The 72,089-nt window shown below is 38.1% G+C and overlaps 1 protein-coding gene and 1 pseudogene across 1 annotated transcript; one reads left to right on the top strand and one right to left on the bottom strand.

Annotated features, from left to right (window-relative positions):
- Positions 1-29,603: 29,603 nt before the first annotated feature.
- On the bottom strand, positions 29,604-30,566 carry LOC149156508 (uncharacterized). The gene has a single exon (XM_089444769.1). The coding sequence runs from the start codon at positions 30,564-30,566 to the stop codon at positions 29,604-29,606; it is 963 nt and encodes a 320-aa protein (XP_089300895.1).
- Positions 30,567-56,952: 26,386 nt separating this feature from the next.
- LOC149156507 (CASP-like protein 3A1 pseudogene) lies at positions 56,953-57,499 on the top strand (annotated as a pseudogene).
- The last annotated feature ends 14,590 nt before the right edge of the window (positions 57,500-72,089 follow it).

The raw sequence follows: 72,089 nt of genomic DNA, 5'->3' as shown, positions 1-72,089 counted from the left end.
TCGTTCCTCAATGAGACCATGATCACCAGTAACCATTCCTGGCCCACAATGATCATGAGCTGTGATAAGGTCTTTGGAGTTGGCCATGAGTGCTCTACCATGCAACCAATGAGAGACATCGTGACTCCTTCATGTTGTGCTTCCCCGACGAAGAAGTGTGGACACTCATTCAAAAGTTGCAGAAGATCTCAGTTCAAACAATATTATCCAGAACTTGATGAGGAAGGAAAAATCATATTGGAACCTAGAGCAATCACAGAAACAAGAACCCAACAACTACGAAATCGATCAATTTCAGAGTATCTCATCAAGTGGAAGAACTTACCTGTTGAAGATTCTACATGGGAGGACAAGAATTTTATACAGAAGCATCAAGAGTTACTCAAGCGTTGAGGTCAACACTTTTTCATTAGGTCCCTATAATACTAATGTAACCCCTTATTGTTATTAGTACAACCCCCTTATTATATTGTTGTGCCCATGTAGTCCCCATATTGTTATTATTGTGCCCTATAGAAGCCCACTATTGTTATTATTGTGCCCTTACATTATCATTGTTGGGTCGGATCTAATTATATTATGACTCCTTATACTCCTATATATAGAAAGGAGGACTTGTCATTTGTATCATTTAAGAATTGTTTATTTGTGTAATCTAAAGGAGGTTTCCCCCTCGGAGAGGCTTATTTCTAAGGCGTTCATCTATCTTTTCTATCTTTTTGTGAGCTTGTTTCATAATAGACCACTTGTTGCACCTTCCTTGGGATCTGTCTCCCTCATCAATGGCCCTCGTCAACTTGGTTGATCATATGGTTCTCAAGGGTTTTGACATTTACCTCCCGGTGGTTTTGTTCCTGTTTGGCATTACATTTCTCTGGAACCCCGATGGACTTCGACTCTGCTTTGGTCCGGTGACTTGGGACCTGGTTCATTTGGTTGCTTTTCCTGATGTAGGGGCTTGCTTGTCCACCAGTTTTGTTGCCCGACTTCTGGATTGTATCCGGGCTTGTTTGCCAACTGCTTTAGACGCTTGGGCGTGCTGGAGTTCAACTGTTGTGACAGGGTTTTTCATGTTGTTATTCAATGGTGAGTTTTTTTATCAGCTCTGTGCCTATCATTTCTTTGTTACAATTTTCTTATGAAGGTTTAACAACTAATCCCTCATTATTGGTTGTGTTTTGCAGAAGCTCTTTCCAGGTGCCGCAACCTCCAGATGGTGTTGAGGATGAAACCCTCTCTCCGGCTTCGTCTTCTAGGAGGAAGAACCCACCAGGCACTGGGTATTTAAATTACTAGAGTCATTTCTTAGCAGGGTTCTGTGGCCATAGGGTCGGCTTTACTTAGAGTTCTTGATGTTATGCTTAGGAAGTTTTTCCTTTCTCGGCTTATGGAAGCCTTAATCCCACTGTACTATTGGTTCCATATCTACATAAGTTTTAAATGGCTTCGACCATAGTTTGTAACTCTGGCTCTATTTCTCAGACTACTATTTTGCATGGTTATTGAAAACTATAGAATGTATGGTTCTATTTAAATTCAATCTCTTTTCCTCTCTCGAGATTTGATTCATAATAGCTTGTTGATATAATTCTACAGGTTTACAATAGGGTTTGAATATATCATATTAAGCTATGTATTCGAAAAATGTTGAGATCTTTCTTGGTTTCCTTTTGAAAAAGTCTCTGATTTTAATATTGCGAAGGATGGATTGATCTTTAGTCTAGGTCATAGTAAAATGCCTCATAACATTCCATGTTGAGTATGGCCATAGTTCAAAATTCCTCGATTTCGTATATACAATTTCTCGTTTCTGCATAGAGTTTGAATGCTAAAGCTTTAATCTTGTGTAAGATAACTAGTCCGCATGGAATCCCTCGGGGAGTGTTGGACAATTTCGTAATACCTGTGCTATCCTACTTAGATCCAGAATCTACTGAAAACTGTGTAAACATCTAGGGTTTGCGACCTAGATACCTATTTTATTGTAATTAGCTAATCAAAGAAATTCTGGTGTTTACCTGTTTTTCATTTTGTACCAACAAATTACTAAACCCTGTAAGGGTTCTTTCTGTTTTAAAGAAGAGACTCTACTTCCTTTGGGTAATTTGTTTTATTAGTCTTTCAAACCTAGAAATTCCTATGGAATGAAATCTTCTGTAAATTCTTTCAACTGATACCTTGATATTTACTGTGATTTTCATATATAATCATGTATTATAAACGGATTATACCTTGATATTTACTGTGATTTTCATTTTGAGTAGTGAAGGCTTTTTACTATTTCTTGTTCACGTAATTGCTATTCTGATAGCTTTGAAAATAATTCTTTACTTCTATTAAGAGATACCTTACTGATATGATTTCTAGGATCAACTGACCAGGAAATTAACTCATTTAATAACTCTAAATCAATTAACAACTCGGAATAAGCACTTAACTCATTTAATAATTCTAAATCAATTAACAACTTAGAATAAGACTTATTAATCTACGCAATTTTAATTTTTAATCAGAGAATATCACTTATTTGTTTTTGTAGCTCCCAACATATTTTAGCTCTGCCTGACCTCTCAGAACAATGTTTCCTATACCCTTATCCTCTTGATCTATTTGCTTTCAAATACTTTTCAAGATTTAGTTTTCTTTCTTGGAACATGTAACTGCTTCTTTTAACCAATTAATCAAAAGAAACATCATTTACTAATCACTGCAAAATTCCTTCTCATAACTTAATTTAAGAACAATTTATAATTTAAAGAAAAGTAATAGTTTGTTTGGTTGCAATAAAAAAAAAAAAAAATTATATTAAGGGGGGATGTTACAGGTAGTTTCTTGATTTTCCCTCCATCTAAGTTCAACTACTTTAACAGAATTCACTTTAGTAAAAAAAATTCCAATGCCTTTTGAACCAAGAGGGTATTCGTGACCAAAAGGTAGTTGTATTCGTGACCAAAAGGTAGTTTCTTGATTTTCCGTCCATCAAAGTTCAACCACTTTAACAAAATTGACTTTAGTAAAAAAAAATAGTTCCAATATCTTTTAAACAAAAAGTGTATTCCTCACCAAAAAGTAGCTTTTTTATTTTCCCTCCATCGAAGTTCAGCCACTTTAACATAATTCACTTTTGTAAAAAGTATTCAATAAAATTTTATTCACGATAACCTAAATATATACTAAATATATAGGTAACATTAAATACTTTCTTGGATAGTCTTAAATGTCGATTAATAATATGAATGCACAATAAAATTTAAATCCAAAAATACAGAATTGTTCTTACAAAATATTTAATAATAAGTAAAAGATAAAATAATAATAATCAAGGTATATTTATAAATATATTTTAAAATAAGTTTTCTATAATTTTAATTTACTTTTCATTAATTATTAAGTGGTGCAGATATAATTATGAAATAAGTGGTAGAGATTTTATTATGAAATATGTTATGAGTGGTAGAGATATAATTATGAAATAAGTGGTATTAAGTGGTAGAGATTTTATTATGAAATATATTGAAATATTCATAATAGTATATATAGAAAATAATTTAATTTAAAAAATAATCATATCAACATATGTTACATTACTTATATAATATTGATAAATCATAATAATTTTCTATAATATTATCACATAAACTATTTACCTATTAAAAATTTACTTTATTAAAAAATTATATATAATTTTGATAATAATTTATTTATTTTTTTATGATATTTTTTAAATTAGACAATAATAACATGTATAGTAAAATAAAAAATTTAATACTTATCATTCTAACAGTGAGCAAGTGCACTAGTAACAATAACATATTTATATTTAACCATCAAAATATCATCTAAAATATCAATAAAAATAATTCCGTAGATATAACCATTTTTTTTAAGTGTTCATTTTAGTGAAAAAAATTAGCTTGACCGTGTGCATTTTAGTAAATAAAAACTTATAAAAATCATAGTCATTCATATTATGCATCACATGGAATAAACATAAAGTTAACGTAGATACTATAGTTACAAACATAAAGTTAACATAAAGAATATAGTTATAGCCAGGGCAAATTAACATTAAAGTAGTGAATGATACCCTGCCATTATTCCATTCTCCAAGTATCAAAACAAAATTTTTGAAGTATCTTTTAAAAATAGTTGTTACAGTTTCAACTTTCAAGTACACACGGATCGAACCATAGGGATAAAATGACAATGTCAGGACTTGGAAGAGATGCAAGTTCTTGCAACTTTCTTCATTCTTGGACCGTATTATTCTGTCTCTTGTCGCTGTAAAATCCCATACCAATCTCAGCAGATGGTTTGAGTGAGAACAATGTATTTACTTAAAGGTCGAGATAGAAAACTCGATTTCTCTAACCGTAAACAGATACAACTCTTACACTCTATGGCTCTAACTCTTATTATACACATATCACTACATAATGAAATGCTCAAAATATAGCTACCATAATGAAACACTCAAAATATAGCTACAAGTATTAATTGGAATCCTGTGCGCAACCAGTATTAATTGGAATCCTGTGCGCAACCAGCTGCTCCCATGGAATAAATAACCAGTTACCCCCTCTTCCATCACAGTAGGAGAATATAAAGTTGCTACCGTAAGCTCAATTCATTGAGGCCGTTGTTGAGATTATAGTTCTAAAGATGCCACAATCTGCCCTGTATTAACGCGAACTCAAAAAGAGCGTGTGTTGCAAATTATTGTAGTCCCGCTGGTGTGGAGGAGTCCTCTAAAGTAACAATAGTATCACGCAACTGTGGCGCAGAGAAGTGTTAAATGTCTGGTTTTGTTCCTGTTTGGCATTTGCAACAAGCATAGTCTATCATGCGCCATGAGCTCATTTCAAGATTGTCCTAACTCACCATTCTGTTGTGAAATTCTTGGCACGAAAGAAGCATTTGAATTTTTGGGCACCCACCCTTATGTTGTGAAATTCTTGGCGCGGAAGACGCATTTGAATTTTTGGGCACGGTGATAGCATTGAAGGCGTATCTACGAAGAAATCTCCGGAGCTGTACAATTGCCGGAAAATAAATGGGCCCGTCCGTTCCTCGACATTGCTGAAATATCCAGCCATCGCGTCAGTATTTTCCGGTGGAGGCTGAGTCATTTCCCGACCGGAGGGCTGCCATCCCGTTACATGCCCATGCATGTATGGTGAAATTGTTAGGCGATTGCTGGCCGACTTGAGGTCCCATCATAGTACTCTTAAACCGCATTCATGACCCAATAGCTTAGGATTTATTTGTTGCCAAATAAAATATAAGCCAAAGTAGGAAATTAAAGCAGGGAAGGAGTACAAGTGGCGGTGAAAAAATAATTTGACTTTGGTACACCTCTTCCATTCGATTCCCTTACCCTCTTGAATACAATGAAGGGAAAATTATGGATGGTCTGTATCCAAAAGATTTTGCTATAGAGATTTGCAGGCGCAATAACAAGTTATAGGTGAATAATGAGAGTTTATTTTTTTCATTTATACAATTTAGGAACATCACTTCCTTGTGATTTGGATTTCATTTACCAATGGATCTATTCAGGGAAAGCCGATACGTTATGCACTTGTTCCCTGTAATATTACTGTGTTGGTTTGGATCACTATGTGGTCTTGCATTTGGACAATTGGATGACGCTTTTACAAGTTCTGTTAATTTTCCAGATATAGCAATCACATGTATGAGCAGTTTAACTACTTTTAGTACAATTATTTTACGAGTTCAAATTTCGATAATGGATCATCCTCTTTTTGCACCAACGTTAAGATATGAGAAATTGAAGAAAATAAAAGGGCTAGAATGATTGACAACTTGTTCCAAAGAACTCTATACATGTGATTTCATAATATTTCCAAAAGAGACTCCTCGTTATTTGATGCATAAATTATTAAAGTATCTCTCCGATGTTCATTAAGTTCACTCCATATTTCTGCAATGTCGCCCCTTACAATCTGTAGAAAAAGTCAGTGTGAAAAAAGTTTTGTCACTGGCCTCCGTTGTTTCGTTCAGCTTGGTTTGGATTTTCTGTTGAGTAGTTTGGTGTGAGGAGGAAGGATGAGCAATATCAATGGGATGCCGATGGAAAAACATGTACAAATTCAGATCGAAGATGGAAAAATGGGCATGGGCTTGGGATGGATTCGAGTATCAGAGCCTCTAGTTTCCCACTCTAGAATTCTTGATAGAGATTAGCTCTAGAATTTTTGATGAAAAAAATCCCAAAATATCCAATTTTTTTAAGTATAATAAACACTGAAAAAAATCCAAATTCCAACCCTATGGCATCTGTCACAATTGCTATTTAAGGTCATCTATGCCCTTCTAGATCTATCTGCGTGGTAGACGCCCAGCAAGCCAACTAAGAATTGGACAACATAACGTCTCGTCGCAATCAAATAAAACGAATAGTCTAATAAAAAAATGAGGAAGTAAAGAAGCCAACGGCTCCCCATGGTGAATAAAACAACAAATGATCCGTTCGTATCAAAAGAAATAATTTACAACAAGACCCAGTTGCAACCTGCCACTGATGGACGTTGACTGCTACTTGCTTTGCACAATCCCACTTGCCACGGATTGACGTCGACTACCACTGGTTTCTGGTGTTGGTGGATGCCATCTATTTTCCATGATGAATTGGATTCCCAACCAACAGTTAAATCATATCTAATGTCGGTGGACCACCTGTTCGGCGAAAAGTAATGGGTCTCGACTGCCAACCAATGGAATCATAACTGTGGTAAAAAGATCAACGCATCTCTACTAAACGGTTAACGTGTACGATGGGTAATATCTGGTCACCGGCACAATACTCGGGAATACAGTGACAGGCGGAAATTGGCAACTGTGGTAAAAAGATCAACGCATCTCTACTAAACGGTTAACGTGTACGACGGGTAATATCTGGTCACCGGCACAATACTCGGTAATACAGTGACAGGCGGAAATGGGCAACTGTGGTAAAAAGATCAACGCATCTCTACTAAACGGTTAACGTGTACGACGGGTAATATCTGGTCACCGGCACAATACTCGGGAATACAGTGACAGGCGGAAATTGGCAGAACTTCATGTTTCCACCGTTCAAACTAAGGCCCTCGTTCCTACCTTCCATTTAAAAATATATAATAATAAAAAAAGCAGTTGTCTATAACGCTACTTTTTGAAAGTTTTTTGGGCAGGTTTTTCCGGTCGAAATTCGGCAGGAATTTATTGGAATCGCAAGTTTGATAGCTAGTTTCTGTACAATGAAAGCGTCCAGGGGTTTTCGAGGGTGCTGAATCCAAATATACAGTTAAAAACCCATTTTAACTGCAACAAATCAAGATTTTCTTCCGCCGGATAACGTCACCAGAATCTCCAAAAAAAATTGACATTATTATAAACAACTCCATAAAAAATTCTTCCGCCGGATAACGTCACCAGAATCTCCAAAAAAAATTGACATTATTATAAACAACTCCATAAAAAAATAATATTTATTTCAGTAGCGACTTCGTTCAACCTGAGCTCGATTATTAAACCGGGTAGCAGTGCCGTTTTGTTTTCAATCGATTAGCTAACTACTGTGGTCATGATAGACAAAGTAGGAAATGGCAACCAACTGGTAGGCACTTCTTTTCCTTGTAGTTGAAAATGTGAAAACCAGTAAATCTAGTCCATCTGGAAACTGCATCAAATTCTATATATATGAGAGCAGCTTATTAAGAAAAAGCGACCATTACCAAAATAGCATTTGAGGAGGGTAGGTACTCTGCCCTCGTGAGATCATTCAGATATCAGCGCTGTTTTATTTCCAATAGATTGGTTATCTAGCGAGGATTTGATACAAATAAGAGTACATAAGATACAGAAATAAGAGTACTATAAGGCGTAGTGTAACTAGGCTGAGGAGTTGCCCTATAGAAAAGCAAAAACCCAGCTTGTAGGCTCTCCGCACCAGTGGGATCGATTATTCAGTGCTGTTTTATTTCCAATCGATTGGCTAACCAATAAGGTTTTGATACAGAGATAAGAGTAGCAAAGGCCCAACTTGTGTTGGAACTACTACACACCTACATGTAGACTCTTAGTTAGAGCATGTGACTGCATGCAAGATTCCTTTTGCATGTTGGAACTACTACACATCTACATGCGGACTTTTAGTTAGAGCATGAGATTGCATGCAAAATTCCTTTTGCATGATTTACTCCTTGATTTACTCCTTGATTTGCTCCTTCTTTAACTCCGCAACTGACTAGTTATCTCCGGAACTGGTTGTAGGTGTTGAGTCTTCTCATTGATCACCACTATAGTTATTACCTTGGGATCTTCACCCAGTAATGCTATATCATGAGCATTGTAACATAATTTTCAATTGAATCATTATTTTCTTCTTTCGATTTTCTTTTAGTGCTTTTGCTCTGCAAAGCTGTGTGTTCAACCTTTACTAGCTAGATTCATCTGTGCAGGTTTTCTAACACATTTACATGGTATCAGAGCCCACAGGTTGCTAGATAAAAGGCGCATCAGTACTTTATTTTGCAAGTATTACAGCTTGGAGATCGAAGATTGACAGAAAAATGGAGTTTCCCAAAGCATCGATCCTAACACCGTACAACTATCATGAATGGAGGGATCAAATGGCTCGATACCTTCGTCATAAAGGGTTGTACAGGATTACCATGGCTACAGAAGTGGAACCCACTTCAGCCATAGAGAAATCCAAGTACCTCAACCGTATGGATGACGCCCACGGATCCATATGCATGTGCATCTCTCCAGAGTTGCAGTTTCATCTATCTGCCTGCAATACTCCCAATGAGATTTGGAAAAAGGTTGAAGAGCTCTACGGGAAACAGGATGAGATGAAAGGACATCTGCTCGAAGTGGAGCTGCTATCATTGGATCCACGGAACTATGACAGAATTCAAGATTTCTTCACCAAATATAATGATTTATTGCTGCAACTCAAGGGTTGTGGAATTGACAAATCCAAGGAGGAGAGTCGCCAAGTTCTCTCTATTATGTCAAAGCTCGGACCGGAATACTCCGTCTTTGTGTCTACATTTCATTCAGTAAGGCTCGCAACAGGTAAATCCTACACTATGCCTTCTCTCAAAGAATTTATGGAGTCTCTTATTTTTGAGCAAGATAAACTCATTGGCATGGGGAAAATCAAACCTCCAAAAGCACATGCACTTGCTGTGCATGATGGCAGCCACAATAAAAATCACAGATCTGATTCAAATCAGAAAAATCAGCAGCAGAAAGACAAAGGAAAAGCACATTCCCATCCAAAGAAGGAAGGGTACACCAAGCCCTTCAATGACTCCTCCGGCTCGAGAAATGAGAAAGGGAAGAAAGGAAACAGATGCACCTACTGTCAAAGAGGATTCCATCCAGAATCCTCTTGCATGAAGAAACAAATTGACCAAATGGCAGAAATCCTTCAGAAGCATAACCTTGGGGACCACATCCCTCAGGGCGCCAAGAAGAAAACTGAGGATCCGCCACACGGAAAAGGTAACAATTTTCATGCTTTAGTTGCAATTAATTCTTCTCCTGATGCATGGATTATAGATTCTGGTGCATCACATCATATGGCTGCTGCAAAGGAAGTATATTCCTCTTTGGATGCATGCAAAGGACCTCCCATCCTCATGGGAGATGACTCACCTATTGAGGTCACCGGAAAAGGTAGAGTGGAACTTTTACACGGAAGCTTTGAAGATGTGCTTCATGTTCCAAAACTTTCGGTAAACCTGCTTTCAGTTTATCAAATCACTCATTCCGGCACCGGAAAGAGAGTGGAATTCACTCCAGATGCAGTGAACATATATGATCTACATAGCAATGCCAAAATTGCAACTGGTGAGGTAAACAATGGATCCAGACTGTATACATTTTCTGAATTTATTGAATCTGAATCCTCCTTATTGCTTACACATGCTGATGATAGTAGTAGGCTTTGGCACGAGAGGTTTGGTCACTTAAATTACAAGTATATGCAGCAGCTAAGCAAGAATGAGATGGTGGAAGGCTTGCCAAATATCAGTTTCTCCAAAGGAGTTTGTGAAGGGTGTGTTCTTGGCAAACATCCCAGAGAAAAGTTTGATACCGGCAAGACTCACAGAGAATCATCTCCTCTAGATCTGATCCATAGTGATCTCATGGGGCCTTTTCCTCATCCTTCCATCAACAAAGCAAGGTATGTGCTTACATTTATTGATGATTTCTCACGGTATACTTGGGTGTATCTTCTCAGGAACAAATCTGAAGTTTTTGAGCACTTTGAAGATTTCAAAGCACTAGTTGAGACACAGTCAGAGAGAAAGATCAAAGCCCTCCGTACAGACAATGGGGGGGAATATGTTAACACAGCACTTCAGAACCTTTGCCTTCAGTCCGGCATACAGTTGCAGTACACAGTTCCATACACTCCGCAGCAGAACGGAGTTGCTGAGAGAAAGAACCGATCTCTCAAAGAGATGGCTTCCTGCATGTTGCATGCCAAGTCACTGCCTCATAAGCTTTGGGCCGAAGCACTTAATTGTGCTAACTACATCCAGAACAGATCTCCTCATAGGTCTGTCAAGGACCAGACCCCCTTTGAGGCTTGGAGCGGCACTAAACCAGAGGTCACTCACCTCCGTGTTTTCGGCTCTCGAGCATGGGCCCGGATCCCCTCTGAAAAGAGGAAAGCTCTTGATCCACAGAGCATTGAGTGCATCTTTGTTGGATACCCTGATGGTGTGAAGGGATATCGACTATTGATACCCTCTACGGACAAGCTCATCATTGAGCGAAGTGTCAGATTTGAGGAAAGTCTCTCGCATGCACCTCAAGCGCCGCATGCAGACACTTTTTATCTACCTCATGTCCGAGATGATGACTCAGTGCATTCAGATGCAGATACAGATCATGCAGATGCCGAGGAAGAGCATGCAGATGCAAAGACAGAGTCTTCAGATACAAATCTAGTGCATGCAAATGATGATCCACATCCAAGCCCAGATCGGGCTTCCAGTAGTGAATCATATTCCCCTGTTATAAATCAGAGAACAAGGAGCTTACGTGAGATATATGCACAAGACCAACCAGCTGCTAGAAATGGTCTTGTGGGGGACAATTCTGATCTACAGAGGACTAGCTCAGAGTTTATTGATCCTCCTCTTGTCCTCACTGCCGCTGAACCATCGCCCTCCTGGCATTGTCATTTGGTTCAATCTTCTGATCCACAGTCTTATGCTGAGGCTGCTGGGCATCCATCTTGGGAGTCCGCCATGGAGGAGGAGTATAACTCCCTCCTCGAGAACCAGACTTGGGATCTGGTTCCCCTTCCTTCAGGAAGGAAACTTGTCCGATGCAAATGGGTCTACAGGACCAAGAGTGCTGCAGATGGGCAAATCACCAGACGGAAAGCAAGGCTAGTAGCCAAAGGCTTCCAACAAGTGCATGGCATTGATTATGACGAGACCTTTGCTCCAGTGGCAAAGATGGATTCCATACGCCTTACACTTGCCATTGCGGCTGCCCAGCGGTGGGAAGTACATCAGATGGATGTGAAGAATGCCTTTCTTCATGGAGACCTATCTGAGGAGATCTACATGGAACAGCCACATGGTTTCATTCAGGATTCATCTTTGGTCTGCAGACTAAAGAAATCTCTCTACGGCCTTAAGCAAGCCCCGAGAGCTTGGTACGCGAAGATGGATTCTTTTCTCTTATCACAAAACTTTGAAAGATGTAAGTCTGATCCGAATGTTTACATGCTTAGGACACATGATTCTCTTCTTATCTTAGTTTTGTATGTAGATGATCTCCTAATCACTGGCAGCTCAGCTTCAGCCATTGCTACAGTCAAGAGGGCCTTGCATGATAGGTTCTTGATGACGGACATGGGTCCATTACACTTCTTTCTTGGTCTTGAGATCAGCCAGAATGCCACAGGCATCAAACTCTCTCAGGCTAAGTATGCACGGGATCTCCTCGAGAGATTTCGCATGACTGACTGCAAGCCAGCACCGACTCCTTTTTTGTCTGGGGTCCGCCTTGAGGATGGAGGTGACACTCCATTAGTTGACAGCACTCTCTACCGACAGCTAGTGGGGAGCTTATTGTACCTCACCCACTCCAGACCAGATCTCTCATATGCAGTAGGGGCAGTTTCCAGATACATGCAGGAGCCGCATGAGCTACACTGGAATGCTGCCAAGCGCATCCTCCGATATGTGCAGGGCACCATCACCTTCGGGATTCACTATGCAGCAGGCACTTCATTGAATCTCCTTGGCTTCACAGATTCTGATTGGGCGGGAGACAGCATTGATCGCAAGTCCACCTCCGGATATTCACTCAGTCTAGGATCTGGCCCTATCTGTTGGTCGAGCAAGAAGCAGGCTGCTATTGCTCTCTCTTCAGCTGAGGCTGAGTACCGAGGAGTAGTCAACATCACCATTCAGGCTCTGTGGCTACAACACTTCCTCACTGAGTTGGGCGTCCAGTTCCACCAGCCCATTGTCATCTGGTGTGACAATCAGAGCACTCTCAAATTTTGCAGGGATCCAGTACAGCGGCAGCGGACGAAGCACATAGAGATCCATATGCACTACATCAGAGACTTAGTACATGATCGGGTCATTGATCTGCAGTTCTGTCCTTCAGCAGAACAGACTGCAGACATCTTCACCAAGACATTCACTGAGCAGAAGTTCCGCTCTTTGCGTGATCGTCTTGGAGTGAAGGACACGGTTGCTTAGCAACAATATTTTTCTTCCTCTTTTCTTTTGATTACATTGTATTTTGAGGGGGGGTTTTTCCCATGAGGTTTTCCCTCTTTCCTCAATTTTAGTACAAGTTGCATTGTATTTTGGGTGACCTTTTGCCTTAGTTGCTAGGGCCCATTTTCTATTTTTCCCCATAGTGGTGTTCAGGGGGGGTGTTGGAACTACTACACACCTACATGTAGACTCTTAGTTAGAGCATGTGACTGCATGCAAGATTCCTTTTGCATGTTGGAACTACTACACATCTACATGCGGACTTTTAGTTAGAGCATGAGATTGCATGCAAAATTCCTTTTGCATGATTTACTCCTTGATTTACTCCTTGATTTGCTCCTTCTTTAACTCCGCAACTGACTAGTTATCTCCGGAACTGGTTGTAGGTGTTGAGTCTTCTCATTGATCACCACTATAGTTATTACCTTGGGATCTTCACCCAGTAATGCTATATCATGAGCATTGTAACATAATTTTCAATTGAATCATTATTTTCTTCTTTCGATTTTCTTTTAGTGCTTTTGCTCTGCAAAGCTGTGTGTTCAACCTTTACTAGCTAGATTCATCTGTGCAGGTTTTCTAACACATTTACAACTTGTAGGATCTTTGCACTCGTGGGATCGATCATTCGGTGCTGTTTTATTTCCAATCGATTGGCTAACCGATAAGGTTTTCATACCGAGTTAGGAGCAGCTAACGCCCAGCTGGTAGGCTCTGTGCACTCGTGGGATCCGAATCGATCATTCACACCAAAATATTGACACCAGGCACGCAATCACAGTCTCTGCAAAACATATTGGATCCGCTTCCTTGCTATTCTGTATCCAATGGCACACTTTAACTTGACCCCAGCTGGTGACGCTGCATCTTTTGCATCCTCGTCCACATTCCCCTCACACAGCAATATCAACAGCTATGTGTGTGATGTCTTCAAGGAATCGAAGGGAAATAACATAAATCGAAGGGGCTATTGTAACAGCCCCCGCGCATGTGGCCATTTTCTCTCCAAAATACGCTGAATCATGTCGGTGTTTCATGGACTCCGTCCATGTGGCGATCTTCTGCACAAGATGTGAAGAATCAAATACTGATTATTTTGGTTTTCTATCATGTCAGTCCTGGCGAACTTCGATGGACGCTGGGCAGAGATGGAGCGTATGGAAGCCCTGAACATCCTCGGGTGTATTGGGAAGCTGAAGTACCTCAAAGAAATTGTCACAAGAGAAATCTTGAAACTTTGCCACATGGATTCTGTGATATGCATGCCTTGAAACACGTCAAGCTAAACTATTGTGAAAAAATGAAGTTGTTGCCAAAGTCACTTCGAAAATTAAAGAGCTTCCAAAGTACTGACTTATGCATGTGCTTCTAAATGCTCCCATATTCAGTTGGGAACTTGACGAGTTTTCAAAGTCTAGATGCTTAGGGATGCTCCACCCTCGAATCGCTCACAGACTCCGCTGGGAACTTGATGGGCCTCCAAAGGCTTGACCTGAGCGGCTGCTTCATTCTGTAGATGTTTACAGACTCGGTTGAGAACCTGAGCGGCCTCCAAAGTCTTAGATCTGAGTGCTCCACTCTGCAGAAGCTGCCAGACTCTCTCGGGACTTTCACGGGCCTTTAAACTCTTGACTTATATGGATGCTCCATTCTGCATATTTTCATAAACTCACTCGGTTGGTAACCTGACTGGCCTCCATTTTGTTGATGTCCCAACTTGACGGTCCAAAGTCTCGAATTGGATTCGTGTTCAACTCTGCAGATGCTCCCGGACTCGGTTGGAAACTTAACGGGCCTCCAAAGTGTTGACCGCTGGTGCTCCACTCTTCAGACACTCTAGACTCGTTTGGAAACCGAACGGGCCAAGTGTCTTTTTACCTGGGCCGGAGTTTCCAGACTCTTGAGAATCTGACGGGCCTCCAAAGTCTTTGCCTGCGTGGGTGTTCACACTCCAGCTGTTTACAGGAGGTGATCTTGTTGGGTATACGAACAAAGTCCCACATTGATTAGAAATGGTAGAAGTGGGAAGGATCATGGGTATATAAGGATGAACAAATATCTCCATTGGTATGAGGCCTTTTGGGGTAAAGTCCAAATTGGACAATATCATACCATTGTGGAGATATGTGGTGTCTTGAAACCCAACAAGTGGTATCAGAGCCAAGTTCGAGGTTACCCAAGTGGATGAATCCTCGTAATGTCGAAACAAAGATGGTGAGCTCGGTTAAACAGGGGGTGTGCTCCGGATTCTTCATGGACGTGTCTTGCCTACCAACACGGATTCTTCATGGACGTGTCTTGCCTACCAACACGGTGAAGAGGAGTTGACCTGGGATGGAGCAAGCTCTCGAGACAGGTGGTGCTACCATGTAAGCCATGTGCTTCCAACGCATTGGAGCGGAGAATCCTGGTTGGTAGAGAGGGGAGAATCCTTCGTATGGTTTAAGGGGAGGCTCGATGGTCCTTTGTTCGAGGGGAGGATTGTTGGGTATACGAACAAAGTCCCACATTGATTAGAAATGGTAGAAGTGGGAAGGATCATGGGTATATAAGGATGAACAAATATCTCCATTGGTATGAGGCCTTTTGGGGTAAAGCCCAAAAACAAACCCATAAGGGCTTAGGCCCAAATTGGACAATATCATACCATTGTGGAGATATGTGGTGTCCTGAGACCCAACAGATCTAGGGGTAGCAGGAACCCGCGATCACCAAGTAAACTTCACCTGTAGACACCATAAAGACACCATAAAGAGCAGAGGCGCCACGCTAAAGAACCCACAACTCAAATCGAATGAATGCAACCCAATCTGGTAAGAAAGTTTCACAATGGTTATTCTTCTGCCTATGTGCATCCATTTAATGGCTATAAAAAATGTATACCAAGTGTTTGAAAAAATGCCTGCCTGTGTGTGCTATTTATTGGCCGTAAAGTGTTTGAAAAATTGCCTCAACAAAATACCGTGCCATGGAATTCCATCATTACTGTTTTGTAGAATGACACCGAACCCCAATGTTTTGTAGTTGAAAGATTTCCCAAACGATCCATATTATATGTCAACACGGATTGTTTAATAATATTGAAAAAGCTGTCGCCATTCACAGTAAAGAGTTGGTGCCGTGCATCAGGTTGCATATAGTTCATGGTCCATTTGCCCTTGATTGATATACAATTATTCTCTTTCTAATCCATAAACTTAAGACTCTGTACAGGCACAACTTTTCTACAGCCAATCCATAAATTTAAGTCGCTGTACAGCCACGGCATTTTTAATTTTACTCCATCCTTTGTTTTTTGTTTTACATGTGGAAAGATTTGTGGTCCTTAAAGGAAATGAGTCCTAATTATGGAGCCCATCAGACAATCTCTCACCTGTAGCGTACTCTAGTGTTTCATAGTTGTGTTGTAAAATGTTCACAATATATTAGAACCTAAGGAATGGCATTTGATGGTTTGAGTTATAATTGAACAAAACTCTTTATAACCCTCTTTGGCCTGCAACTCCGCAGAAGTAAGAGACAGTCGAAGATAAATTTGAAATTTGTGCATGTAAGTGTATGACGCCAAGTTATTGGCAATCCAATTTCATTACATAAGATACTGCAGATTTGAGAGCCTGGAGGAGATAATTTCCCTTTTTGAGATGATTGCAACATTCTACAAGTTTGTTAAATGCCAAGTAAACGCTTGGAACTTCGCAATAGTGATGATGTTAAAACCATTCTATCTATTTGCTTATTGATTTCTAACTGCCATAAAATGGAAATCAAACGAGTCATTTTTTTTTTAATGAAATTCAAATTAATAAAGGGTTTGAGGAAGTCAACGACTATACTGTCCAAATTGGTTAATGAGCACGTTGTCCTGTTCCACCCACTGAAAACGAAAGTTCAACGGCAGGAGATCAGAAGATTTAATGGTGAACTATCGGCCAAATTGTTGATGTCTTTGGAATAAATTAGTCCTTCCCACCTCAAAAGCCCACATCGGAAGGCACAACTTAGACTAGTTACACAACACAATGAAATGTCCTAGTTTCCAGTGGTGTATTTGGCATTTCTATAAAATGCCAGCACATCGACCCCTAGCTGCTATGCAAGTGCAGAACGACTATGGCAGTCAAGTAGGGGGCAATAGATGATAGCCTTTTCTCAAATACAAGAGCCACTATAATTGCAGGTTGTTTAAGACTATGGTCAGAGTATTATGGGTAGTATTCTTTGTAAACATTCTATATCAAGTATCAAACCAAAACCAAAATCTAAAGCTATTTTGGGAGTAACTCTTTCAAGCTACTTCATATTAAACCAAAATTCAAATTTGTGAAGGACTATGTATTTCTGATCAGTGAATGCAACCTGATACGTAGATTCTAAAGAGAAACAAATCGAAGATACTTTAATTTGTAATTTCTTAGAAATGCAACTTTGTAATAGCATGTACTGTCTTCAAAATCATCAAGTCCAACCCAACTTGTAATCAAATCCTTTGTCTATAATTGTTCTTAGATTAAAACAATTTTCCGTTTCTACATGGTTCCTTTTGGCTGTAATATTTTTATTTATTTGCCTATTATACCCTGAAACCCTAACTCTTAATTGTGTGAAACAAATTCACAATATTATCCTTGGATAAAAAGGATTTTCCTTTTCTGCATAGTTCTTTTTATCTATTATATTTTTTATTTATTTGCCTATTATACCCTCTAACCCTAACACTTCATAATTATGTGAAACAAATTCACGAAAACATTTTTTTTTAGTAAAACCCAGTTCAAAATTACACAACTAAAAGATAGGGCAGTCGTAGTTACAGATTAATTAACATAAGAGAATTAGACGAGTACACATGCTCCCGGGTGCTCTTCTACCAAATCGATTTGGAACCTTAATGCTTAACAAATATTTTCTGTTTCCAAGATACAGAGCGTTCTGCCTACTACTTTTAAATTGTTATTATAATATGACGTTTTTCTGGCCTATGGTTCCAACCTTAAGATGGGGCAATAAAGAAGAATTCAGGAAAAAATAGACACTGTAGTTCAACTCAGAAAAAGCAAAGAGTTTTTTCTAAATGACTTTTCAAGGGTATCCCTGAGTTAAAAAGATTCAAAGAGTGGTATTCTTTGTAAACATTTTATGATAGCATTTTCTCAAATACGAGAGCCACTATAATTGCAGTTTGTTTCAGACTATGGTCAGAGTATTGTGAGTGGGTTTCTTTGTAAACATTCTATATCAAGTATCAAACCAAAACCTATTTGGGAGTGACTCTTTCAAACTACTTCATATTAAAACCAAAATTCAAATTTGTGAAGCACTGTGCATTTCTGATCAGTAAATGCAACCTTAATATGTAGGTTGTAAATAGAATACAAATCTACGATACTTTAATTTGTAATTTCCAACATTCCCACTTTCTTAGCAATGCACCTTTGTAATAGCATGTCCTGTCTTTAAAATCCTCAAGTCCAACCTAACTTGTAATCAAACCCTTTGTTAATAATTGTCCTTAGATTAAAACGATTTTCCATTTCTACATAGTTTTTTTTGTCTGTAATTTTATTTATTTATTTGCCTATTATACCCTCAAACCCTACACTTAATTATATGAAACAAATTCACAATCAACATTTTTTTTAGCGTAAAACCCAATTCAAAATTACACAACTAAAAGATAGGGCATTCGCAGTCACAGATTAATTAACATAAGGGAATTAGACAAGTAGACCTGATGCCGGGTGCTCTTCCACCAACCTTAATGTTTACTAAATATTTTCTGTTTCCAAGATACAGAGCGTTGTGCCTACCACTTTTAAATTGTTATTATAATATGGCGTTTTTCTGACCTATGGTTCCAACCTTAAGATGGGGCAAAAAAGAAAAATTCAGTACAAATAGACACTGCAGTTCAGCTCAGAAATAAGCAAAGAGTTCTTTCTAAATAACTTTTCAAGGGTTCACTGTGCTAGCATTTAGGGACTACACGCAGAGTAAATCTCAATATGTAAAAAGATTTAAAAAAGCACTTAGGTGATCCCTGAGTTAAAAAGATTTTAAAAAGCACTTACGTGTGGTGGCGTAGTTGGTTAGCACACAAGTCTCATTACTAATGGAGGAATTTTGAGCTCATTTATACAAGTTCCTTTTTACTGCTAATCAAGAAATTCAACTGTACGGTATTCAAGCGTTTTAAACGTTAACCTCCCCTTTCAATACAGGTTCTAGTTTAGTGCTCAGCAAGGAAATCAACAACAGCATTTACGGGCATATAGAGTTTCAAACTTTATTGTCCTTAGGTTTATGTATAGACATTTGCAAATGTGAACAATAAGGAAGTCGGAATTTCTTCAATATATTTTCTGTTGTTCTAAACCTTACTCTTCGTATATGGATTCTGTTTTTATTACTTTTCAAGGAATTCAATACCATCTACGGGCAAGTGGCGTTTTAAAGTTTACTCTATCCTTTGTCTTTAGGTAGGTTTATGCAGAGACTTTTCAAAATGTAAACGGTTAAGAAGTTGGAATTTCTTCGATGTATTTTCTATTGTTCTAGGTAAACGGTGGCCTGGCTTGAAAGCATCTCTGGTTTACCGACATAAATGTTTTTAACACGCAAAAAAATGTTTAGAAGCATCTTGAAACACAATTTTTTTTAGAAGCATCATTGCAAAAGTTCTTGCATACTAGAGTAGATAAAACCATATATCGCTACAGCTTTAGGACTGTCACTTCTCAGTATATCATACAAGGTCCAAAATCATAGTAATCATTATAATAATTGATTATAAAGTGAAGTGTGAACAAATCCAAACGAATAATACCATGTATTTAGAAATAAGATTACCCCTTTCAGTATTCTAACTAAATTCCAAGCACTGTTACAATACAGAGTAACTATGGTGGGCACATTATGAAGCTAACGGTTCATTTTCCGTTCTATACAATCTCTAATCATGCTGATTTGGAAGCGTTCTAGAGCTATTCTGTTCATCATAGACTTCATAGATGGGAGACAATATAAACTAAACAACACTGGTAGAAAGATAAGATTATACAAGAACCTCAACAATACAAGGGCAAGGTACATTCGTAAGTAGTTGACCTTGAAAATTTCTGACCGTGCAAAGCACAGTACAAGCACAACAAAATACACAACAACATATTTTGTAAGTGGCACTCCAGTGAAACCCCATGGTTGTAATTTCCTTTTTGAGCATTGTGCTTAGCCTCTTTTACTCACAGATAATTCATGCAGCGTGGGTGATGTGGAAACACAACTTGACTGCCAGATCAATGACATTAGAGTTTTGCATTTAACTGAATACATAGTAGCCCCCTGAACCCATGATAACCAGTACGATCATTGCTCAGTTGAAGTAAAACTATTATTGTTGAAACCCATAAACTGGAGGTAATGACAAATGCAAACAATAAACAAAGCCCCGAGTGCAACTGTCCAATTGATGCTCAAAGAAAATTTATAACACAGAATATGAGAAATCTGAAACACTTAAAGAATCTAGAACTCCGCAGCCAACTCCATTTAGAAAAAGATCAAAATCTCTTTTTGTTCAAAGGTGTGTCATATGTATGCAGTTCTGGTGCTTGAATTTCTCCATTCTCTTATGTTTTGAGATCAACACCTGTGGAGTAAGCACCGTGACCCCCTTTCCACAAACTGCAGTGACACAATGCATTAAGAGAAGCCATGGTAGTTTCTCTCTGAGTTGTGCTGTAGATGGACATTTCCAAATCAGATCTCACTTATTTCAAAGAAGCCATCGTCACATATACAGCGAGGTGGCTGATCATCATGGAGTGGTGTGCCCCACACTGGGAAATTTGCAGCAGCACCCAGATACTTCTAGGTGTGGTGATAACCATAACCTATTAGTATCCAGCAAGATGCAGCTGGACTTGTGATGTACCTTAACTTTGGTGTGAATTTTGGAGTGAAAGCAGCCCTTGATATCTCATTCAGTAAAGAGTTTGATTCACATTCACTGGTACAAGACATAAATTTTTGTGGTTTGATTTTAAACTATGAATGTAGATGTCTACAACAAAGTAAAGTGGAGATCTACCGAGGTACTGAGATAAGTTACTGAAAGAGCTTTGGACTCACATGACAATCTCGTGGCAGCATCACCTGTCGATCTAATCCTTTCTAAAATCCTGTAGTCAGTGTAACACTGCAAAAGCCACATCACTGCACCAAAAGAATTGCAACTTTCACTGATAGTATGCTTAGTACAGGGGCATGGCATTTTGACGCTTCCTGCTCATGTTACGAATAACACAAAGGCAAAGATAAATCGAAAAACAAAGCAAAAGAAAAATCGTCACATTTTCAAGCATTCCCTTGGTTACGAATAACACAAAGGCAAAGATAAATCGAAAAACAAAGCAAAAGAAAAATCGTCAGCAATATTGTTTCTATTGCACAGAGAGGAATGTTTGTCTCGCATAAAAAAGAAATAGGGTTTAATGTTTCAATTAAATATATAGGAAATAGCGAAGTATTATAGGAAATAGTGAAGTATTATATTAGTACAATTATATTAAAAGTTTTACTAATGTACATATTTATTTTATTAATTATGTATAAAAATGTTATGGGTCAATTTTAATTTAAGAGAAAAAATTTACACATCTTATTATAAAATGGATCATTTTGCTAAAATAAATTTTGCTTATATATAAAAGAATGTCATAAATGGTAATGAGAAACTTATCATGCAGGAACTTATTAGATTTGGAATAATCTCAAATCCTTAAGAAATTGGTGGGTGGGAGCCATTGCAAGAATATAATTTTCTAAATTTGCTTATTTATAAAAGAATGTTATAAATAATAATGAGAAACTTATCATGTAGGAATTTATTAGAATTGGAATAATCTCAAATCCCTAGGAAATTGGTGGGCAGAGAGCGAGGTGGAACGAATATAATTGTTTAAATTTATTAAAAGTCATTGCAACTTAACAAACTATGTAATGCACTACAATTCTTGATAACCATTAAGACTAATATGGTGAGCATATTCCCTTGAGAATCAATCTATGCCCTCAATTAAAAAAAGAAAAAAAATTCAATATATCAAAGTCAACCGATCCTCATCCACCATAAGTTGAAATAAAAACAATTAAAAAAAATAAAATTAAAAATAACAAAAATGTTAGAAATAATATTAACAATTTACAATTATATTTTATTTTTAATAGAGGGGAGATGTATAATTTTTTTATCATTCTAAAATATGTATAATCTCTTTGTTACACTATAGAATTGACAAATGAAAATATATGTCTATACGCTGATATGACAAATGACAAATATTTATAAAATATTAATAATATAATTTTTTGTTGTAGGTTATAAATAAAATATTTTAACATGTATATTAAATTTAAAATGATTTTTTATAGATGGTTAGAGAGAGTCAATTGGGTTTATTTTTGTTGGTTAGGAAGAATGATTAGGATCCTTTTCACCTAGGTTCAATTCTAGCAAGTGACATGATCAATGTTAATGTGTCTTCAAGTTTATTATAAAATGGACCTAAATGTGTATATTCCTCCAACAAAATATTTTCCTTCGATAAGAAATTATATGTGTGTGTGTGACGAAATTTTGCATATTAGCTATTTTTTTGACATTTTCTAAAAATAATTATTGGTCGATTTGGTAAAAAATTAAACTATTTTAAATATATATGATTAAATGGATGAGATTCCCCCAAAAATTATTAATTTTAATAGTAAATTGTCTTATATTCAATATAAGCCTACATTCTATATGTATGACTTTTCAAACTAAAATATTCCCCTGTAATATTATATATAGGTATACTAGCAATTGTTGTTGCAAAGGAAACACTTTAAGACATAAATTTGAGAAGAATTGTGATATATAAAAAATCATTGAAAATAGAAATTAGTAAACAAAATGTCATTCAAAGCTAAAAGATAAAGAGAAATCACGTACATTATGCCAAATTGATAGATTCTATAACCTTTCCAACATAGATTGCCTCTTAATCTTCGAAAGATGCTCTTTCAAACTCCAATAGAAAATATGTAATAGATTTTAAATGACCAAATTAAGTCATTTTCATATTAGATATTGAAATGATCATAGTGGAAGATAATACATTCTCACTTAATACATACATATGAAATCATAGACAATTTATTTTTTTCAATTTATTTATAATTAATAAATCATTAATATTGACTTATTTTTCAATTATTTATTTATTTATAAATTTATTAATAATATATTAATAATATTAAAAAAAAAGAATTTTCCATATAATTATTCAAAATAATAAGATTTTATTAAATTTATTTTAAAATGCGATAAAAATTTAATATTTTTTTTTGTAAGCTGAGGCATGATTCTATTACTATAAAAAGAAAAAACTATGTACATAAACATGGCGCCACCCGCCCAGAAGGGAAACCGGGTGGCCTTCGAAAGTATATGACACCCATCCAAAAGAAGTAGAGTTCCAGTTTATCAAACCTGATTGAAAAACCCCCTATTCTACCTAGAAACATACTATGCATAGCTGTAAAGAGAATCGATATCAAAAATACAAAAAAAGTCATATAATAACCTCCATAATCTACAGCCTCATGGCAGCATCAGTCTTGGTATCAGGTTCTGTCTTAACTATTCCATTGTCTTTGAGCAACTGGATCAGCTGGTCCATCTTCCTGTCCTGCATCATGAGAGTCATTTGAAGATTCTTCATTTCTTTTTTCAAGTTCGCTTGGGCAAGCTCCACCATTTCACCTGCGATTTGCTCCAGTGCCTTGGCAAGTAAACGTTTCATGCCCCAATACACATGCAGGGACTGCTTGTAGAGGGACATCCTCCCTCGGGTATGGCCCGGATCAGGAAGAAAAGTCTCCCAATCTGCCATTTCAGGGTCCGATTGGTCCTTCAGCGCCTCTTCTTCCAGGTGGTCTATAATCCGGCGAATATGGTGATGAGTTTCATTGACGTAAGCATCCTCAGCTTCCTGCAATTTCCGCCGCATGTCCTTCTTACCGCGCTTCCTGCCTGAAACCCCAGCACTGGAGCCTTCCTCATACTGTTCTCTGTGAGCTCGGTTCTTGCCACGACCCCGTGCACTACCGCGGCCCCTTCTACCTCGACCGCGACCACGGCTTCTAGGAAACTCCTCATCGTCGTCATCCTCCGAACGTCCAGCATCCTCCCCAACATCATCATCTCTGGCGCCCACTGAACCAGAGCGCTTCAGCCATTTGCCTACTTTTCCCCCCGAGGTCGGCCGTGGTGCCTGCTCTGCAGAATACTCCCTGCTATCTCCTTCCTGGTCTTCTGACTCATCAGAGATGTCCAGGTAAATGGACCGCAAAGTTTCCTCAACCGTCGGTTTCCCTTTCTCCTCCAGAACTACCCCCTGACTGCGCGTTTTCCTACCCTCATTTCGAACTGCATCCATACTCGTAGGCGGCGTAGACAGCAATTGCCGAATTCGTTTCTCAGACGGACCCAATTCCACCCTACACTGCGGCAACGGGAGCGCCAAACCTCCCACTCGTTGGTAGTCTTTATACAGACCGAGCCCTATTCCTCTACAAACATGCAGCATAACCCGTCCATGCAACAATATACCTCTGATCGACCACCTTCCCTTGTTATTGTTAGTTAGCTCCCAGCCCTGTTCATTATTACACGTCGCAGGACTAAGGCCCTGATGTGATAGGCTTCTTGGCGTCGTGATGCCACCGCACTCCCACCTCTGTACCCTCCCTGCATTCGGCCTTGGGATTGTCATTTCGTCCCATAACTGCATAAATGCGTTCTGCCAAATGGGAATTTTGACAGTTTCATCCGTGATCCCACCGCAGTGTTCATAATTGTTCCATTCTGCGCGCCTCCGAATCATTATGGAAAGGTTCCTAAGCCGTCCTGTCACGCCCAATCGCCTCATCATTATCCTGTCGTAGGATGGTGGCCAACTCAGCCCACCGTGGATCCGCCTGTAACACACCCCAGCATCCATCCATCACCCGGTTGGATTCGCCACATGCCCAGTTGGCTAAATAATCGGCCGCCCTTTTTCCTCGCCGCAATACATGATTGAGTATAATGTAATCGATCTACCTCATCTGGCCTTCAATATCCTGTATAATGGCAGCTATCCGCCAGCTCTTGGCAACGTGGTCCCATGTTTTACCCTGCTGTAATTTCCTGAGCATTTCAATGACCATTTGGGAATCGCCTTCTATGACGATGTTTCGGTATCCATTCCTTATAGCAATGTGGATGCCATGATAGACCCCCCAGAGCTCCGCCTCATTATTGGACATTTCCCCGCCCCATTCGGCATATACCCAACGCGAATCCCCTCGACTATCGTGAAAAATCCCGCCCCATCCTGCCTCCCCAGGATTGCCCTTTGATGCACCGTCGAAGGACAATTTGAGTTGATTATCACCTGGGAAGCGAAAATAATTAGGGCTCTGCATACTATATCTATGACACCTATCAGTGTTGGGGTATAACATCGTAAAATCAATGTTCAGTTTGGTTATTATTCGCTGCTCTTCCACATTCAATTTCCAATCCTCCTCTCCCCAAGATTCGGAGAGGACCGTTTCTTTAATCGACCGGCAAACTACCTCCCATATTCTGGCCTCACAGCAGCTTCGATCCTTGAAAATTCGACGATTTCGTTCTTTCCACACCTCCCAAATTACAAAACCCAGCGACAGACTCCATAGCCTCCTAACAAGTTTACTATGAAAATGCCCCGCTCCCCATTGTATAATGGTACCCCTAAGACTATCAGGATCCCTATGCAAGTAACCGAAGAGAGCCCGAATTTCTTCCCACAGACTCTGAATATACGGACATCGATTCAACAAATGTTCCTGTGTCTCAAATTCCTTGTTACACAAAGAACACCGGGAAGGTCCAATCATGCCACGTTTCTGTAGGTTATCCCACGTCAAGATCCTACCTCTACACACCAGCCATGCGAAAATTGTAACTTTAGGCCACCATTTAGCATCCCAGATCTTTTTCCAAGGCGTTGGGTTAGCGATTCTATCCTCCTTTGTTAACCAATAATAGGCTTCTTTGACCGTGAACATACCTTGCATCGCTTTACCCCAGCGTAGGATATCACTGCCTGGACGTATCTTAGTTTTCCTTGAATCTAATTCTCTGATATACAATTGTTGCGTCTCCGGAGCTATTCGCGCATGCCATTCATGTGGTCGCTTCCAGACTCTCCACACTTCATTCAACTCTGCCTGGCGCCAATAATCCTTAACATACTCCAGTCCTTCCTACTGCGCCTCAGCTTGAAGGTCATGTAAAATTGGATGTCTCTCCAACTTTTCCCGCTGTTGCCATCCATCCGTCCAGAACCTCGCTAAATTGCCTTCACGGATTTCCCAGAAAGCGAAGTCCCGAACCAGATCTTTGTTATTTCTTGCGAGTTCCCAGATGTGTGACCCTCTTGGAGTTTCGGCTACCCGAAGGCGTCCTGCCACTGAGCGCGGCATATTGTATTTGTGAGTCCATATTCGTTTCCAAATATCCATACCCCCCTGCACCCATCTCCACCACAACTTCGCCCCTAAAACCTTATTGACAAGCTCCAGATCCCTGATACCAAGGCCACCGTCCTCTTTCCTCCTGATTACATGTTGCCATGAAACCAAGGTCCATTTTCGTTGCTGAGTTGGTCCTCCCCAGAGAAATTTACCGAAGATTTCCCTTAATTTACAGAAAACTCCCTTAGGAGCAGGCATTATTGACATCGGGTATATAGGAATGGAGAGTAAAACGGATTTTAAAAGTACTACCCGACTTGCTAAATTCAGCACGTGAAACGACCAGTTTTGCAATCTTTTTCGAATCCTATCAACTAGAGTTTGCCAATTCTTTATCCGCTTTGAATTAATATCTAACTGAATGCCCAAATACCTGGTGGGAAGTTCACCCTGTCGGAAGCCTAGCACACGAGTTAAATGGGCCTTAACAGCTTCAGGTGAGTTAAAAATAAAAGTACAAGATTTATCATTATTCACCGCCATACCTGAAGCACTCATAAAACCTTCGAGGACATGTTTGAAACCCCTTACCTCTCTGAGTGATGCTTCCCCAAACAACATCAAGTCATCAACAAACTGCTGATGTGTAATGGTTAGGTTCGCTCCCCATAATCGAATGCCTTTGATCCTTCTTGCCCTGACCTCCTGCTTAAGTTTTCTGCTTAATCCTTCCATAGCCAAGATAAACAGAAACGGTGAGATCGGGTCCCCCTGTCTAATACCCCTTGTGGCATTAAACGTAGCTGAAGGTATCCCATTTATCAAGATTGAGAAATTCGGGGTGGAGACGAGGTTAATGATCCAAGCTATCCATCTATTATCAAAACCAAAAGCTTCAAGAACCGCTCTTAGATAATCCCAATTCAAACGATCATATGCTTTAGATAAATCCAGTTTCATGAGCATCCCTTTTTTCTTCCTCTGTTTTAAAGAATGTATCACCTCTTGGGATACCACAATTCCATCCAAAATTTGCCTACCCTCCACAAACCCAGTCTGCTCAGGCGCAATCAAAGTGGGTAGGAGTGGTTTCAACCGTTTCGCAATCACTGTAGATATAATCTTATAAATGACATTACACAGGGCTATGGGCCTGAAACCCTGTGGTTCATCAGAGGCTGCGCTCTTAGGGATCAAAGTGAAGAAAGTTGAGTTAATACCTGGCCATACTTGCTGTCTGATCCTTGATTCCTCCACCGCTTCCAGGATATCTTTACCTATAAATTTCCAACTTGCCTGGAAGAATTCAATGGTATAGCCGTCTGGACCCGGAGCCTTATTTTTAGGCATGGCCATCACTACTTCTTCTACCTCTTCCATAGTGACTGCCCGCATTAATGCTTTGTTTTGGTCTGCTGTGACTATTCGTGGTATGTCTCTACATATATTACTAATAGCCTCCCTTCTATCCCTTTGAGTTTCTGTGAGCACCTCCCGAAAATAATCCACTAAAGTCTTCTCAATACCAGCCTGCTCCACCTCTCGTTCTCTCGCAGCATTCTTGATAGAAAAAATCCGATTCCGCTGCCGATGTTGAACCATAGCTTGGTGAAAAAATTTGGTATTCCGTTCACCGTCTCTTAGCCATCTTACCCTTGATTTTTGGCGCCATAAAATCTCCTCCTGTTTACGACGTTCCTCTAACTGACTGATAAGACATCCTTCCTCTCTACTTGTAGCTTCATCTCTGCCATCCAATATTATTTTTTGCTGTAGGGTCTCCATTGCTCCTTCCAACCGCTGCTTAGCCTCCAGAATATTCCCAAATTCTTTTCGATTCCATTCTTTGATTCGCTGTTTGAGTGCCTTAAGCTTCAGCTGGACTGTATGCATGCTTCCTTTTCCTCGACTAGTGCACTGACTCCACCAGGTTTCCATTTTCTGAACAAATTGGGGATCCCTCAACCAAAAGGATTCAAAGCGAAAAGGCTTTCTCCCTTTTATCTTCTTAATATCTACCTCCAACCGAATTGGCCAGTGATCTGAGCCAATGCTAGGGAGAATTGTAGCTTCAATGTAGACATCCCTATTTAAAATTTGCTCTGATAACAAAAATCGATCCAGTCGAGAGGCAATTTGGCTCTGTCCTCCACGCCGGTTATTCCAGGTATGTACACCATTGGTTGTATGTATGTCTACTAATCTTAGATCCCTAATCAAATCATTAAACTCCTCCATAAGTGGATCTTCTCTCCTAACCCCTCCTCGCTTCTCTCCTAAATGCCTTATGAGATTAAAATCCCCCCCAATCATCCATGGAATGTGCGAAAGAAGATTCCTCATAGTATGGAGGTGCCTCAAGAAAGCCTACTTGTCGCGATGATTATGGGGCCCATAAACCCCCGTGAACAAAATCCTTTCCCCCATCCCAACTAAACGAAACAAACCTGAAAGAATTCTAGGTAGAGAATACCAATGCTCAAAAATGACCTCCTCTGGATTCCACAAAACAGCCAATCCCCCTGCTGTCGCTATTGCATCTAGAGCCATAACCTCATATCCGAGGTTCATTTTCTTAACAACTTCTTCCATCTGTTGACTTTCCATTTTCGTTTCCTGGATTACCAGAATACTGGGCTTGTCTTTCTTTACGCGTTCCTTCAAATATCGCTGCTTCCCTTGACTATTAAGTCCCCGTATATTCCAGCTTAAAACAATCATTTAAAACTTTCGAGGATTTGGTAGGAATACCTCGGAGAGAGGTATCACCTTTCCAGAGTTTACCAAATTCTCGCCCACTACTTGAATGGATTCATTCAACGTTCGTCTCCCTTTTTTCCTACCAGGCTTACCTTGACTATCCCCTTCCTGAGTGTCATATACCAATCTCGATTCTAAACAGCCAGCCGTCTTCTCCTTATACCGTTGAAAGGTTTCTTTAAATAATTGTTTCTCATTCTCTGGAATAAACCGTTCATCCAATTTTTTCCAATCAGTAAGTAACTTCTTCAAGATGAGTTCTTCCTCAATACCCACGGCTTTTATAGCTTCCTGCCCCTTCTGAGTTGGAGCTATAGGTTTATCATCTCGGGCTTTGGCCTCGCCTTCCGGTTCTCGACTTGGGCTTCGACTTTTCCTCTTGCCATCCTTGATAATTTCCATCAGCGCAGTCACGGTGATCTCCTGGTCATGTACAATTAGGTTGGTTTCCATACCCTGAGTTCCTTCATCAACCTGTGTTTGAAGAATAGAATACTGATTTTGACTTGCAGGGATTGTGTTTCACTCCTGGGTATGGATTTTAAGATGCCCAGGAGGAGGTCGCCTTTTCCTCTGCACCTCTTGAAACTCAGACACTTCCCCAACTATCCCCGCACGTGATCGAGTGCCATCAGGCGTATCCTTTGTCACCGGCTGCTCATTGCGTTGTGGGCAATCCCTCACCGGTTGTTCGTTACTTTGTGGGCAATCCCTTGCAAGGTGACCATAAACATGGCATCGTCGACAACGAAAAGGTATATGCTTATAATCAATAGGTTGCTGCCAAATTTCATCCTGATACTCAAGCTCAATAAAGTCTGGTAAAGGGGCTGAGATATCCATATACACACAAATCCTCGCATACGATGTATATTTACCCCTCTTCGTGGTCTCAGCCACCTTGACAAAGGAGCCAATTGAATTCCCTATTCCTTCCAATATCTCTGGATCCCAAAATTCATCTGGTAACCCAAAGAGACGCACCCAGAGCGGGGCAGCCTTGATCTGTTCTGCATCCGGATTATATCTATCCTCCCAATACCGCATAAATAATCCCGCATTATTCATAAAATAGGGTCCCTCCTCAAAAACCCTGGCCTTGTCCTGTAAATTGGCAAAAATGACGGTAAAGAACCCCTTAGCACCCAATTTGAGATCAATATGGCCTCGCGGTTTCCATCTCTGTTGGATCCATCTCAAGAGATCCCTTTCAGAAGGCCAAAACCCTATGAATTTACAAATCAGCGCATGGTCTCGCATATAGCAACAATAATCCTCCAGTTTGTTATTCGGGATTACGTACCTTGGTTTTTTCTGTGCCCTTGGAAGGCATTTATTAATCAGCCTTGCTTGCCACTGGTGCCCCATGACGGGCGTATCATCAACTTCTTCTGCCAGCCGTCCTTTCCCTCGACTGGTGCTCGGTTGACCCACCATTACATCCCGAAAGGAGGGGATTTCACCCCTCCCCTGCCGTGTGTCCATTGCTACGCTCAAGCAGCACAGAGATCTCAACTGCGAATGACTGACCAAAAGTTGTCCGGAAAAATAGCACAAGTGTCCCCTTGTGCTGAATTGCCTCGTGCGCCTTGTGCTATTAAGATGCAGAGCAAAAGTTTAGTAAGTGTAAATTAAAAAAATTATTAAAAATTATTTAATTTTAAATAACACAATTATTTGAATAAAATATAATTAAAAAATAATTTTCTATTGAGAGGTACTAAGGTGAAGTTTTATGGTAGCAACTATGAGCTTTCTTTTGTTCAACATGATATTTTGCAAGATTTGGCTATGTATGTACCATCAGATTTTGTTTCAAATAAAAGATGTCGATTATATAAATGCTTTCAAATTTTCTTTTTCTAGTCAATGAAGATTGCTTAAATGCTTTCAAATTTTCTTTTTCTGCTCTTTATTCTAGTGATGAACTCTCTTAGCACTCAGATCAATAAAGTTGTGACTGATCGAAGATGCAGGCCGATTAAGATCTGCAAGGATATATTCCTATCCCATAATATTTTTGTTGATGATATTTTCATTTTCGCCATGCTATGTAAGTCAACATGGTTCTGCCTAAACGAGATCTTTCAAAAGTTTCAGTCTGCATCTGGCATGGTCATAAATAGGGACAAATCTCTGCTGTATCACAATGAGTCCAATCTGGAGATAGTTCAATGGATTGCAGCACTGTTCGGCATCAACCAGGCAACGATTAAGGAGGGCTTTAAATATTTGGGTTTCATCCTGAAAGCAAAAGGAAATCGCAAACAGGACTGGCAATGGCTGATAGATCGCTTCTATAAAAAAATATCAAGCTGGGAGATGAGATTCCTATCTTTGGCGGGCAGGTTCATCTTGGTTCAGGCAGTTCTATCTCAACTGGCGGTTTATTGGGCCCATCTATATCTTCTTCCTGCTTCTGTTATAAGCAAAATGGTTTCTTTAGCTGCCAATTTTTTATGGGGTGGAAGATCTTATCAGTCCAAGTTCCATTTAGTAAAGATGGATTCTATCTCAAGATCGAAGAAGGCGGGCGGATGGGGCCTTATGCACATGAGAACTTTTGGAAAAGCCCTTCTATGCAAATCTCTTCACAGAGGCATCTATGGTGAGGGTAAGTGGAGCAAAGTCATCAATCGAAAATATCTAAAAGGCAGGAGCATGGTTTTCTGGTACAGAAGAAAATCTCTGGGCATTAAAAGAGGATCAGCCATCTGGCAAAGTTTCAGGAAAATTCAGTTTTTCTTCATGGGAAACTTAAGGTGGAGATTTTTTTCGGGCTCAAGCATCTATATCGGTATTGACTCAACAGTGAATGGTTTGGAATCATTGCTCTCTCCTGGACTGATCTCCTTTTTCCACTCAAAGGGCATTTTTACGTGGAACAAGTTGATAAAATCTTGGTCTTTATCATCTCCAGTATGGATGGACGGGGACGACTTATCTTTGCCTCTTTCTTTGCGGCCCATATGGTTGTCGGCTGTTCAAAATCTTACCGGCAAAGGAATCAAGCGATCGGGTTCAATGGATGTGCTGGCGTGGTCTCTGCAGAATTCTTCTCAGCCTATTCGTGTAAAGGACTTATATACAGCAATGTCAACAGGCCTTCCGTCTCTCTCCGTTTCGATCTTTCCTCCCAGGCTTTGGAAAGCGACTTGTCCGCTCAAAATGATATTATTTTCATGGTTGGTTTTTTCAAACAGGAATCTTACATGGGAGGTCCTCCAAAGGAAGGGATGGCAGGGTCCAGGCAGATGTCCTATGTGTCAGTTTGCGGCTGAAACAAATGCTCATGTGTTCTTTCAATGCGCTTCAACTACTCAAATCTGGTATGAACTGTCTTTGTCTTATGGTTTTCCTCACCGGTTTTTCTCATCTGTACAGGAAGGTTTCAAATGGTGGAGCGAACAACGTCCATCTTGGCGATCTTTATTTATCCTTACATGCTGGTTTTTGTGGAAATGGAGGAATGCACATATCTTTCAAGATTCCAGGGTGCCCCTTGCCTCCATCCTGTTTCACATATCGACATATCTCGACCCTTCTGGATAAACTCCAGCCTATGGTTTCTTTAAATCTGTTTATCTGGCCTTCATTGGTTTTCTCGGTTTTTTGTGGGAGTCTTCATTTTTGATACTATCTCTATGCATTATGGATGATGTTATAATTTGCTTCTAAAAATGGAATATCTGTAAGCTATTTGGACTATCATAGTTTTGTGGAGTATCTGTATAATCTGTTGCTCGACCTTTTCTGAATTTTGTTCCAAGATGGGACGATCAATTTGTATGTATTCAGAATTTTATATTCTCTTAATATAATCCATGATGATTTTCTCTCTGAAAAAAAAAATTTGAAATACATAAACTATTCACTATTTTAAGGTGAATGCTTCCATCGATTAAAAAAAAGAGCTCACGGAATTGTTTCAATGAGAGTCTATTATTATTTATATAGTAATTAATAATAAAAACCGATTATTAATGTGGTATATATATATATGTGTGTGTGTGTGTGTGTGTGTGTGTATATTAACCACATTGGTAAATGTGATTGTGCTAGTATTTAAAATTACAAAAAAATATGATATCATTTTGCAATTATTTGAAAGATAGATAAAAACATTAAAATATCAAGTTCCAAAATTTCTAAAATATCAATCCACATTTTACTGAACGGACTAGTTACAAAATTATAGATTTTTTTAATAGTATATACTCAGCACAATTCCATCTATTTGGGCAATGTAGAAAAATAATAGGATGAATGGACAAAGTAGTCAGATGGCCAAAGTGAAGGCTTCATTGTAGCCATTTTATTTTTTATATTAAATGTATAGCACGTTCCATGAGACTGAAAAATCAAAATGAATTATGGTTGAATTCGGGCATTGCATGCCCCAGGGTAACTAATTCCTTGATGTTATTATTAAAATTTCTAAAATAACAACGAAATCAACTCAATTCCGAGAATTACAAAGGGAGTGATTTTCCTTTATTCTTATTGTGAGCTCCTTATGGGTTGAATGACCACTACCTATCATTTGCTCCTCTGATGCAATGACACATGACTTCTGGTGCTTCATCTTGTACCTTGTATTCAACAACCTGTTCTACACCTACTCATAGAAATATAATTTAACAGATGAATAGTAAATCAACGCAATAGTCAAATGATCACTAGTTGTTGTTTGCTCCTCTAATGCAGCAACAGGGGAATTCTGGTAATTCATTTTGTACCTTGTTTCGAAATCCAGTTCTTCACCTACACATAGAACGGCAATTTAACTGACAAGTAGTATATCAATGTAATAGCAATTAATCATTTTTAAAATTTACACTAAACCAGATGGATTGAAAGTAGTATATGAAAAATAGCTATAATTTAATGTAAAACATTGAAAAAATGACGTCGATTCATACAAATCTATAGAGCTCAACTGCAATAAACAAAGAAATTAAATCAAGCAGAGATTGAATCGAGGGTTTCAAATGGAAGTTGATTGGAACTAGCATATGAAAAATCATTATAATTTAATGTCAGACATTGAAAAATGACATCGATTCATACAAATCTATAGAGCTCAACTACAATAAAAAAAGAAATTAAATCAAGCAGAGACTAAATCGATGGTTTCAAATGGAAGTTGATGTAGCATTAGAGTAGAGAGGTTTTTAATAATAAGTGATCTGAATTGGATCCATGAAAATTATTAAGTGCCATGACTGTATCAAATCAGGATGGACTTCGAATTTATAAACAAAGAGTTATCAGGAAGACCTCTGGACAGTGGCAGTTTGCAGCCAGCAAGGAACGACGAGGACCTTGGTTAAAGAGCGCTAACTGAGGCCCATTTAGACCGCGCAGGATGCAAAATTGGCAGTTGGGAAGCCCGGATCGGGAAACGGAGGCCATTTCTGATGCGTGATTAGCGCTTCGTTGGGCAAAACCCCTCGAGAAGGAAAAGCCCCGAAGTGCTCGGTCGCATGGGAAGCCGGGAAAATGTAGGGAAAGCGCTAAGGCGAAAGGTGGGTCCCGCACTCCAAAAACGGCGGAATATCGGAGGCACATTGGGGCGGTAAGAGGATTTGGCAGAAAACGAGCGATTCGAGAGAGAAAACCGCCTCTCATCGCGGGCTAACGGTTGAGCAAGTCAACCGTGCAAAATGAGCGAACATCGTAGGATCTGGGGGCTCCATATTTGACGGTGAAAATTGCGCCCGATGGAGAAACCAGATTTGACCGGGGAAATTAAGCTGCAACATATAAAAGTCTGAAGTCCGATTTGACCGCTGAATTGGTGGATGAGTCATTCCACAGTGTAATTGAAATACCGAACCATTGAGGAAGAGCTGGCGCAGTTCATGAGATGACAAGTGGCCACCTCCTTGTGAGACATTGGCGATGACGTAGAGGCAGGGAACTCCAAGTGAACAACAGTAGGCGATTCGAAGGGGCAGAAGAGGAAGCGAACAGTCGAGGACAGATTAGCTTTAAGCCATGAACAGACAGAGAAGAAAAACAGAGAGAAGGAAGAACCAGAGAGAAAAAAAACAGTGAAGGAAAAGGCGAAAGGGACAGTGAATCAAGAAGTAGAAAACAGAGAGTCGAGCTGACCTAAGGCAGCATCGAGCAGATAGAAGGCTTGAGAGGTTCAAGCAATCCCTGTGAGGATCTGTCGAGAATTGAGTACCACATTTGGCTCATCCCATTAAATACCAGAGAGGTCAAGATTTGGTAAGGAAAGAGTCTGTGCACTCTAGTGGCTTGGGGAATCCAAGAACCACCCTACCAAGCATTGTTTGTTTCAGGAGACTCAAATTGAGCTCCTCATTGTAAAAAATTTGCTTTAAAGACACAATAAAATAAGGCCACCACTGAAAGCTGGACCGGAGACGTAGCCCTAGAGGATAGGGTGAACTCCTTATTAATTTGTTGTGTTCTTGTATTTTCTTACTGTGTTTCCCTTACTATTTTCCATTTTCCAGTGTCTGTGTATTGTGCAATCTAATCGATCCGTTACCTAAAATAACATAGACACACACCAACACATGAGTCTGTAATACCTTCATTAATTAATTAATTAACTGAAGTCAGTCAGGAGTGATTTTCAGATCAATTGGTATCAGAGCTTTAGGTTGTTAAGGTTAGACAAGCTTGTGTTGGTTTAGTTGTTGAATGCTAACTAGATCAAAGCTCAAATTAGGAGAAGGAGAGTTGGTCGAAAGTAATCCTGAAATTGGGAGAGTCTATACTCGGAAGACAATGTTACAGGAAGGTTCTATGGGGCCAGACCCTGAATTCATAGATAGTTTCCTAGCCATAAAGTCCATGGTAGAAGAAATGTATAGGGACTTTAGAAAACATAAGGATGAAGATTCATCAGGCTCTAAACAAGACAAAGGAGAAGATGAGTCTCACTTCCATGACCACTCAAAAGGAAAAGAGAAAGAGGAAAGCTTTCTCACACCTCCTAACCGCCCTGAACACAAAAAGAAAACATCTTTGATCAAACTAGATGTTAAATTTGATCTACCTATATATGATGAAGAGTTGAATGAAGAAAAGTTGGACAATTGGATTAGACAAATTGATGTTTATTGCAGAGTGCAGAATATCGATTCAGACAAGAGCAAGATTTAGTTGGCAAGCCTACGCCTTAGAGGCACTGCCTTGGTTTGGTGGGAAGGTAGAACCCAAGATGACATGAAAAGACATGGTAAGACTATCTCTGTCTGGAGTGAATTTGTTTCTGCAATTAAAAAACAGTTCTATCCATTGGCCTACATGCAACAAGCCATGATGAGTTGGAAAACTCTTCAACAGTTGAAAAGGCAAAGTGTGCAAGGGTACACTCAAGAATTTAGAAAGAGAGCATTGATTCTAGGAATCTCATTAGACTCCCCTGAGACTCTGTTGAAGTATATTGGTGGTCTACACAGCTACATGAGGCACACTATCCTCATGTTTAATCCCACTAGTATAGATGAGGTATCTATACAAGCTACTCATCTAGAAGCTACAGGAAAGAATGGAAGTCCAAAAGTTGGGGGATCATCCCAACCCACTGCAAGCAAGAATAAGGAGAAAAGAAAGTAGAAATGGAAAGCAAGGAAGGTTAACACTGCACAGAAGAGAAGGGCTTCATGCACTCACTATAAAAATGAAGGGCATGATGATGAGCATTGTTGGATTCTGCATCCAGAGATGAGACCTAAGAAATTCGAGGGCAAGAAGAAGAACACTGCTGCAGCTATTCAGAAAGATTTGGGGTCAGACTCAGGAGATGAAACAACCATTGCAGCCACAGGTATAAGAGGTAAGGATTCTAAAGCATCTACTAGTAATTCTGCACAATCTACTATTGATGAAGAAAATGAGAGAAAAAGACATGAGCTTTTCCATATTCGAGTTATTTCCAAACATCAAAAGATTGATACTTTGTTTGATAGTGGCTCACAAGTAAATTTAATTTCTGAAGCAATTATAAAGAAGTTGGGATTAGTAACTACACCTCACAAGAAACCATACCCATTAGGATGGTTAAATGATAAAGCACAACTACAAGTGACTAGACAGTGCAAACTCAAGTTTCTTTTGGGTTAGCATTTGTAAATGAGGTTGAGTTAGACATAATTCCTTTGGATATATGTGGAATTGTTTTAGGAAGTCCTTACTTGTATGACAGAAAAGCTATTTTCTATAGAGCTGAGAACAAGTATCTGCTTGTTAAAGATGGAATCAAATACTTTGTAAGAGCTCATAAGCTCAAGAATAATTATACTCTCATAAACTCAGGGCAGATGAAACGAATGATAAATTCATGCAAACAATTCTTACTGATGGTTGTAAAGGAAAAGAAACTTGATAAAACCAATGTATTTGAAGGCTGTAATGCTAAAAAGAAAGATGATTTAGAAAAGGTTGTTTCAGAGTATGATATCTTATTTCAAGAACCTAAAGGTCTGCCACCCAAAAAGGAAATAGTGCATGGTATTATTTTGCAACAAGATGCTCCATTGGCTAACATTGGAATGTACAGGTTGTCCACTTTAGAGAACATTGAAATCAAGAAGCAGGTGCAGGAGTTGCTCGATAAAGGGTTCATCAGACCTAGCACATCACCATGTGGGTCACCAATCATTTTGGTGAGAAAGAAAGATGGCTCGTGGAGAATGTGCATTGATTACCAGGCACTGAATAAGATAACAATAAAAAATCGTTATCCCCTTCCTCGCATAGATTATCTTTTAGATCAATTGAAAGAAGCTGTTTATTTCTCCAAGCTAGACTTGCATAGTGGATACCATCAGGTCAGAGTTGCAAAACAAGATGCATGGAAGACATCTTTCAAAACAAAGTAGGGATTGTATGAGTGGTTGGTTATGCCTTTTGGCTTAACTAATGCTCCTGCGACTTTCATGAGATTAATGAATGATGTACTGAGACCTTTTTTTGATGATTTTGTTATTGTGTATCTGGATGACATTCTGATATTTAGCAAAACGTGGGAAGAACACTTAAAGCATGTTAAGCAGACACTAGATGTTTTGAAAAGATAAAAACTTAATATTAAACTCTCAGAATGTGAATCTGGCAAAACATCTTTGAATTATTTGGGTCATATAATAGGGGGTGGTGAATTGAAGATAGATCCCTCTAAGGTGGCAGTCATTGTAAACTGGCCTAAACCCAAATCTGCTACAGAAGTTAGAAGATTCTTAGGAGCAACACAATATTGGAGAAAGTTCATTTCTAACTTTTCCTTAATTGTAGCTCCCTTACATGCTTTAACAGGATTGAACAAAGTGTTTCAGTGGGGAGGCAAACAGCAGAAAGCCTTTGACACCTTGAAAGAAAAGATTAGTACAACACCTATACTAGCATTGCCTGATCTTCAAAGACCATTTGAGACCCAAACAGATGCCAGTGACTATGCCATGGGAGCAGTGTTGACACAGCACGGTAAACCCATATGTTATCATTTTGAGACATTTAATTCTGCAGTGGTTAACTATCCTACATATGATAAAGAATTGTATGCATTAGTACAAAGTGTGAAAAAGTGGAAACATTACATAATGGGCAAAGAAACAGTAATACATACTGATCATCAACCACTTCAATATCTACATTCCCAAACTAAGTTGCAACAATCAAGACACTATAGATGGATGGGTTTTTTACAACAGTTTCATTTAGTCATCAGATATAAAAAGGGCATACACAATAAAGTTGCAGATATGTTATCTAGACCCATTATAAATGCATCTACTATACTTAAGCATAATTCTGTGTTACATGAGCACTACATTGAACAATATGTTCAAGATATAGACTTTAAAGATGTATATGCAACTTTAAGTCAAGGAAAACAATTAGAAGAATTGAATTATCATGTAAAGGACCGACTCTTATACCGTTGTGGGAAATTATGCATTCTACGAACTGAAAGAGTAAAGATAATTCGAGAAGCTCACACTTCTCTAATATCAGGTCACTTTAGGGTAAGTAAAACAGTTACACAGCTGCAAAGATTTTGTTATTGGCCAAAAATGAATGAGAGAGTTTCTAGATATGTAAGAGGGTGTACTATGTGTGCTAAAAGCAAGCCCAGCAATAGAAAACTAGGCTTGTACACTCCATTACCAGTTCCTTCTCACTCTTGGGAAAGTGTTTCCATGGATTTTGTTGGAGGACTGCCTAAATCTAGGAAAGGTCATGATTATCTACATGTTGTTGTGGATAGGTTCAGAAAAATATGTATTTTGATATCTTGTAATAAATAGATTACAGCTAAACAAACTACAAAATTGTTCTTTGAACATTTATGGGTTCATTTTGGATTACCCACTTCCATTGTATCTTATCAAGGCACCCGGTTTGTGGGGAACTTTTGGTCAAGTCTGTGGGAACTGATGGACACCAAATTGAAGAAAAGCACAAATTTTCATCCACAAACTGATGGCCAGACAGAAGTAGTTAACAAGACAGTGATCCAGTTACTCAGAGGATATTGCAGCAAGCATCCTATGCTTTGGGATGAACATTTGTGTTATGTGCATCATGCTTACAACAAAGCAAAACATTCTTCTACACAAAGATCTCCTTTCGAGACCTGTTTTGGTTTCACACCAAGGTCTCCTTTGGATTTTGTCTTTGGTAAAGACAACACAGTTGAGGGATACAGTGATGTGGACAACGCAACTAGGTTCATTGAAAAAATCCAAGAGATCCACCAGGTAGTACAGGAACAACTGGAAAAGAGCCAAGCCAAATACAAGGCAAGGCATGACAAGCATCGAATGGAGCATAGTTTCCAAGTCTGGTTGTACATCAGCAAGGAAAGGATGCAAGGTGAAGGTAAAAAGCAAGCCTATCAGGTATGGACCCTTCAAGATACTTGAGAAGATTGGTGAGAATGATTTTCGCCTTGATCTACTAGCTTACATGCACATCTACTTAGTTGTACATGCAGATTGCTTGAGATTGTTTGAACCTTCACTAATTGAGGATCCCAAAGAGCAGAGTCAATTGCCTTCTATTGATGACCTGCTACCTGAATATCTTAATGAATTGTAGGAAGACACGGTTTTGGACAGGAAGTTGAGGACGACGCGCCGGGGAGATGTTGAGTACCTCAAAATTGGGCTCAACGGTTCAAAGCCGAGCAGTGCAAAGTGGATAGAGATTGGACAAGTGAGACAATTGTACCCTCACTTAGTCGATGCTTGAAAACCAAATTTTGGTGATCCAAAAGCTTTTTCAGTGGGAAGGCCATGATCCGAATTGGATCCATGAAAATTCTTAAGTGATATGATTATATCAAATCAGGACAGACTTTGAATTTATGAACAAAGAGCTATCGGGAAGACCTCTGGATAGTGGCAGTTTGTAGCCAGCAAGGAACGACGAGGACCTCGGTCAAAGCACACTAACTGAGGCCCATGGAGACCGCGCAGGAGGAAAAACTGGCAGTTGGGAAGCCTGGATCGGGAAACGAAGGCCATTTCTGCTGCGTGATTCGCATTAAGCTAGGCAAAACCCCTCGAGAAGGAAAAGCCCCAAAGCGCTCGGTCTCATGGGAAGCCGAGAAACCGTAAGGAAAGCGCTAAGGCGAAAGGTGGGTCCCGCGCTCCAAAACCAGTGGTATATTGGAGGCACATTGGGGTGGTAAGCAGATTTGGTAGAAAACGAGCGATTCCGTTCATTGCATGACGTGTGTCCGACGGATGAGAGAGAAAACCGCCTCTCATCGCAGGCTAACGGTTGAGCAAGTCAACCGCGCGAATGAGCGAACACCGTAGGATCTAGGCGCTCCTGATCTGATGGCGGAGATTGCGCCCGATGGAGAAACTGGATTTGACGAGGGAAATTAAGCCGCAACATATAAAATTCTGAAGTCCAATTTGACCGCTGAGTTGGCGAATGAGTCATTCCACAGTGTAACTGAAATACCGAACCGTTGAGGAAGAGATGGCGTAGTTCGTGAGAGGACAAGTGGCTACCTCCCTGTGAGATGTTGGCGATGACGCAGAGGCAAGGAACTCCAAGAGAACAACAGCAGGCGATCCGAAAGGGGCGGAAGAGGAAGCGAACAGTCGAGGACATATTATCTTTAAGCCATGAACAGACAGAGAAGAAAAATAGAGAGAAGGAAGAACCAAAGAGAAAAAAAAACAGTGAAAGAAAAGGTGAAAGGGACAATGAAGCAAGAAGCAGAAAACAAAGAGCCGAGCTGACCGAAGGCAGCATCGAGCAGACAGAAGGCTTGAGAGGTTCAAGCAATCCTTGTGAAGATCTGTCGGGAATTGAGTACCACATTGGGCTCTTTCCATTAAATACTAGAGAGGTCGAGATTTGGTAAGGAAAGAGTTTGTGCACTCTAGTGGCTTGGGGAATCCAAGAACCACCTTACCAAGCATTGTCTATTTCATGAGACTCAAATTGAGCTCCTCACTGTAAAAACTCTGCTTTAAAGACACAATAAAAAAAGGCCACCACTGAAAGTTGGATCGGAGACGTAGCCCTAGAGCATAGGGTGAACTCCTTATTAATTTGTTGTGTTCTTGTATTTGCTTACTGTGTTTTCCTGACTGTTTTCCATTTTCCAGTGCCTGTGTATTTAGCAATCTAATCGATCCGTTGCCTAAAATAACATAGACACGCACCAACACATGAGTCTGTAATACCTTCATTCATTAATTAATTAACTAAGGTCACTCACGAGTGATTTTTAGATCAATAAGCTTTTGATATTTGGTTGCGAAAGGGTTGTCGATGTTTCAATCTATCCATTCTTTGAGTGCATTCATAGGCTCCTGAGGGAGAGGACCTCTGTGAACTTTGATACTCTTTGTTGTTGTTGGTGTGGTATTTTTCTTCTTCCGCTTTGGTTTCGAAAGCCTTCCTTCTTTTTGGACAATTTGGACAAATTTCATGTTTGAATGATATTCAGAGTTATTGTCCGACATGGCTTCATTGCACTTTAGATTGTCATATGAGTTTTCTTTAAACAACATTAACTCGAAATTCGCACTAAAAGAACCCCTTGCAATTTCAAGTTTTAACTCCAATGACTGTAAAGGTACCTGCAATATGTTTTGGGTTATAATAAATATTAACAAGTAACGGTTGCACAAATCAAGATTTGGTTGACAGTTAAAAGCAGTGGAATCTAATGGTGAAAAAACTTTCCATCATCTAACATTAGATCTGACGGTGCAAAGAGGTGTAGAGTGGCAGCTGGGGCAGTTCTTTCTAGAGAGAAAAGCCTTATGACGTAATTATATATAAACAAAATATATCGATGTTTAAACTATGAAGATAAAAAATATATTTATAATATTTAAAGTAATTAAAATTATTTGTAAATTTTAAGGTTTTTCTTAAACACATAATTTGAAAAACTATTTGTATTCTTAAAAAGCTAATTCCATAGATTTAGATGTGATATGAATATATATATATATTATTGAGATTTTTTTTTTTTTTTTAAATAATGGATAATAACGATAATGATTAAATATATTTCTCTATATTAAAATATTTGAAATTTTTATTTTATTAAAATATTCATAATTACAATGATGATAATGATTAACTTATAATATAATTATGAGATTTTAGAAAAATAGGATTAATTGGAAACTACACTACATGCATGTTCTCCTAACATTTTTTTTATATATAATTTAGAAAATAAATTTATTGTAGCTATTAAATTTTTATATATTTATTAATTAAATTTAATATTGAAGTTCACAATTTTTAATTTTTTTAATCTTTAATGTCATTTAATTAATAAATATATAAAAATTTAATAACTGCAATAAATTTAATTTCTAAATTTATATATATATATATATATATATATATATATATATATATATATATATATTATATTAGTTTTGATATCTCAATTGGTTGAGTTCTTGTCTTTAAAGCACCTCTATTAAGAAATCATGGATCAATTCTAGAATGAATATATATATATATATATATATATATATATATACACACACTTCAAAAACAAAAACTCAACCAATTGAGATAACTATCAAAATATATATGTATATTTCAATTGGTTGAGTTCTTGTATCTCAATTATAATCTTAATTTAATATTAAATAATATAATTTAATTTAAAAATATTATGGAGGTTTCATAAATATAAATGAAATGAACTATTTTACTTTGCTAATGTTTGAAATATTTAAAAAACTACTATGTACCGATCACCTGAAAATAAATAATCTGCCTCATCACACACAAAAGTTGAAATCCTACGTCACCCTATATAATTTAGAAAATAAATTTATTGTAGCTATTAAATTTTTATATATTTATTAATTAAATTTAAAATTGAAGTTCACAATTTTTATTTTTTTAAATCTTTAATGTCATTTATTTATTAGAAAAAAAAATAGTGAACTTCAATTTTAAATTTAATTAATAAATATATAAAAATTTAATAGCTACAATAAATTTATTTTCTAAATATATATATATATATATATATATATATATATATATATATATTATTAGTTTTGATAGTTATCTCAATTGGTTGAGTTCTTGTCTTTAAAGCACCTCTATTAAGAAATCATGGATCAATTCTAGAATGAATATATATATATATATATATATATATATATATATATATATATATATATATATATATATATATACAGACTTTAAAAACAAAAACCAATTGAGATAACTATCAAAATATATATGTATATTTCAATTGGTTGAGTTCTTGCATCTCAATTATAATCTTAATTTAATATTAAATAATATAATTTAATTTAAAAATATTAGGAAGGTTTCATAAATATAAATGAAATGAACTATTTTACTTTGCTAATTTGTGAAATATTTAAAAAACTACTATGTACCGAACACCTGAAAATAAATAATATGCCTCATCACACACAAAAGTTGAAATCTAAGTCACCATCTGTCAAAGTAATTGGATCTAGCGACGACTTTGCAGCTTTCATCTTCTTTCGCGATCCTTCATTTTCCTACTCCCTGTACTGCTTTACTCGGAAGGGAGTGCTTTCCTGCTAATCACCGTCGCCTTGCTCTAACTATTCTTCCTCCTCCATTTGGGACGAAGGAGACTTCTGACTTCTTTCGGATCCACGTTCTTCCTGCTCTGCCTGTTCCTTCATGGCGCGCTTCGCTTCTACGTGGGCCTTCTCCTTGGCTTGTTTCTTCCTCTTCTCAACCAACTGTTGAACCTTCTGTCTGGCTGCTTCCTTTTTATTCTTTTCCGCAGACTTGCTAGTCTCAAATACCACATTAGATGCAGAATGCAATTCCATTTTCCAATGCTTGATGACATCCACAACAACGTCATCCATAACAAGGTAGGGTAGGTCGAACTACTTTTTCTCCTGATCCTTCTGTGCCTAGATATAAACATGATGGAATTCTGCTTTGAACTCTGCGTACCTTGAAAGTTGTTCAAAAACGGTTGGTGACAACCACGACTTTTGGTTGATGGCCATGCGAATGCTCACCTCCATTAGCACCCAAAAGAATTTTCTCTCTGCAACCCGTGCAACATCTTTTGTGGCCCAGAGAGATCCAAATTTTGCAGCTTCAGGTAAATCCTTCTCTAGTGAAGGAAATTGGCTATCCTTCGAAAAATCCCACGCGACGAGCATTATAAAGAGTAACAACCACGAATAATGGAATGTCTTACTGTCATCCTGTACCTCTCTACAGTTCGCGAGGAACTCACTACACAGGTAGCGCGCCCAGTTGAACTGTACGCCCTTCGCGCACTGTGCTGCCAACAAAACCACTGGTGTCGGCACCTCGTCTGTGCGACTCTTTCTCATGACCTTTCTAGCTAGAATCTGCATGGAAATATTTACCGTGGGGTCAGTGATGGATGTAATCGAGTAACCACACGACTTCTTCACAAGTTTAAACTTTTCCTTCATCTTCTCAATGAGGTCGTGCTCGCTTGTCTTTCCACCAAACACCTTGGCTAGATTTAGTCGTGAATGGGGCAATAGCGTGATTCAATGGATTAGCATATCGGTGATGGGGGTCAATGCGTTTAACCATAAGCACCCGTCATGCACCAGTCACAATAGTTGCTTAATGATGATTAGGTTTATATTTGAGCGATGGTAGTGGGGCACCCACAACAGGTTTAGAAACCCTGACTTGTTGACTCCACAAATCCATTCCACAAGCTCCAACGCGGTGACACCAGACTCTTTGTAGAAGACCCTCTGCATGAAGGTGTCGGTAGCCAAGTGGGGGAACCGCTTGTGGTCCGCTAAATCCCAATCTTCTAGCTTCAAGTGCGGGATCTGCTCCAATCGCAAACCTTCAAAGGTGATGTTCTTCGGCAACAGGGGTGTGTTGAGGAGGAATTGTCGTGCATATGGGTCCTTCGGGACCTTCAATTTTCCCTTGCGCAAAGGGATATACTCTCACAACTTAGATATAGCATCCACCCCCTCAATGTCGATATCTTTCACACCCTCCTCAGCCTCCAAATCCACCACTTTCCCCTTCTCCTTTGCGCTCGAATTTTCATTCCGCTGGGCTTGTGTAGTAGCATGCTTCCTTGGTGACTCACACACCGGCACTGGCCTCTTTTGTTTATCTTTCTTCGGCTTGGGGACCTCTCTCACCGATGTAGGCTTCAGCCTAGGTGACCTCAGCGCTGTAGGCACTATGGTTGGAACCTCCATACTCATAACCTCTGGAGAAACTCCCTCAGAGGCAATAACTTCCCCAGTATTGGCGGTATCTGTGGGTGCGAACATTATGTTGTGGATAAAATGCTGGGTGTCTTTAGGTAACTTCTCAAACACAGAAGCAGCGACCAAATCTGAATAAAACTGAGGATTCATAAATACTCAACGGCGCAATGCAGAATTTCTAGGAATGAAAAGTGTTTTTCGCTGGATGGTCATGCGTAATTTATAGGCGAATTCGAATTGAAATTCGATCGTTCCCCCAAAATCCGTTCATAAATGCTAGATTGGTGGCAGATTTCCAAAGATGTCACTCTTAAATTCAGCCTTAAATGTTCCCCCCCCCCCTCTCCTCTTAACCATCTCCTCACCGTCAAATCATGAACAATGACGGTAACGGTCACTTTCTAGCTGCATTGTGAGGTCTCTCCTTCTATAGCGCAGCTCCCTTCACGCTTCTTCTGGTACTGTGACACCCTTCTGTTTCGCGTAGAACCCTTGTTGCGCAGCTCTACAAAACGGGCAGTGTAGTTTATAGTCCCATGCCTCCTTGCAGTTGCCTGGAGTGCTAATATTGTGCTACCGTGATGTAGTCATTGGGTCGATTCCTCCGTGTATGGCTTCAATCGACTTCCATTTACCTTTCCTGGAAATGGATCTCCATTCAATTTCACGAGCTGAACTACTCCACCATCGGTAATCTCTTTGATAACATAGGGCCGTAGCCAATGCATCTGAAATTTTCCAGGAAAATTTTCAAACTTACTATCATATAATAAAACTAAATCATTTACCTTGAAGGTGTGCAGTTTGATGTGACAATCGTGCCATGCCTTTTTGCGTTCCTTCTGAACCTGCTGATGGAATCTAGCCAAAAATCTATCTTCCTCGAGCTCCGCTAGCTGCGCGAGCCTTTCTTCTAAGGCTCTGCAGTCCTCCATTCCTGTAAAATCCACTATGCGTAGGCTAGGCACAATGTATTCCATGGGCATTACAACTTCTACGCCATAGACCAATCTAAACGGTGTCTGACCAGTAAGCTTCTTACAAGTAGTTTGGTAAGCCCATAACACCGCTGGTGCGCGTACGTCCCAATCATTCCTCTACGCATTGCAACCTTTGTTAGTGCATTTTCCAATATCTTATTAAATGCCTCAACCATCCCAATGGCCCGAGGATGATATAACATACTCTTCTGATGATAAACTTGGAATTCTTCTGTCAGAAAGCTGATAGTTTCATTGAGGAAATGCGTACCGCGATCACTCATCAAAATCTTCTGACAACCGAACCTGGTCAACACATATTCAAATAAGAACTTCACTGTTGTTGCACCTATACAGTCCTTCACGTGTTGTGCCTCCGCCCATCTAGTTAAATACTCAGTTGCGATGATGATGTGCCGCGCACCTGTCTTCTTGCCTAGAGGCTGAATCGGTCCTACAAAATCAATTGCCCATTTTTCAAATAGTTGTAATGATACATGCGGATTTAGAGGTAGCTCATCCTTCCGTGATGGTTTGCCGGTTCTCTGACATGCATCGCACGCCCTACAATATGATTTGGAATTCTTATGCAACGTTGGCCACCATAACCCAGCGCGTAAAATCTTTTGTGTTGTTGCTTTTCCTTCGTAATGGCCTCTCGCAACTCCTCCATGAGCTTCAGCTAGGACGTTGTTTCGTTCAAAATCAGGTACATAGCATCACGGTATCTCGTCCAAGCCCATCTTATACAAATGGCCTGCTATAACAGAAAAGTCTACCATGCACACCATTAATTCCTTCTTCTATTGACTCGTGTATCCTTCTGAAGCCGTTCCCTTAGTAAGGAAGTCGATAATGTCTAAAAAGTGATTATCTGCTACGCGCACCACAAAGATTTATGCGTCAGGAAGGCCCTCCTCCAAATTGGTGGGCCCCTCTCCTGTTTCAATGCGCGACAGATGGTATGGACCTGCATTCAATCTTCCTGGCTTCACAATTACGTGGAAATCATACTCCTGAAACAATAGTAGCCATCTGCATATTCCACCCCCAACATAGGCTCGTTGACTAGGTATTTTAACGTAGAATGGTCTATGTACATCTTAAAGTGTCTTCCTAACAGGTAATGTATGAACTTCTAGAGCACGTACACCATAGTCAACCCTTCGCTCTTTGTTGTCAAATAATTATTTTCAGCCTTAGACAACTTCCTTCTTGCAAACATTATAAGGTGATCCAATTCTCCTTCACCGACTTGTGTCAGCACTACTTCGAGCGCAATACATGACGCATCCACATGCACATGAAATTCCTTCTTCCAATCCGAGAAGACGAGGATCGACGCAATGACCATTTTCTCCTTCAATACGTCCAGACTCCACTGCCATTCTTCATTCCAACAGAGTGTAGCATCCTTCTTTAATATCTTTTCCATTAGCACAGTAATCTGGGCATAACTCTTGATGAACTTCTGATAGTATCTAGTATGACCCAGTGTTGCACACAGCTATTTAACACTTGTGGATGCCTCCAAATTAATTATAATTGTGATCTTAACAGGGTCCACCATTAATCCTTTTCTGCAAACCACATGACCTAGCAAGATTCCGAAAGGGACGCAAAATAAGCATTTCTTCAAGTTTAACGCGATCTGATACCTTCGGCATGTATCCAACATCAAGCGCAAACTAGCTACATGGTGCTTTACCAGTCCAAATACTGTCCATTCATCAAAATATACCTCCAAAAATTTGTGAATGAACTCTTTGAACGTCGCGATGACTACGCGTGAGAAGATCATCGACACATTTTTAAGCCCAAAATGCATTACCGTATACTGAAAGAATCCCCACTTAGTCACTAAGGTCGTCTTAATAATGTCTTTTGGTGCGATCTTTATCTGATGGTATCCAGAGAAGCCATCAGTGAATGAATATGCTTCCTACCCGCCAACGTTATCCAATAATTCATCTGTGAACGGAGTTGGAAAAGGATCATGAACACAGGCATTGTTGAGCTTCCTAAGATCTACATAATTCCTAATTTCATCCTTTTGATTCTTTTCCTGAACTACCATTGGACTCACCCAATTAGATTCCTCCACCGGTTCAATAATACCTGCTACAAGCATCTTGTCCAACTCCGAGCAGGCCTTTTCCTTGTACTTGGGATTAAGGCAATAGGGTCTTTTCTTAACAGGCTTCGTGTCCGGTTTCAAAGTTATTTTCATCACTCCCAAATTGCCTATGATGCCTTTCAAGTCTAATTTTTTTTTAGAAACAAATCCTAATATTCGTGGAGCAACTCAGCGACCTTATCCACCGTAGCATCATCTCAGTAGTTCACTATCTTCGCAAACTTTGGTTCCGCCTCTGTGCCAATGTTTACCTGTCAATTTTCAACGGCACGGTGATATCTGGATTCTCTATCTACGGCCCTCAACTTCGCGGTGGCCTTCTACCTCTGGGATGTTAATGTTCCTTGGATCCTCCTATTCTTCTTTAGCAGTCACATTATAGCACTTCAGTGAATGGCGTAGCTGGGTGGTCCAATCTGGTTGAATCAAGTCCAAAGGATCCTACGGTATTATGAAGATCGCCACCTTGACCTCCTGCAACACCTCGTCAATACATTCGAACCCATCTTCAAAGCTAAATGTCATCAAGAATCCCTGTCTCAAAATGTCCCATTCTTTAGTGTCGTGTCAGAGCTCTATTTCCAAGTACCAATTCATTGGTATTACATCCAAAGTGTGACAGAATAAATGTACCCATTAAGGTTGCGACTCCGTTCCATAAGCGTCAGTCCATTTTGCTAAGTGATCGCGCAAGTCATTCCTCCCATTATATTTCTCTGTTAGTCACACTTTTGGGCGACCAAACCGCAACCTCATCATTCTTCTATATTCACGCCATCCATCAAATTGTCTTTATGCATACCCCACCATCTTGTGGGTGTAGCGCGCAGTGCCAAATCCAAGGCTTGGAAGTGATGCTTCTCTGGTACTTCCCTTTCAAATGCATCCAAAAATTTATCTAAGTCAGTTAGACCATCATAATAAGGCAAACTCCTTACCTCCGATGATACACAACACAACGATTTAGTCATCATGTTACAACGTAGCGTAGATACTTCATGCAACCTATTCTGCCAGTGCTCCAAGTCTTCATCCGAATCTGATGTACATGAACTTTCGCGGTCTCATGCAATGCACCCATCAGCTGTCAGATTAACCCAATCTTGATCTCACATTGTTAATTTATAAATCTGGTCCAGATCATCGTCGCTTTCCTCATAATCACGGACTAGTTTAGTATAGCACGGTCCTTCTGCATGATCCAAAGGTACTACTATGCAGAGCGATTTCCTATCAAATGACATTGTCCGCCTCTTTAGATTGATTACCCCATTCATGTCGATATCCCAATCAATTCCTAGGAGCACGGGGCAAGGAATGTTGTCATCAACAATTTTTATTACTTCAAAATCGGCCAATGCGCTCGTGCCTTCAATATCTATTGTCACTCCCTGCAATCTTCCCATGGGGATAATCTTCTGTTGATTTGCCATCCTTAATTGAATCGGAGACCACTGCAGTGCAGGTCTCCCCATTCTCTCCCATGTCTGTTTAGGAAAAACATTCGCATCCGACCCAAGATCCATAATAACTTCGTCCATTTCATATTCTCCTATTTGCACGGTGAGCCTCATCTCATGCCCAGTTCTTGCCTTATGCTTACCAATTTTTTTGACTATGCGAGGTCCTTCAAGAGCATTTTCTTTACCAACACATTTATTTATCAACTCCTGTAATCCATTCATGGCCTTGCTATCGTGTAGTAGCTTCATACAGGTCTCCAAGAATGTAGTAAACATGAAGGGGTCCATTTCTTCAGACAACTTATCCTGACTTCTTGACGTAGATACCTCAATGAAGTTTTTCTTCGCTTCCATGAACGTTTCTTTCACGTGCTCCAAATAAAACCCAACCAATTTTTCTAGAGCCTTGCGGATTCATTCACTTTCCACAAGTTGTTTTCCTTTATCATCGTCAGTCGTCTTCCACTTCACAACATGATATTCACATTAGGATCTTCATCGTGGGGTTCAACCCTCATCATCTGCAGGATCTGGGTAGGCTATTGAGGCTGCGCCCTCTTCTCCTGCATTTTAGCTATCAATACAGGTCAATCTTCTATCGCATGATAAAACTGAGTAAAGTATCGGCAATACAGGAATGTTGGGCTTGTACACTCCCGTATGTAGTGTCCTGACACTACAAAATTGTAACAAATGAATTGTCCCCGACCTCTCACAGCTCCTCCTCCTCCTCGGCCTCGTCTGCACCCCTGATATCCTTCGTGCACTCCCCCAGCGCCTTGATCCGGAGGTCTAGTTTCTGTCTGCATTCGATACGCAGACATTCTTTCCATCATCAACTCATACATACGGCAGTTACGCTCATCGTGACCCACTGATTTATAGAAGTTGCAGAGTTGTTGCAGTGTCTGCTCAAATTTTTGCAGCAAGTGACAACTGTCTGTTACATGTTTTCCAGCTACCTGACAGATAACACACCACAACACAGGCTTTGTACTTGGCCCTGCTTGAGCTTCCAGCCTCAAAGGCATTGGCCCTCCTCTTGCAACATAATTCACGAAGACAGGGAAGTGATCTTTATCATGCCCTTGACCTTTACACTTCAGGCACCAAACTTCTTCACGCACCTTTGGCCAAGCCGCTCTATCCTTCTTCAGGCTTTGAAACTCTAAGCAAAGATTCTGCAACTCCGCGTGAATCTGCTGAACTCCCAAAGCAACGTCTTGAATCAGTGTCTCATGCAATCTCATCACAATTTCCAGGGTTTCTGCCTGGGTTCCAATCTTTTGCTACAATAAATAAACCCTTAGATGGGGTAAGAGTGAAGTTACAAACCATTCGCGGTGCTGCCCATCGGTGAGATTCATGTTAGCTTCGCGGATCTGGCACTTTAGTCTCTGATCCAGCTCCCAAGGTGTTTTGCATATGATCATCTATAATATTTTGGGTTGTCCACACGACCTTCGCGAAGAACCAAAACTAGTCCAGGTCCTCATTTCCCAAGCCCTTGAAAACGGAAAACTTCATTGTATTCGACATATTGAATGGTGGCGGAGGTGGTGGCGGTGTGGGCGAAGGTGTATGATGTGGAGGTGAAGGTGGAGGTGGTGTGGGAAGATGGGGTATTCGCGGGAACCCCTGCCTTATTAACTAAACAACACTTTGCAGTGAAGCCTGTGCTGCTCCTTCATCGTCACTTAGAGGAGGCTCATTCAACAAGCTATATTCAAGACCTGTTCTCCCTCTATCCATGAAGAAATTTCCACTTCACATGGCTCCAAACATCAAGGTAATGGCATAACCCGCTTTTCACAAAAGAGCATCTTAATCCAAGTATTTAAAGATCTTAAATACTTACCTCGCAGCCCTCTAAAGAAGTGTCGCTCTGCTTCGTTGTAATTGACTGAGGTATCAACTACGAATTCTGTCACAAATCTTCCTAAGCTAGTGATCGACAACGCGTGCGATATTATCTTCAGAGGCTTCCAATCTCCGCACTAGCTGCGGGGTCCACACTATTGGACCGTCAAGCCTACACCTTCCTTGACCATCTGCCAATTTAGCGATCCACTTGTATAGCTTGATCGAGAAGGAACAAAAGAAAATCTCGTGTATCTTTGTGTACATATATCTATCCAACCACTATTCTTTTATCAAGCATGGATTTCTATTCTCCTGCGTTGCGAATTCGTGGATCTTTCTATCCAACCAATCCTCAATTTATTTCTTTGTTGGATTCTAGTGATGCAACATTACACATCTCTTTATGCAGATTCCGGTCCCAGCAATGAAACCATTTGTTGGCTTAGTGGGTCCTGACCCAGGTTCAGAGTTAGTTTTTCCAAATAACTCCCTACTCTATTGGCCCTTTCGGCATCAATCCACGGAGCGCGGACTGAAGTCTCACCCGAAGCAGTATGGGGGGATGCTGGAACCAAGTTTTATCACCCAAAGATTAGTGTAATGTCATTTTATGCCCTAAACCTACCTTCTCACGAATCGATAAGCTCTTAGGGCTTGTTGATATAACTACCCTTAATAAACTCTGATACCTCCGCGAATGTTCACGACTGTCTTCTGCGGACCCTAAATAGGTGAATCAACCACTTACGTGCCTCTGTGATTACTCCTAATCCCGTGTTTTACCCAAATCAGCCTAAGTGCTGAGAACTTTAACATGCAATAAGATATGCTTTGCGTAAACAGTTAATATTAAGTGTGTTCATATAACAACATCAATTATGTAAAGTCGCACATAAAAACAATATTACTTCATAACCCATCATTTATTACATCAAAAAAGCGCATTCATTAATAACAAAAGTAAATGGACAAAACACAAGAATTTATGGAATAATCTCTTTATTAATACTTCAGCTCTGCTTACAGACTCAAGACTTCCCTGTGCACTCAGCTGCAGGGGTCCGCGCGCTCAGCTGCATACTCTACTCTAGGCCTCTGGGCACACAGCTGTAGAGCCTCTCTTCTACTCTAAGACTTCTTCACTTTTTCCTCTACTAACCCATTACATTCATCTTAATCATCGATATTCTTTAGACTCTCTAAGGCTCTCCTACTTATACAATCCCATGGTCCGCGGACTATGTGTAGATCTATAAAATCTGACACATCTTACATAACGAAGGGTGAAATCCTTTATGACACGTTACTATCTATGCGCTCCACGTCCACAACTTGCGGAGACTTTACATTATATACAACAAAACTTGGGCTTTTTTCCCCAAAACTGACCCTAGGGGACCTTGTCCCGACAGTATAATAAAGGATTTATGCATACATGCATATGCTTGTTTCTCCATCTATGAGAATCAAATCATAATGGACCTAGGTAGTACTTGATAGGAAAAATAACTTGCAAATCTAAACAAACCTTTTAGCATGGTAATGAACTTGGGAAAATATGAAATTGAAATCAAACTTGAGAAAATATGGAACCACTGTAGATCACTCCAATAGATAACCTATATTGGATTGCTCCAACATGCATTGTTGTGGATCACTCCATGAATTGTTCCAACATGTATCAATGTGGATCATTCCATAATGTTTCCTTGTGTTGATGCAAATCTCTCTAGCATGTAGCTTATCTTTGTTACAAATTGCTCTAGCATGTAACTTATCTTTGTTACAGATCACTCTAGCATGTAACCTATCTTTGTTGTGGATCACTCTACCATGGACAAATATGGATTGCCCCAACATGTATTGATGTGGAGCATTCCCTAATGTAACCTTGTATCAATGCGGATCACTCCGACATGTATCTTTGCTCCGAATATCTCTAACATTTAGCCTATTTGGAAATTGAAAATCTACATATATGAAATCCGAGTAAATTATAATGCAAAAACTTGAGTAAGTGGAGTGCCCACTTTCTCACCCACACAGAGGAAATGGAATGATGCCACACCATCCAAAAGAACACCAATGCAAAGACTTGAGTAAGTGGAGTATCCACTCTTCTCACCCACGCAGAGGAAATGGAGTGATGCCACACCATCCCAACGAACACCTCATCATGAAACGATAACCACATTATTTCAACATTTTATTAAATAATAAAAGTTTGGGTTAAATGTCATCCTTTCATCTCTTGTAATAATGAAAAATATTCACTCAGTATGAAATCCCAACCATCTATTTAATATTTTTAATGAAAAACCTAAATTGTGAAACCCTCCTATCTTCCAAAATAGGCACGCTTTTGGGCGAAAGAGTAAGATTTAACCTTATCATAAAATCATGGTATTCAAACCAATTATAAGAACACAACTTTACTATTTGCTAAAATATCCAAGATTGATTATGGCATCCAGGGTTGGAATTTGATGCACAAAATGGCTGTCATAGGGCATTTTGGCTGTTAAATACGTCAAAAGAATTTTCATGAACATATCTTGTGATGTGTATTGAATTTTTCAAAATGTATTTTTGACGGTCAATTATTTTCCTAAAACTGATTATTAATACCCTATGGCACTTGCACAGATAACATAAATAAATCGAATTCGTAGACCTTGAAGTTGGCAAGAGATTTATCACTGATAGTGGTTAGATAATTGTTGGCAGTTAGCACTATGGTTTTTCACGATTAAAATCTTATGGAGGATATTTGTGGGAAGCTTCCCCAACAAATCTAAGAGCAAGGACACACTTGGCCTGCAACTATGTGCCGTAATTAAAGAATAATCACATGCATCATGGAATTGAGAGTTGGCACCACCAATAATGGTAGGATAGGGTAACTTGTAAAATAGAAAAATCCTTTCGGTTTTGTTAATGGAGGATTTGGTTTTTATATTTGTTTTCTGTGTTTATGAAAGAGGGATCTTTAGCTCAATTCGATGGTAACTTTTACTACAACATACAAAGGTTGTTTTACTGGCCTAAGAGAAAACGAGGTGTTGAAAATGAGTGATTGGAGACTTCCACAGTTAATCATATTCTTAGATGTTTTCGGAATTTCGTTGTGATATATGGCCGATCCGTCCAACGTTTCAGATGGTAACTCCATCCATCATCAGGGACCAAAGAGAGTCTTGAAAGTAAACGAGTGCTGGAGAGCCTTTTATAGGAACAATCATTGGCTTATAGGTCATTTGATATAACAATGAATTGTAATTTGAATAATGGTTAATTGAAAAATAATAATAAATTTGACCAGCTATACTTTAAAATTATATTTAATCACCAGAATTGACGAGAATGGGATGCGAGAATTCAAAAAAGTTTAAGAAATTTTAAGGAAATATGAATTCAGTTTGCAAGGAGATAAATCTTAGAAGAGGAAATTGTTATTAGAGATTTAATAATAATAACAATTAAAATTATTTAATATAATATAATATAAAAAGGGTATTAAATTATTGAAAAGGAATTAGATTAGAAATCAACTTATTTTAAGAAATTAATAGGGGTATATAATGATATTAACTTAATAAATTAACCATGGATTATATAATTCCTCATAAAGTTTGAAATTTTAAAAGAGACAAATGAAGGGGCTTGGACCCAAATATAAGATAAATGGGGATTAATAAGAAGAGGGGCGATTTTATAAGTCAACATGCAAAATAATATATAAGCCAAAGTATGAAATTAAAGCAGGGAAGGAGTACAAGTGGCGGTGAAAAAATAATTTGACTTTGGTACACCTCTCCCACTTTATTAATACCATTGGATGATGCTCTAAATATAGGTTCGATTCCCTTACCCTCTTGAATACAATGAAGGGAAAATTATGGGTGGTCCGTATCCAAAAGATTTTGCTATAGAAATTTGCAGGCACAATAACAAGTTATAGGTGAATAATGAGTGTTTATTTTTTTCATTTATACAACTTAGGAACACCACTTCCTTGTGATTTGAATTTCATTTACTAATGGATATATTCAGGGAAAGTTGATACGTTATGCACTTGTTCCTTGTAATATTACTGTGTTGGTTTCGATCACTATGTGGTCTTGCATTTGGACAATTGGATGAAGCTTTTACAAGTTCTGTTAATTTTCCAGATATAGCAATCACATGTATGAGTAGTTTAACTACTTTTAGTACAATTATTTTAAGAGTCCAAATTTCGATAATGGATCATCCTCTTTTTTCACCAACGTTAAGATACGAGAAATTGAAGAAAATAAAAGGGTTAGAATGATTGACAACTTGTTCCAAAGAACTCTATACATGTGATTTCATAATATTTCCAAAGGAGACTCCTCGTTATTTGATGCATAAATTATTAAAGTATCTCTCCGATGTTCATTAAGTTCACTCCATATTTCTGCAATGTCGCCCCTTACAATCTGTAGAAAAAGTCAGTGTGAAAAAAGTTTTGTTACTGGCCTCTGTTTCGTTCAGCTTGGTTTGGATTTTCTGTTGAGTAGTTGGTGTGAGGAGGAAGGATGAGCAACATCAATGGGATGCTGATGGAAAGACATGTACAAATTCAGATCGAGGATGGAAAAATGGGCATGGGGCTTGGGATGGATTCGAGTACCATGGGTGGGCCTCTAGTTTCCCACTCTGGAATTCTTGATGGAGATTAACTCTAGAATTCTTGATGGGGATTATGAGAGGAAGCCAACAGTCTATAAGATGCAAATACAATTTGATCTTGCTAATGTTGCTCTTTGTGTACTGAGCTTGGCTTGCTCAGTTGTATCTATGGTGGCCATGGCCAACAATCAAGACTTTGGGGTTGTTACTGTGTTTGGGTTGAAGCTTGCTGTAGATTCCAAGTGGTCCTATTCTGATTCATTTGAGTGAGTTTCAAGCTATTTTTGCAGTCTTTCATGGCTTGGATTTGGAATTTGAGGAAGTGGGTGTGTGGTATTTTGTGTTGTTGTAGTGTCGTATGCATATTTAGTAACATGGAGAGCGTTTTGTTGTTTTAATAGTTTTCATTGTTTGTACGTTTATGATTGTTTTGATCTTAATGTTTGTGTGCAGATTCTTGGTGGGAGCTTCAACTGTAGCTGTTTCTCATTCATTGCTTCAACTTATGCTATGTGGGTTGAAAATGGTGAAGAGGAAATCTATTATTCCTAATAGGAATTCATGCCTAGTTGTTGTTTGTAAGTGATCAAGTATCCCTCAAGAGTCGTATTCTTAGTTTTGAAAATTCATGTCATTAGAGACATGGTTTAAACATAGTCACAAACACACATGTATGTCATTGAAGGCCTCTTTCTCAGGAAGGAAATGAATAACCTTCCTTCACACATATAAGTATCATTGAAGGCCTACTGCTCAGTAAGGAAAGGGATAACCTTCATGTCTCTCACACATATATTATTGAAGGCATGCTCCTCAACAAGGAAAGATAGAACCTTCAGTAATTTGGCTACCTAAACTTTTGAATGAAAGGATGGACTTATTCATTCCAGATAGGTAAAATATCAATGCAAGAAATTTCTTCTTCTAACTTGGATTAACATGTTTTTGGTGTGAGTAATGTGTTTCTAACTTGGAATTGACATGATTGTGGCGTGGTTTATGTGTTAGAGAGTATTTTTGTTTTAGAATTGTTCATAATAATTGTTATTTATGAACTTATTCCATCTAGTGAGACAAAATATCAATGTAATAAGTATCTTCTTCTAGCATGAAATTAACAATTTTTTGGTATGATTAATGTGCAATGTGTTTTTAACTTGGAGTTGACAAGTTTTTGGTGTGAGTAATGTGTTTTTAGCTTGGAATTAACAAGTTTTTGGTGCGATTATGTGTTAGAGACTATTTTTGTTTTAGAATTGTTCATAATAATTGTTCTTTCTGGACTTATTCCATCCAGGGAGAAAAAATATCAACGCGATAAATCTCTTCTTCTAACTTGGAATTGACAAGTTTTTGGTGTGAATTATGTATAAGAGACTTTCTGTTTTAGAATTGTTAAAAACAATGGTTATTTCTAGACCTATTCCCTTTAGGGAGATAAAATCATTAATGTAATAAGTCTCTTTGTCTAGCTTGGAATTGACAAATATTTGGTGTGAGTAAAGTCTTTCTAGATTTAAATTGATGAATTCTTGGTGTGAGTAATGTGTTTCTATCATGGAATTGACAAGTTTTTGGTGTGAGTTAGTGTTATGAGACTATTTCTATCACGTGTATAGAGATAGAAACTTTTGTGAGGTTATCATAAGATAATCGTATAACATGATGTTATGAAATCCGATAATGTCCATTTATTATAAATTTAGTTTTTTAATTTTTAAAAGGTTTAGATACTATGCATTCAATCTTGTTAATATTAGTGTATAACTTATGATCCAAAACAATGCTAAAATATATAAGGTGAAATGTATATTTTATTTTTAAATCCAATAATATTTATTAGATTATGTAAATCATAAAATAAACCATATTTATGAATCTATTGTTGAGTTTTTATTGATAACATTCAATAGTTTTACTATCTTGGTCATCTTATATGTCTTATAAGATCTCTTTAGTAGTATCTCATATATAGAAATGCTATGGCATGTCTTGGTCAAGAACATTTGATTTCAGGTTCCTAAGATTTTTATTATTAGGGTTCCATGAAATTTCAAACCAAGATTTAAAATTTAATAAGTCATTTGGGTATTATGGTCATTTTGTTTTTTTACTTATGATAAATATGTAATTTTTTTTTATATAATTATGTTATTGAAAAGTAATTTTTTAATATAATTATGTTATTGAAGAGTAAAAACCCAAAATATCCATTTTTTATAAGTATAATAAATACCGAAAAAAATCCAAATTCCAACCCTATGGCATCTGTCACCACGGCTATTTAACGTCATCTATGCCCTTCTAGATCTATCTGCGTGGTAGACGCCCAGCAAGCCAACTAAGAATTGGACAACATAACGTCTCGTCGCAATCAAATAAGACGAATAGTCTAATAAAAAATGAAGAAGTAAAGAAGCCAACGGTTCCTCCCCATAGTGAATAAAACAACAAATCATCCGTTCGCATCAAAAGAAACAATTTACAACAAGACCCAGTTGCAACCTGCCACTGGTGGACGTCGACTGCTACTTGCTTTGCACAATCCCACTTGCCACGGATTGACGTCGACTACCACTGGCTTCTGGTGTCGGTGGATGCCATCTATTTTCCATGATGAATTGGATTCCCAACTAATAGTTAAATCATATCTAATGTCGGTGGACCACTTGTTCGGCAAAAAGTAATGGGTCTCGACTGCCAACCAATGGAATCATAACTGTGGTAAAAATATCAACGCATCTCTACTAAACGCTTAACGTGTACGACGGGTAATATCTGGTCACCGGCACGATACTCGGGAATACAGTGACAGGCGGAAATTGGCAGAACTTCATGTTTCCACCGTTCAAATTAAGGCCCTCGTTCCTACCTTCCATTTAAAAAGTATATAATAATAAAAAAATAATATTTATTTCAGTAGCGACTTCGTTCAACCTGAGCTCGATTATTAAACCGGGTAGCAGTGCGGTTTTATTTTCAATCGATTAGCTAACTACTGTGGTCATGATAGACAAAGTAGGAAATGGCAACCAGCTGGTAGGCACTTCTTTTCATTATGGTTGAAAATGTGAAAACCAGTAAATCTAGTCCATCTGGAAACTGCATCAAATTCTATATATATGAGAGCAGCTTATTAACAAAAAGCGAGCATTACCAAAATAGCATTTGAAGAGGGTAGGCACTCTGCCCTCGTCAGATCATTCAGATATCAGCGCTGTTTTATTTCCAATCGATTAGTTAACTAGCGAGGATTTGATACAGAAATAAGAGTACCAAAAGGCGTAGTGTAACTAGGCTGAGGAGTTGCCCTATAGAAAAGCAAAAGCCCAGCTTGTAGGCTCTCCGCACTCGTGGGATCGATCATTCAGTGCTGTTTTATTTCCAATCGATTGGCTAACCAATAAGGTTTTGATACAGAGATAAGAGTAGCAAAGGCCCAACTTGTAGGATCTTTGCACTCGTGGGATCGATCATTCGGTACTGTTTTATTTCCAATCGATTGGCTAACCAATAAGGTTTTCATACAGAGACAGGAGCAGCTAAGGCCCAGTTCGTAGGCTCTCTGCACTCGTGGGATCCGAATCGATCATTAACACCAAAATATTGACACCAGGCACGCAATCACAGTCTCTGCAAAACATATTGGATCCGCTTCCTTGCTATTCTGTATCCAATGGCACACTTTAACTTGGCCCCAGCTGGTGACGCTGCATCTTTTGCATCCTCGTCCACATTCCCCTCACACAGCAATATCAACAGCTATGTGTGTGATGTCTTCAAGGAATCAAAGAGAAATAACATAAATCGAAGGGGCTATTGTAACAGCCCCCGCGCATGTGGCCATTTTCTCTCCAAAATACGCTGAATCATGTCGGTGTTTCATGGACTCTGTCCATGTGGCGATCTTCTGCACAAGATGTGAATAATCAAACACTGATTATTTTGGTTTTTTATCATGTCAATCCTGGCGAACTTCGATGGACGCGGGGCAGAGATGGAGAGTATGGAAGCCCTGAACATCCTCGGGTGTATTGGGACGCTGAAGTACCTGGAAGAAATTGTCACAAGAGAAATTTTGAAACTTTGCCACATGGATTCTGTGTTATGCATGCCTTGAAACACGTCAAGTTAAACTATTGTGAAAAAATGAAGTTGTTGCTAGAGTCAGTTGGAAAATTAACGAGCTTCCAAAAAACTGAATTATGCATGTGCTTCTAAATGCTCCCAGATTCAGTGGGGAACTTGACGAGTCTTCAAAGTCTAGACGCTTATGGATGCTCCACCCTGGAATCGTTCACAGACTCCGCTGGGAACTTGATGGGCCTCCAAAGGCTTGACCTGAGCGGCTGCTTTATTCTGTAGATGTTTACAGACTCGGTTGAGAACCTGAGCGGTCTCCAAAGTCTTAGATCTGAGTGCTCCAGTCTGCAGACGCTGCCAGACTCGCTCGGGACTTTCACGGGTCTTTAAACTCTTGACTTTTATGGATGCTCCATTCTGCATGTTTTCATAAACTCACTCGGCTGGTAAGCTGACTGGCCTCCATTTTGCTGATGTCCCAACTTGACGGTCCAAAGTCTCGAACTAGATTCGTGTTCAACTCTGCAGACGCTCCCGGACTCGGTTGGAAACTTAACGGGCCTCCAAAGTGTTGACCGCCGGTGCTCCACTCTTCAGACACTCCAGACTCGTTTGGAAACCGAACGGGCCAAGTGTTTACCTGGGCCGGAGTTTCCAGACTCTTGAGAATCTGACGGGCCTCCAAAGTCTTTGCCTGCGTGCGTGTTCACACTCCAGCTGTTTACAGGAGGAGATCTAGGGGTAGCAGGAACCCGCGATCACCACGTACACTTCACCTGTAGACACCATAAAGAGCAGAGGCGCCACGCTAAAGAACCCATAACTCAAATCCGAATGAATGCAACCCAAGCTGGTAAGAAAGTTTCACAATGGTTATTCTTCTGCCTATGTGCATCCATTTAATGGCTATAAAAAATGTATACCAAGTGTTTGAAAGAATGCCTGCCTGTGTGTGCTATTTATTGGCCGTAAAGTGTTTGAAAAATTGCCTCAACAAAATACCGTGCCATGGAATTCCATCATTACTGTTTTGTAGAATGACACCGAACCCCAATGTTTTGTAGTTGAAAGATTTCCCAAACGATCCATATTATATGTCAACACGGATTGTTTAATAATATTGAAAAAGCTGTCGCCATTCACAGTAAAGAGTTGGTGCCGTGCATCAGCTTGCATATAGTTCATGGTCCATTTGCCCTTGATTGATATACAATTATTCTCTTTCTAATCCATAAACTTAAGACTCTGTACAGGCACAACTATTCTACAGCCAATCAATAAATTTAAGTCGCTGTACAGCCACGGCATTTTTAATTTTACTCCATCCTTTGTTTTTTGTTTTATATGTGGAAAGATTTGTGGTCCTTAAAGGAAATGAGTCCTAATTATGGAGCCCATCAGACAATCTCTCACCTGTAGCGTACTCTAGTGTTTCATAGTTGTGTTGTAAAATGTTCACAATATATTAGAACCTAAGAAATGGCATTTGATGGTTTGAGTTATAATTGAACAAAACTCTTTATAACCCTCTTTGGCCTGCAACTCCGCAGAAGTAAGAGACAGTCGAAGATAAATTTGATATTTGTGCATGTAAGTGTATGACGCCAAGTTGTTGGCAATCCAATTTCATTACATAAGATACTGCAGATTTGAGAGCCTGGAGGAGATAATTTCCCTTTTTGAGATGATTGCAACATTCTACAAGTTTGTTAAATGCCAAGTAAACGCTTGGAACTTCGCAATAGTGATGATGTTAAAACCATTCTATCTATTTGCTTATTGATTTCTAACTGCCATAAAATGGAAATCAAACGAGTCATTTTTTTTTAATGAAATTCAAATTAATAAAGGGTTTGAGGAAGTCAACGACTATACTGTCCAAATTGGTTAATGAGCACGTTGTCCTGTTCCACCCACTGAAAACCAAAGTTCAACGGCAGGAGATCAGAAGATTTAATGGTGAACTATCGGCCAAATTGTTGATGTCTTTGGAATAAATTAGTCCTTCCCACCTCAAAAGCCCACATCAGAAGGCACAACTTAGACTAGTTACCCAACACAATGAAATGTCCTAGTTTCCAGTGGTGTATTTGGCATTTCTATAAAATGCCAGCACATCGACCCCTAGCTGCTATGCAAGTGCAGAACGACTATGGCAGTCAAGTAGGGGGCAATAGATGATAGCCTTTTCTCAAATACAAGAGCCACTATAATTGCAGGTTGTTTAAGACTATGGTCAGAGTATTATGGGTAGTATTATTTGTAAACATTCTATATCAAGTATCAAACCAAAACCAAAACCTAAAGCTATTTTGGGAGTAACTCTTTCAAGCTACTTCATATTAAACCAAAATTCAAATTTGTGAAGGACTATGTATTTCTGATCAGTGAATGCAACCTGATACGTAGATTCTAAAGAGAATACAAATCGAAGATACTTTAATTTGTAATTTCCTAGAAATGCAACTTGGTAATAGCATGTACTGTCTTCAAAATCATCAAGTCCAACCCAACTTATAATCAAATCCTTTGTCTAAAATTGTTCTTAGATTAAAACGATTTTCCATTTCTACATGGTTCTTTTTGGCTGTAATATTTTTATTTATTTGCCTATTATACCCTGAAACCCTAACTCTTAATTGTGTGAAACAAATTCACAATATTATCCTTGGATAAAAAGGATTTTCCTTTTCTGCATAGATCTTTTTATCTATTATATTTTTTACTTATTTTCCTATTATACCCTCTAACCCTAACGCTTAATATTTATATGAAACAAAAAGATAGGGCAGTAGTAGTTACAGATTAATTAACATAAGAGAATTAGACGAGTACACCTGCTCCCGGGTGCTCTTCTACCAAATCGATTTGGAACCTTAATGCTTACCAAATATTTTCTGTTTCCAAGATACAGAGCGTTGTGCCTACTACTTTTAAATTGTTATTATAATATGACGTTTTTCTGGCCTATGGTTCCAACCTTAAGATGGGGCAATAAAGAAAAATTCAGGACAAAATAGACACTGTAGTTCAACTCAGAAAAAGCAAAGAGTTCTTTCTAAATGACTTTTCAAGGGTTCCGAGTGCTAGTATTTAGGGACTACACGCAGAGTAAATCTCAATATGTATATCTACTTATAGCAATCCCTGAGTTAAAAAGATTCAAAGAGTGGTATTCTTCATAAACATTTTATGATAGCATTTTCTCAAATACGAGAGCCACTATAATTGCAGCTTGTTTCAGACTATGGTCAGAGTATTGTGAGTGGGTTTCTTTGTAAACATTCTATATCAAGTATCAAACAAAAACCTATTTGGGAGTGACTCTTTCAAACTACTTCATATTAAAACCAAAATTCAAATTTGTGAAGCACTGTGCATCTCTGATCAGTAAATGCAACCTTAATATGTAGGTTGTAAATAGAATACAAATCTACGATACTTTAATTTGTAATTTCCAACATTCCCACTTTCTTAGCAATGCACCTTTGTAATAGCATGTACTGTCTTTAAAATCCTCAAGTCCAACCTAACTTGTAATCAAACCATTTGTCAATAGTTGTCCTTAGATTAAAACGATTTTCCATTTCTACATAGTTTTTTTGTCTGTAATTTTATTTATTTATTTGCCTATTATACCCTCCAACCCTAACACTTAATTATATGAAACAAATTCACAATCAACATTTTTTTAGCGTAAAACCCAATTCAAAATTACACAACTAAAAGATAGGGCATTCGCAGTCACAGATTAATTAACATAAGGGAATTAGACAAGTAGACCTGATGCCGGGTGCTCTTCCACCAACCTTAATGTTTACTAAATATTTTCTGTTTCCAAAATACAGAGCGTTGTGCCTACCACTTTTAAATTGTTATTATAATATGGCGTTTTTCTGACCTATGGTTCCAACCTTAAGATGGGGCAAAAAAGAAAAATTCAGTACAAATAGACACTGCAGTTCAACTCAGAAAAAAGCAAAGAGTTCTTTCTAAATGACTTTTCAAGGGTTCACTGTGCTAGCATTTAGGGACTACACGCAGAGTAAATCTCAATATGTAAAAAGATTTTAAAAAGCACTTAGGTGATCCCTGAGTTAAAAAGATTTAAAAAAGAACTTAGGTGTGGTGGCGTAGTTGGTTAGGACACAAGTCTCATTACTAATGGAGGAATTTTGAGCTCATTTATACAAGTTCCTTTTTACTGCTAATCAAGAAATTCAACTGTACGGTATTCAAGCGTTTTAAACGTTAACCTCCCCTTTCAGTACGGGTTCTAGTTTAGTGCTCAGCAAGGGAATCAACAACAGCATTTACGGGCATATAGAGTTTCAAACTTTATTGTCTTTAGGTTTATGTATAGACATTTGCAAATGTGAACAATAAGGAAGTCGGAATTTCTTCAATATATTTTCTGTTGTTCTAAACCTTTCTCTTCGTATATGGATTCTGTTTTTATTACTTTTCAAGGAATTCAATACCATCTACGGGCAAGTGGCGTTTTAAAGTTTACTCTATCCTTTGTCTTTAGGTAGGTTTATGCACAGACTTTTCAAAATGTCAATGGTAAAGAAGTTGGAATTTCTTCGATGTATTTTCTATTGTTCTAGGTAAACGGTGGCCTGGCTTGAAAGCATCTCTGGTTTACCGACATAAATGTTTTTTAACACGCAAAAAAATGTTTAGAAGCATCTTGAAACACAACTTTTTTTAGAAGCATCATTGCAAAAGTTCTTGCATACTAGAGTAGATAAAACCATATATCGCTACAGCTTTAGGACTGTCACTTCTCAGTATATCATACAAGGTCCAAAATCATAGTAATCATTATAATAATTGATTATAAATGAAGTGTGAACAAATCCAAACGAATAATACCATGTATTTAGAAATAAGATTACCCCTTTCAGTATTCTAACTAAATTCCAAGCACTGTTACAATACAGAGTAACTATGGTGGGCACATTATGAAGCTAACGGTTCATTTTCCGTTCTATACAATCTCTAATCATGCTGATTTGGAAGCGTTCTAGAGCTATTCTGTTCATCATAGACTTCATAGATGGGAGACAATATAAACTACACAACACTGGTAGAAAGATAAGATCATACAAGAACCTCAACAATACAAGGGCAAGGTACATTCGTAAGTAGTTGACCTTGAAAATTTCTGACCGTGCAAAGCACAGTACAAGCACAACAACATATTTTGTAAGTGGCACTCCAGTGAAACCCCATGGTTGTAATTTCCTTTTTGAGCATTGTGCTTAGCCTCTTTTACTCACAGATAATTCATGCAGCGTGGGTGATGTGGAAACACAACTTGACTGCCAGATCAATGACATTAGAGTTTTGCATTTAACTGAATACATAGTAGCCCCCTGAACCCATGATAACCAGTACGATCATTGCTCAATTGAAGTAAAACTATTATTGTTGAAATCCATAAACTGCAGGTAATGACAAATGCAAACAATAAACAAAGCCCCGAGTGCAACTGTCCAATTGATGCTCAAAGAAAATTTATAACACAGAATATGAGAAATCTGAAACACTTAAAGAATCTAGAACTCCGCAGCCAACTCCATTTAGAAAAAGATCAAAATCTCTGTTTGTTCAAAGGTGTGTCATATGTATGCAGTTCTGGTGCTTGAATTTCTCCATTCTCTTATGTTTTGAGATCAACACCTGTGGAGTAAGCACCGTGACCCCCTTTCAACAAACTGCAGTGACACAATGCATTAAGAGAAGCCATGGTAGTTTCTCTCTGAGTTGTGCTGTAGATGGAAATTTCCAAATCAGATCTCACTTATTTCACAGAAGCCATCGTCACATATACAGCGAGGTGGCTGATCATCATGGAGTGGTGTGCCCCACACTGGGAAATTTGCAGCAGCACCCAGATACTTCTAGGTGTGGTGATAACCATAACCTATTAGTATCCAGCAAGATGCAGCTGGACTTGTGATGTACCTTAACTTTGGTGTGAATTTTGGAGTGAAAGCAGCCCTAGATATCTCATTCAGTAAAGAGTTTGATTCACATTGACTGGTACAAGACATAAATTTTTTTGGTTTGATTTTAAACTATGAATGTAGATGTCTACAACAAAGTAAAGTGGAGATCTACCGAGGTACTGAGATAAGTTACTGAAAGAGCTTTGGACTCACATGACAATCTCGTGGCAGCATCACCTGTCGCTCTGATCCTTTTTACAATCCTCTGTAGTCAGTATAACTATTGCAAAAGCGAAATCACTGCACCAAATGGATTGCAACTTTCACTGATAGTATGCTTAGTACAGGGGCATGGCATTTTGACGCTTCCTGCCCATGTTACCAAGTTCAAGTGCAATAACTCTAATACAAAGGAAAGCAATCAACCATATTTCCTTGCATTCTTATGAAATCAATAACAACTATGTTTCCTTGCATTCTTATGAAATCAATACCGTAAGCCGGAGAACTTCTATCTGGAATTTATCCAATTTTTGCATTTGGTTATTTCCTGAAAGCGTGGATAGCAAAACAAAATATCCAAAACAAAATTATAAAAGTCACGGCAACTAACAGATTACATTTTCAAGCATTCCCTTGGTTACGAATAACACAAAGGCAAAGATAAATCGAAAAACAAAGCAAAAGAAAAATCGTCAGCAATATTTGTTTCTATTGCACAGAGAGGAATGTTTGTCTTGCATAAAAAAGAAATACGGTTTAATGTTTCAATTAAATATATAGGAAATAGGTAAGTATTATAGGAAATAGTGAAGTATTATATTAGTACAATTATATTAAAAGTTTTACTAAGGCAGTTTTACTAATGCACATATTTATTTTTTAATTATGTATAAAAATGTTATGGGTCAATTTTAATTTAAGAGAAAAAAATTACACATCTTATTATCAAATGGATCATTTTGCTAAAAAAAAATTTGCTTATATATAAAAGAATGTCATAAATAGTAATGAGAAACTTATTATGCAACAACTTATTAGTTTTGGAATAATCTCAAATCCTTAAGAAATTGGTGGGTGGGAGCCATTGCAGGAATATAATTTTCTAAATTTGCTTATTTATAAAAGAATGTTATAAATAATAATGAAAAACTTATCATGTAGGAATTTATTAGAATTGGAATAATCTCAAATCCCTAGGAAATTGGTAGGCAGAGAGCCAGGTGGCACGAATATAATTGTTTAAATTTATTAAAAGTCATTGCAACTTAACAAACTCTGTAATGCACTACAATTCTTGATAATCATTAAGACTAATATGGTGAGCATATTCCCTTGAGAATCAATCTATACACTCAATTAAAAAAAAAAAATTCAATATATCAAAGTCAACCGATCCTCATCCACCATAAGTTGAAATAAAAACAATTAAAAAAAATAAAATTAAAAATAATAAAAATGTTAGAAATAATATTAACAATTAACAATTATATTTTATTTTTAATAGAAGGGAGATGTATAATTTTTTTATATTCTAAATATATGTATAATCTCTTTGTTACATTATAGAATTGACAAATGAAAATATATGTCTATAAGCTGATATGACAAATGACAAATATTTATAAAATATTAATAATATAATTTTTTGATGTAGGTTATAAATAAAATATTTTAATATGTATATTAAATTTAGAATGATTTTTTATAGATGGTTAGAGAGAGTCAATTGGGTTTATTTTTGTTGGTTAGGAAGAATGATTAGGATCCTTTTCACCTAGGTTCAATTCTAGCAAGTGACATGATCAACGTTAATGTAATGTCTTCAAGTTTATTATAAAATGGACCTAAATGTGTATATTCCTCCAACAAAATATTTTCCATCGATAAGAAATTATATGTGTGTGTGTGACGAAATTTTGCCTATTAGGTATTTTTTTGACATTTTCTAAAAATAATTATTAGTCGATTTGTTAAAAAATTAAACTATTTTTAAATATATATGATTAAATGGATGAGATTCCCCCAAAAATTACTAACTTTAATAGTAAATTGTCTTGTATTCAATATAAGCCTACATTCTATATGTATGACTTTTCAAACTAAAATATTCCCCTGTAATATTATATATAGGTATACAAGCAATTGTCGTTGCAAAGGAAACACTTTAAGACATAAATTTGAGAAGAATTGTGATATATAAAAAATCATTGAAAATAGAAATTAGTAAACAAAATGCCATTCAAAGCTAGAAGATAAAGAGAAATCACTTACATTATGCCACATTGATAGATTCTATAACCTTTCCAACATAGATTGCCTCTTAATCTTCGAAGATGCTCTTTCAAACTCCAATAGAAAATATTTAATAGATTTTAAATAACCAAATTAAGTCATTTTCATATTAGATATTGAAATGATCATAATGGAAGATAATACATTCTCACTTAATACATACATATGAAATCATAGACAATTTATTTGTTTCAATTTATTTATTTACTTATAATTAATAAATCATTAATATTGACTTATTTTTCAATTTTTTATTTATTTATAAATTTATTAATAATATTAAAAAAACTCCATATAATTATTCAAAATAATAAGATTTTATTAAATTTATTTTAAAATGTGATAAGAATTTAATATACCTTAGTAAGTGTAAATTAAAAAAATTATTAAAAATTATTTAATTTTAAATAATACAATTATTTGAATAAAATATAATTAAAAAATAATTTTCTATTGAGAGGTATTAAGGTGAAGTTTTATGGTAGCAACTATGAGCTTTCTTTTGTTCAACATGATATTTTGCAAGATTTGGCTATGTATGTACCATCAGATTTTTCCGCCTGCAAATTGGCTCTTATGTATCTGCTTTATATTTTCTTAATATATAATATGATGATTTTCACTCTGAAAATGTACCATCAGATTTTGTTTCAAATAAAAGATGTCGATTATATAAATGCTTTCAAATTTTCTTTTTCTAGTCAATAAAGATTGGTTAACTGTTTTGGGGATCAACATAAAATATTGCATCATGTAGTGGTTTAAGAATAGATCATTCACATTTTGAAATTATGATATAATATATTTGAAATACATAAACTATTCACTATTTTAAGGTGAATGCTTCCATCCATTAAAAAAGAAGAGCTCACGGAATTGTCTCAATGAGAGTCTATTATTATTTATATAGTAATTAATAATAAAAAACGATTATTAATGTGGTACATATATATATATATATATATATATATATATATAAGTGTATATTAACCACATTGGTAAATGTGATTGTGCTAGTATTTAAAATTACAAAAAAATATGATATCATGTAGCAATTATTTGAAAGATAGATAAAAACATTAAAATATCAAGTTCCAAAACTTCTAAAATATCAATCCACATTTTACTGAACGGATTAGTTACAAAATTATAGATTTTTTAAATAGTATATACTCGGTACAATTCCATCAATTTGGGCAATGTAGAAAAACAATAGGATGAATGGACAAAGTAGTCAGATGGCCAAAGTGAAGGCTTCATTGTAGCCATTTTATTTTTTATATTAAATGTATAGCACGTTTCATGAGACTGAAAAATCAAAATGAATTATGGTCGAATTCGGGCATTGCATGCCCCAAGGTAACTAATTCCTTGATGCTATTATTAAAATTTCTAAAATAACAGCGAAATCAACTCAATTCCGAGAATTACAGAGGGAATGATTTTCCTTTATTCTTATTGTGAGCTCTTTATGGGTTGAATGACCACTAGCTATCATTTTCTCCTTTGATGCAATGACACATGACTTCTGGTGCTTCATCTTGTACCTTGTATTCAACAACCTGTGCTACACCTACTCATAGAAATATAATTTAACAAATGAATAGTAAATCAACGCAATAGTCAAATGATCACTAGTTGTTGTTTGCTCCTCTAATGCAGCGACATGGGAATTCTGGTAATTTTGGTAATTCGTTTTGTACCTTGTTTCGAAATCCAGTTCTTCATCTACACATAGAACGACAATTTAACTGACCAACAGTATATCAATGTAATAGCAATTAATCATTTTTAAAATTTACACTAAACCAGATGGATTGAAAGTAGTATATGAAAAATAGCTATAATTTAATGTAAAACATTGAAAAAATGACATTGATTCATACAAATCTATAGAGCTCAACTGCAATAAACAAAGAAATTAAATCAAGCAGAGATTGAATCGAGGGTTTCAAATGGAAGTTGATTGAAACTAGCATATGAAAAATCATTATAATTTAATGTAAGACATTGAAAAATGACATCGATTCATACAAATCTATAGAGCTCAACTACAATAAACAAAGAAATTAAATCAAGCAGAGACTAAATCGATGGTTTCAAATGGAAGTTAATGTAGCATTAGAGTAGAGAGGTTTTTAATAATAAGTGATCTGAATTGGATCCATGAAAATTATTAAGTGCTATGACTGTATCAAATCAGGATGGACTTCGAATTTATGAACAAAGAGCTATCAGGAAGACCTCTGGACAATGGCAGTTTGCAGCCAGCAAGGAACGACGAGGACCTTGGTTAAAGAGCGGTAACTAAGGCCCATGCAGACTGCGCAGGAGGCAGAAATGGCAGTTGGGAAGCCCAGATCGGGAAACAGAGGCCATTTCTGATGCGTGATTAGCGCTTTGCTAGGCAAAACCCCTCGAGAAGGAAAAGCCCCGAAGTGCTCGGTCGCATGGGAAGCCGGAAAACCGTAGGGAAAGCGCTAAGGCGAAAGGCAGGTCCCGCGCTCCAAAAACGACGGTATATTGGAGGCACATTAGGGCGGTAAGAGGATTTGGCAGAAAACGAGTGATTCCATTCATCGCATGACGCGTGTCTGGTGGATGAGAGAGAAAACTGCCTCTCATCGCAGGCTAACGGTTGAGCAAGTCAACTGCGCAAAATGAGCGAACATCGTAGGATCTGGGGGCTCCAGATTTGATGGTGAAATTGTGCCCGATGTAGAAACCAGATTTGATGGGGGAAATTAAGCCGCAGCGTATAAAAGTCTGAAGTCCGATTTGACCGCTGAATTGGTGGATGAGTCTTTCCACAGTGTGATTAAAATACCGAACCATTGAGGA

This window comes from Pinus tabuliformis, chromosome 9 (assembly GCF_031772625.1).
Source record: "Pinus tabuliformis cultivar Carrire ecotype Pingquan chromosome 9, CPIR1, whole genome shotgun sequence".
In the NCBI taxonomy this organism is placed as follows: domain Eukaryota; kingdom Viridiplantae; phylum Streptophyta; class Pinopsida; order Pinales; family Pinaceae; genus Pinus; species Pinus tabuliformis.
The sequence above is the reverse complement of the archived record's forward strand: the minus strand, read 5'-3'. Positions and strand labels throughout refer to the sequence as shown.

Coding starts and splice junctions, on each gene's coding strand:
- LOC149156508 (XM_089444769.1), bottom strand. CDS start 30,566: ATGGACACACGGCAGGGGAGGGGTGAAATCCCCTCCTTTCGGGATGTA.